The 70932-nt window shown below is 38.4% G+C and overlaps 8 protein-coding genes across 8 annotated transcripts; 2 read left to right on the top strand and 6 right to left on the bottom strand.

Moving 5' to 3' along the window:
- Positions 1–1587: 1587 nt before the first annotated feature.
- LOC141594695 (F-box/FBD/LRR-repeat protein At5g56420-like) lies at positions 1588–2208 on the bottom strand. The gene is made up of 2 exons (XM_074414696.1): positions 1802–2208; positions 1588–1645 (listed from the first exon to the last, which is right to left on the bottom strand). The coding sequence occupies exons 1-2, from the start codon at positions 2206–2208 to the stop codon at positions 1588–1590; spliced, it is 465 nt and encodes a 154-aa protein (XP_074270797.1).
- Positions 2209–12487: 10279 nt separating this feature from the next.
- On the top strand, positions 12488–13204 carry LOC141594694 (uncharacterized). The gene has a single exon (XM_074414694.1). The coding sequence runs from the start codon at positions 12488–12490 to the stop codon at positions 13202–13204; it is 717 nt and encodes a 238-aa protein (XP_074270795.1).
- A 5041-nt stretch (positions 13205–18245) lies between these two features.
- LOC141596414 (F-box/FBD/LRR-repeat protein At3g26920-like) lies at positions 18246–20869 on the bottom strand. The gene is made up of 4 exons (XM_074416561.1): positions 20744–20869; positions 19394–20357; positions 19054–19206; positions 18246–18751 (listed from the first exon to the last, which is right to left on the bottom strand). The coding sequence occupies exons 2-4, from the start codon at positions 20339–20341 to the stop codon at positions 18479–18481; spliced, it is 1374 nt and encodes a 457-aa protein (XP_074272662.1). The 5' UTR covers positions 20342–20357; positions 20744–20869; the 3' UTR covers positions 18246–18478.
- Positions 20870–24730: 3861 nt separating this feature from the next.
- On the top strand, positions 24731–25489 carry LOC141594693 (uncharacterized). Its single transcript, XM_074414693.1, has one exon. The coding sequence runs from the start codon at positions 24731–24733 to the stop codon at positions 25487–25489; it is 759 nt and encodes a 252-aa protein (XP_074270794.1).
- A 7219-nt stretch (positions 25490–32708) lies between these two features.
- LOC141594125 (F-box/LRR-repeat protein At3g26922-like) lies at positions 32709–35671 on the bottom strand. Its single transcript, XM_074414317.1, has 4 exons — positions 35541–35671; positions 33808–34762; positions 33481–33639; positions 32709–33151 (listed from the first exon to the last, which is right to left on the bottom strand). The coding sequence occupies exons 2-4, from the start codon at positions 34744–34746 to the stop codon at positions 32879–32881; spliced, it is 1371 nt and encodes a 456-aa protein (XP_074270418.1). The 5' UTR covers positions 34747–34762; positions 35541–35671; the 3' UTR covers positions 32709–32878.
- A 17288-nt stretch (positions 35672–52959) lies between these two features.
- LOC141594692 (F-box/FBD/LRR-repeat protein At2g04230-like) lies at positions 52960–56257 on the bottom strand. The gene is made up of 4 exons (XM_074414692.1): positions 56202–56257; positions 53372–54335; positions 53197–53259; positions 52960–52971 (listed from the first exon to the last, which is right to left on the bottom strand). The coding sequence occupies exons 1-4, from the start codon at positions 56255–56257 to the stop codon at positions 52960–52962; spliced, it is 1095 nt and encodes a 364-aa protein (XP_074270793.1).
- A 3261-nt stretch (positions 56258–59518) lies between these two features.
- Positions 59519–62384, bottom strand: LOC141594691 (putative FBD-associated F-box protein At3g50710). Its single transcript, XM_074414691.1, has 4 exons — positions 61494–62384; positions 60366–60530; positions 60026–60263; positions 59519–59802 (listed from the first exon to the last, which is right to left on the bottom strand). The coding sequence occupies exons 1-4, from the start codon at positions 62382–62384 to the stop codon at positions 59519–59521; spliced, it is 1578 nt and encodes a 525-aa protein (XP_074270792.1).
- Positions 62385–63673: 1289 nt separating this feature from the next.
- LOC141594690 (uncharacterized) lies at positions 63674–65032 on the bottom strand. The gene is made up of 3 exons (XM_074414688.1): positions 64313–65032; positions 63999–64157; positions 63674–63886 (listed from the first exon to the last, which is right to left on the bottom strand). Exons 1-3 carry the CDS (start codon positions 65030–65032, stop codon positions 63674–63676), a joined length of 1092 nt encoding a protein of 363 aa, XP_074270789.1.
- Between the last annotated feature and the right edge of the window lie 5900 nt (positions 65033–70932).

Genomic DNA, 70932 nt, shown 5'->3' with positions numbered 1-70932 from the left:
GCGTGTGCAAGCTCTGGGTAGTCATGTGTCCGATGATGAATGAGGCAGCCTCACCTACCATTGCCTTCCTATCCTTTTGACTCTCTGTTCTTAATTCTTATGCAAACTGGACTGTTTCTTTTCTCTTATTTCGCACACTTGTTGTTGGTTTAATTTTGTACTACTTGAACATGTTATCGTCTTTCTCTTGATGATGTCAAGAGGGGGAAGTAGTTAAATTATGTGTTTATGTGTTAACTAACAACTCTTCGGCTAACGTTCACCGTAAATTTATCTTAGCTATAATGATTGAACGTTCTACTTAGGCCAAGCATGTTGACCCCCACTCACCTTGATCATGTTTAAATGATGTTCTTTCTATTTGGCTCAAAACCGACCCACCATGGGCTTAGGGGGAACTTCACATATTTAAAACTTGCCATCATCAAAGGGGGAATTTGTTAGAACACTTGGTTGATGATGCCAAGTTTCATTATGATTTAATTGTTTACCTCTTAGTAAGTTTTAGCAAATTGAAGCATCCCATGGTTGCTTAAAGAAGTTCAAGATGATCAAGATAAAGGACAAGTCAAGCATGCCCATAGTCTAGAAGAAATGTTGTAAACGAGGTAGTTAAGCATATTTCTTTTGCGCATAAGTTATGGCAAAACCATGCAACAGTTCATGAGACTGTTGCACCATGGTTTCTAGTACCAACGTATGGAGATTTTTCGTGAAAACTCACAAGTGTTTGAAACTCTTTGAAAAGCTTTTCTATGTTTAAAACAAACACTAATTTAAGCTGAAGAACAAAAGGAATATGTTTTGCACAATAGCCAATCTCTTTTGTGCAAGTTGCTTTCTTTATGATAAAAACATGACTTATGTTCTTTTGCTTTATGGGGAACACCCCTTTTATCTTGAAAGAAATGCAGCCACCTTGAGTCTCTCAAAGCATGTTTGCTCTGCATATTTCTAAGATGAAAACCCACGCTGCAAGCTTATGGGTGTTAGATTAAAATAGTAATAAGACACTTCTCCTACATACTATCTTTATCTATAAATAGCCAACTCATGTTTTCATTTATGGTAAGACTTGGAAAGAGCTTTTAACTGTAAACACTTTGCAAAACTTTTCAGCATTAAAGGCTTTGTTATTCAATCATTTGCAAAACTGTTTTCTGTTTTTCAAAAGTCTTCAACTGTTTTTTTTTAAAACCGTAATAATCTCCAAGGTACTAGTTCGCTTAAACTGTTGCATAAACGAATATGTTCAATGATTCTCGTGTTTAGGTCTTAATTGTAATCTCCATGTTCTTAAGTGAACCACTGAGATTCTGACTCTGTAAACCGTTGAGATAGAACCTTAAGTCTTGAAGCGGAGTAGCCTCGAGCAAAGAAAAAGTCTTGAAGCGGAGTAGCTTTAAGCATTGCAACCGGAGTAGGTTGGCGAGTTATTTCATTGTAATGGTTTAGTTAAGTTTGAGTAAATTTCTAAACAAGCAATAAAATAACGGTTGGACGTAGGCTCCGGAGTAGGAGCTGAACCAATTTTTAAACACTGTCTTGTTCGTTTATTTACATTCATGTTCTGTTATCACTTCTCTTTTACACGTTGATCTCACTCTCAGTGCCGTGCAACAGTCTCTCATACTGTTGCATAGACCTGCTGTACCGTTTGTAAACTTACAATCCATTAAGTTTCTCAAACTCGTATTAATAGATTCTACTTGTGTTAGTAAATTAACCAAGTAAGGGAGAAAATTTTAAAAGGTACACCTAATTCACCCCCTCCCCCTCTTAGGTGTTTATCGTTCTTAACTCTTCAGCTTGTCTATCGAATCCAAAGCTCAACCACTTTGTTATATCAGCAGCAGCAGCTTTGTATGTTTCGTAACTAGAATCGGACTTTATAAGGAGATGAAATCTATCAATGGACAGATTTTGGTGAAGCATCAATACATTGCGGATGAAACAAGAAACTCGTCGTCCCATATGATCGCTTTCTTGTTGACTTAAGTTCGCAGAAAGTGCACTCATGTCAAACTTGAGTGTGGGAACCAAAGTCCAAAGGTTTCCAAAACGACGAAGTAAAACAGTTCTAACAGCATCAATGATAGGCATACATGAAATCATTTGCAAAATTATATCATCTGGCAATTCACTTAACCTATCTCGCTCCAAATCGTCCTCTGAAGAACGTATACGCTTTCCCGACCTTAATATCATCATCTACAAACAAATAATTTAATAACTGACAGTAATTAAGGGTTACAAGTTTTTAATTATAACTTTCACGTGTCCAATTATTTATCTACGTTTGATTAAAATATCATTCAGAAAGACAATTTCAATTTGCAAATCCAGTGGTTACCAAATCCAATCTTGATTTCGGACCTTTTATTTTGTAAATCCAGTGGTTACCAAATCCTGGTAACTCAATAAAAATAATGAAATTTAAAATCACACAAAACTGACTTTAAAAAAGACAATTTCAATTTGCACCAAAAAGAAAGCCAACTTCAATTAGATGCGGCAAACAGGTCATTCGGTTAAGTTTTGGGTCGGGTTAAATCGGTTTGATTTAATTCGGATTTAACCAATTTCGATTTCAGCTCGATTTCGATCGGGTTCATCATGGTTAGCTACTTTAATCGGGTTGTGCTATTTCGAATCCGGTACAATCCCGGCCAGGTTTATTTCAGTTCAGTTGAATTTCGGGTCATAGTTTTCTCGAATTGAGAGTAAAAAAATGGCTTAAATGGATCCTATACTTTTCAAATTGAATGTAATAATTCATAATATTATTAATAAATAAATAATCAATTAAAAAACACCTAAATTTGAGTGTATTTATGAGAAATAAACATTTTTTATTCCGGTCAATCGATTTAGATATATCCGATGGGCTATTACGAAGTTCGATTCAGTTTCGATACGATTCAGATGGAATCGGGTTTTGGGGTACTATTTAATTTATCCATCTTGTGTTCGATCAGTTATCAATTCAAATGTTTTCGAATGTTTTTCGGGTCCAATTTTATTTTGCTAGTCTATTTTTCAGTAAGGATTCCTTGTCCCATTTTTTGTGTCCCATTGTGTGTGTCACTCCACTCAGCTTTTGACACATTACTTGATGCAAAATAAAATATTGCAGTAATTATATTAATTTGTTGATGAGCTTTTGCACATTACTTGTTGCAAAATAAAATATTACAGTAATTATATTAATTTGTTGATGTGTTAGAAGATAATTGGAGTGACACACACATTGGGACACCAAATGAGACAGAGGATCCCCACTCTCTATTTTTAATATAATTAGGGAAAATATTTACTTAGGAAAGACATTGTTTTAAGGAAATAAGAAAGAAAAAACGTCTCTCTAGGGCTTCTCTTTAGGGTTTCCCTGTGTGAGTCTTCGTCATAGTTTATCTTTGCTTCTTCCTTCCCGCTCAAGGTATCTATCTACGGTGGTGCTCGTAGGTTGGTTTTTCTTTGTTTTGCTTCAGTTTCTTTTTCTGATTAGGGTTTGGCTGTTTTGGTAGTTTGGTGTCGTAGATTGCTAGGGTTCGATTCTTGCCAGGGTTTTGGGGCTCTTGTTTGATCTATGTGTAGGGTAATATCCGTATAAGACCCTCTAAATTTAGGACTATAACGTAAATTTAACATGTGAAAAATGGTCATAAACGAAATACAACAATAAAACGATAAAGATAAAGAATCAACCTCGGGTCCTTTGATGCACGGCGTAAAGAACAGAAATCAAACGAGATTCCCTCCTAATTGTTGCACCCAAGATTTGTCCGAGAAATGCCCTTGTGCTAGAACGTGTTCTCCGATTGCCTTGCAATATTGGGAGAACTTGATGTGAGTTTTTCTCGAGATGTGAGATCTCAGTTTCAGAGAGAAAATAATCTCCAAAACCCTAGTTTTCTGTCAAATGAAATTGTCTAGGTCAAAAGGAGAGGGAGTCTCTCCTTTTGTTTGGTTCGGCTGGACCGAGGGTATGCATGGGGAAGTGGGCTTCCACTTCCTCTTAATTTTACCTCGTGGACTGGCTCGAAAATCGCTAAATGTATATGACGCGGTTTATTATAAATCGTCATCGGTTATCGGCTATTAAAACATCAACTAATAACACGGGTTAGTTGAAGTATTAATACATGTCCGACAAAGACGATATTGTATAATTAAATTCAATATACATTAATCAAATATAAAACGCTTATATTTAATTTTACGAATTAACTGGTTAATTCGCCTTAGCCCATAATATTTAATCCGTATTAAATATAATATCTCAACATCACATTTTGACTAATTACTAGTCAAATAACTCGGACTAACTGGTTAGTCAAATTTGGCATCTACGTGACTGTATTTTCATACCGTCACATCTCTCGAACGTATCCTATAGGTGTGACTTTTAGGGATCAGTTGATCACCGCCATCTGTATGACAATAACGTCAAACTTATCTAGCAAGCCAACTGTTATTGATAAACGTGGATCAACTGATAATAATACCAAAAGTATGCCCTTTGATCCTTTTAGAGGTTTATAAGTCCTTGCACTAACTGTTAAGGACACCAACCCCAACAAGCTCCCACTTGTCCGTACAAGTGTATGTGCAATGACGTTATCCGCACTAAGTGGAGGACACAAGCTCCAACAAACTCCCACTTGTCCGTACAAGTGTATGTGCGATAACCGATTCTCATATTCATTTAAAATTTCTCCCACTCAATGTAAAACAATTTGCAGATCCGGATCCACAAAGGTCGTATTTTACAATCGATCTGTATCTAGAGTGGTTTCCCCGACTAGAGAGTAACTTAAGTGATAAAACGAATTCGTATTTGAGCATGGCCATGCATTTCGATTCTGACTCCTCGAGTGGCCCGAGAAATATCGAGTACCTGATAAAGGCTGAATATTTCCTTCAACTCGAACTCCTTCCGATCTAAGCACAGCATGAAATGACCCAGAAAAAATCTACTTGGCCCCCTGTTACGGATGACCGTGAGAAAGAAACCAAAGTCACCCAAAATCTGCCTTAGTCTCAAGAGACAGTCGATAGTCAAAAGAATCGACTCTTAGGATCACCATGGAGGTCCTATCCACGACCGGGCACCGAATGTTATAAAACATTTAGGACTCCACGTCGATGTCACAATTGTGTCCTACGAAATATCCGTATAAATCGCCTCTGTGATTGGTCAGTCAACCGGTTGACTTATGGCTCATTGAACCCACCATCAACCAACGTCACAAAATAATTGCCAGAGTTATCAGCTCATGTGGGCAATTAAGGACTGAAAAATATAATGTTCGTTCAGTTCACTTTGTGGTGTTCAAAATTTGTCGTACAAATCCACATGAAAAACAAAATATATATATAAAATATCAAAACGATGATGTCGTATAGAGTACAAGAGAGAATGAATCTGATCCATAAAAGAGTACTACAACTTAGGAGCACGTTTAATTCCCATGGAATTAACATGCCCTTCATGCTTATCTTGTCGTAATGCTTTAGTGAGAGGATCTGCTATGTTATCATCTGTAGCAATCTTTTCTATCACTACTTCCTTTTGCTCCACGTAATCTCGGATTAGATGAGCTTTCCGTTGTACATGTCTAGATTTGTTGCTAGACTTTGGCTCCTTAGCTTGGAAGATGGCACCACTATTGTCGCAATAGATGGTGATCGGGTCATTCGAACTAGGCACTACGAGAGAGCCCATGTAAGAATTGACGCATCCATATCGCTTCCTTTGTAGCTTCGGACGCGGCATAGTACTCGGACTCAGTCGTAGAATCTGTTGTAACAGTTTGTTTGGAACTCTTCCGGTGATCTGCAGCGCCATTAAGAGTAAAAACGAATCCAGACCGAGATTTCGAGTCATCTCGATCCGTTTGGAAGCTAGCATCTGCAGAACGGTTGCGCATAGCTTTTGTTCGCCTCCATAAGTCAATGCCCAATCTTTAGTCCTCCGTAGGTACTTAAGAATGTTCTTGACCAGCCAATGTGGTTCACCTGGATCTTTGTTGGAATCGAATTGTCATACTCAATGCATATGCCACGTCCGGACGTGTGCATATCATGGCATACATGATTGATCCTATAGCCGAAGCATAAGGAATCCGTGTCATGCGCTCTTTCTCTTCCGGTGTCTCTCGGTGCACGAGACTTGCTCAAATGCACCCCTGGAGCCATAGGAAGGAACCCCTTCTTGGAGTTAGTCATGCTGAATCTCTCTAGGACTTTGTCTATGTAAGACTCCTGACTGAGAGATAGCATCCGTCGTGATCTATCTCGATAGATACGGATGCCCAGAATTCTTTGTGCCTCTCCCAGATCTTTCATCTGGAAATGGTTTTTCAACCATACTTTCACCGAAGTTAAGAGAGGTATGTCATTCCCAATCAGGAGTATGTCATCGACATACAATATTAGGAAGACAATCTTGCTCCCACTCGACTTGATATAAAGACATGGTTCCTCGACCGATCGAGTAAATCCATTTTCTTTAATCACTTGGTCGAAGCGATGATTCCAACTCCGAGATGCTTGCTTAAGTCCATAAATGGAACGCTTAAGTTTGCACACTTTCTTAGGATGTAAAGGATCGATGAAACCTTCGGGTTGTACCATGTACAACTCTTCCTCCAAAAATCCGTTTAAGAAGGCGGTTTTCACATCCATTTGCCAAATTTCATAGTCATGAAAAGCGGCAATCGCTAAGATAATCCGAATGGAACGCAACATGACTACGGGTGCGAAAATTTCATCGTAGTGCAAGCCTGGCACTTGGGTGAAACCTTTAGCAACTAGTCGTGCTTTATAGATATCTTGTTGACCTTCCACAGAATGCTTTATCTTGTAAAGCCATTTGCATTGAAGGGGACGAACCTTAGCAGGTAAGTCAACAAGATCCCATACGTTGTTCTCATACATAGAGTCCATCTCGGATTGCATGGCCTCAAGCCATAGCTTTGAGTCGAAACTAGTCATGGCACCTTTATAGGTTGCGGGTTCACTACTCGTTAAGAGTAGAACGTCATCTATGTCATGTTCCTCGACCATGCCAATGTATCTGTCCGGAGGAATAGAGACTCTTCCCGACCTCCTAGGTTCCTCGGGAATATTCATCTGCAGCCGGGATTGAAGGAACAGTTCCTCCAATGGTTGCTCGGTGTTTGGTTGGAATCTCCGACAGTCGAAGGTTCTATCACTCTTTGCATTCTCGAGAAATTCCTTCTCTAAGAATGTCGCACCTGGCCGCAACAAATACACGTTGTTCGGTTGGCGAATAGAAGTAATGACCAAGTGTTCCTTTAGGATAACCTATAAAGTATGTCTTGACCGATCGCGGGCCGAGCTTATCTTTAGGTCTCCACTTGACATAAGCCTCGCAGCCCCAAACCCGTATAAAGGACAAGTTAGGGACCGTTCCCTTCCATAGTTCATATGGAGTCTTGTCAATGACTTTAGACGGACTTCGGTTAAGTATTAGAGCGGTGACATAAGAGCATAACCCCATAACGAGTCGGGCAACACGGTGTGACTCATCATGGATCGAACCATATCAAGTAGTGTTCGATTTCTCCGTTCGGACACACCATTCAACCGAGGTGTTCCGGTGGAGTTAGCGTAGGGCAATCCCACAGTCCTTTAGGTGTTGATCAAACTCGTGAGAAAGATACTCGCCACCACGATCCGAACGCAGTGTTTTAATCTTCCTACCTAATAGGTTCTGTACCCTATTCTGGTATTCCTTGAATTTCTCAAAGGATTCACTTTTGTGCTTCATTAAGTAGACATAGCCATATCTACTTAAATCGTCCGTGAAAGTGATGAAATACCTATAGCCTTCTCGTGCGGTGATTGACATAGGACCACATACATCCGTGTGTATGAGTCCTAATAGGTCGCCAGCCGCGCATTCCAACACCTTTGAAGAAAATCCGAGTCATCTTACCGATGAGACAAGATTCACACGTGCCAAATGATTGAAAATCAAAGGCCGAGATAGCTCCATTTTTGATGAGCTGTTTTACGCGTTTCTCATTAATGTGTCCCATACGGCAGTGCCATAGATACGTTTGATCTTTGTCACCAACCTTTACCTTTTTATTCATTACGTGTAATATTTCGGTGGTCTGATCTAAAACATAAATTCCGTTCATGGAGACTGCCTTGCCATAAATCATATCGTGTAAAGAGAAAATGCAAGTATTATTCTCTATTACAAATGAAAAACCAAGTTTGTCAAGTGCGTAAACCGAAATAATGTTTTTCGAAAGACTGGGTACATAATAGCAATCATATAATGATAACTAAAATCCGCTAGGAAGCTGGATCACATATGTTCTCCTCGAGACGGCAGCCACTCTTGCTCCATTCCCGACACGCAGGTCAACCTCACCCTTTACGAGAGGCTCGAGATTTCGGAGGCCCTGCACATGATTACACAGATGAGAACCACAACCAGTATCAAGTACCCAAGTTCCGTAACTTGCGTGGTTAATCTCAATCATATGAATAAAAGTAGAAGAAGAAGACATACCAACGGGTTTAACGCGACCGCTTTTATGTCCTCATGATAAACAGGACATGTGCGTCTCCAATGCCCGATCTTGTGGCGGTGATGGCATTCCATGTTTTCATTCTTGCTCTTTGTCGTGCCTCATGAGGTGCTCGACTCACCAGGCCCACTCTTACCCGAACCCGACTTCTTGAACTTCGCCTTACCTCGCTAGGTTTGCTCGAGCTTTGCCCTTACCCTTTCCCTTGTTTGTCACAACGAGAACATCTTGTTTCATGCTCCCATTGAACTTCATGTCCTTCTCGGTCTGTACGAGGAGGGAGTGCAGTTCATGGGGAGTTTTCTTCAAATCATTCATATAGTAATTCGCTCTAAATTGCGAATAACCATCGTGGAGTGAGTGAAGTATGCGGTCGATCACAATGTTCTCGCTGATCTTACAATCAAAGGTCTCCAGCTTTTCGACATTCTCAATCATGCTGAGAATGTGTGGGCTAACTTGGTTGGCCCTTCGGAGTCTCGCATCAAAGAAGCGAGTGGTATGCTCATAGGTCACGATTCTCGGTGCTTTCGAGAATTCCTTGGTGAGCGTGGTGAAAATCTTGTTCGCACCATGGGCTATGAAGCGTTTCTGCAAATTGGGTTCCATTGCAAAAATGAGTACGTTTTTAATCGCACCCGCTTCCATACAGAAATCATTAAACTTGGTGATTTCAGCAGCTCTAGCCGTGGGACCTGGGTTTGCCGGGATGGGCTCCAAGAGATATTTGAGCTTCCCGTCAGCAGCGGCAGCATTCCGTAATGCCGCCTCCCGTCCGCGAAGTTTGATCCATCATTCTTGATCGAGTAGACCGATTCATCCGATTCATGAAGATCCGAAGCCAGGACTCACGGTCCAATGTGGCACTTGGCATTGGGTTATCAGTAGAACCAGCCATTTGTTATTAGCAGTTTAAAAGTTCGTGATCTACACTGAAAAGAAAGAAAAACAAAACGAAATAAGCAACTCATCGAGGTGATTTAAGTCTATTTTAAAATTCATTTTAAACATGTAGACTCTCGCACTTGCATAATTGATCTCCCTCAAGAATGATACAAGTGATCCCAAGATTCAATTTCATTAAATTGATAAGCCAACTGTTTAGCTAATTCTTCCGTAAGAACTCTTGGTCGATAGATTTCCGTAAATCCTATCTATAGTCCACCACGATCACAGGATTTACGAGTGACCATAGTGTTGAGATAAAATAGGTCAATCGGTTCCAACTTACCCGACGTAGAAAGGGTCATATTATGCCTACCGACGAAGAAGGGACTCATTGGAGTTTGACCTATAAAGACCGTTCTCAATTTTTGTTTATACGAGGAAGATCCCATCAACTAAATTATAATTCATATTAAGTGAACGAATAACTAGCGTCTGCGTGAATGAATTAATTTGGGTGATGGCTTATAATGAATCGTGTGACATACGAATGTCAAAGAAAACTAACTCGTGACCTCTATATGTGTCAGTTTTCATGCAATTATTAGGTGGTTTGGTTTTTAGGCGGAATATGATGCATACTATCGTTACGGAAAAATAAATAAAAGAATGCAATACGTAAATAAAAATTCCTAGTGTGGCCTATCCTAGTAAAATAAAACATAAAACAACTTTGGAATCCACCGTTGGACCCGAGAAGCTTGTCTTGATGTTCCATCTTGATCCAAGTAGCGGGAGTGAGCATCCGGTCTCCATCTTTGGTCTTCTCAAAAATTACAATTTAAAATTACAAATATAAACCTATTTACATTCTAATTAAAAACTGTAATTAAAAGAAATAAAATGGAGATACGAGATCTCAAAATACAACCAAGACCGTGTTCCATCATTACGGCAACACGTTCTACTAAGGCCACACTAAGTTACAACCGTTTGCAAAAATAAATAAATACGTAATAAAAGGCATTCAAGGCATTCAACAAAACGATAATTAAATGCATCAACTAAAAACAAATTCATTCGTGACATAATTCTGTAATTATGTTAAATTTATCCAAACCACCTTTTAATGATTAAAATTCATGTGATAAAACTGCTTCTATCAATTTAATTTTAATCTAATACAGTCCGTTACTTTAAATACGCTTTAAAATAACTTAATGGTACGTGTGTGAACCGTTTCACAATCATAGCGAGTGTACATTATCCGTATAAAGTACATAATAAGGCCAAAAGAAAATTTAAAGCAAAAAGAATAAATTTTCAAAGCTACCAAAACAAAATCCCTCGATCCAGGGACATAAGTGCTCGATCGAGGAACAAAAGGGCTCGATCGATCTGAATCGCAAGTCGATCGAGAGGATGGCCAATCAGAAAGTGCTCGATCGACTAAACTGGTGGTCGATCGAGTACTTTTATCAGCAAATCTGCTCGATCGAGTACGAGGACAACTCGATCGAGCAGAGGGGTTTAGAAAGGGGTCGATCGAGTACAGCAGGGACTCGATCGAACAAAAACAAGACAGAAAAAGCTCTCGATCGAGTAAAAACATGCTCGATCGAGGACAAAAATTTCAGGAAAATACAAAACCCTCGTGAAAACAGTTTTGACGAAACAAAACAAACGCAATTTTGATCAAAACTGCATCAAAACAATTTTACAATTTGACAAAACTTGACATATTGTTATAATCTCCGTATAAAACAACAATATGCATAAAACAATATGAAAATTGAAACAAAAACAGCCGTGTAATGCATGAAACGGCACGGTTTTCGAGACAAAACAACAACAAGTGCAACCGTGTAAACTGGACACGGTTCCCAAGACACAAAATTTCAAAACAGCCGTGTGCAAAACAAAAAAAAATTCTGCCGAGAGGCTGCCGCACGGTTTTTATGACAAAAACAAAATCGTTTCAAATCGATTTATGAAAAATCACAATGAAAATTTACGTGGCCTCGCTCTGATACCACTTGTAGGGTAATATCCGTATATGACCCTCTAAATTTAGGACTATAACGTAAATTTAACATGTGAAAAATGGTCATAAACGAAATACAACAATAAAACGATAAAGATAAAGAATCAACCTCGGGTCCTTTGATGCACGGCGTAAAGAACAGAAATCAAACGAGATTCCCTCCTAATTGTTGCACCCAAGATTTGTCCGAGAAATGCCCTTGTGCTAGAACGTGTTCTCCGATTGCCTCGCAATATTGGGAGAACTTGATGTGAGTTTTTCTCGAGATGTGAGATCTCAGTTTCAGAGAGAAAATAATCTCCAAAACCCTAGTTTTCTGTCAAATGAAATTGTCTAGGTCAAAAGGAGAGGGAGTCTCTCATTTTGTTTGGTTCGGCTGGACCGAGGGTATGCATGGGGAAGTGGGCTTCCACTTCCTCTTAATTTTACCTCGTGGACTGGCTCGAAAATCGCTAAATGTATATGACGCGGTTTATTATAAATCGTCATCGGTTATCGGCTATTAAAACATCAACTAATAACACGGGTTAGTTGAAGTATTAATACATGTCCGACAAAGACGATATTGTATAATTAAATTCAATATACATTAATCAAATATAAAACGCTTATATTTAATTTTACGAATTAACTGGTTAATTCGCCTTAGCCCATAATATTTAATCCGTATTAAATATAATATCTCAACATCACATTTTGACTAATTACTAGTCAAATAACTCGGACTAACTGGTTAGTCAAATTTGGCATCTACATGACTGTATTTTCATACCGTCACATCTCTCGAACGTATCCTATAGGTGTGACTTTTAGGGATCAGTTGATCACCGCCATCTGTATGACAATAACGTCAAACTTATCTAGCAAGCCAACCGTTATTGATAAACGTGGATCAACTGATAATAATACCAAAAGTATGCCCTTTGATCCTTTTAGAGGTTTATAAGTCCTTGCACTAACTGTTAAGGACACCAACCCCAACACTATGGGGAGTAGGAAGGGGAAAGAAGTGGTGGACGAAGGAAGTAGTAGGGGGAGTATGGCTTTCGAATGGGTGGTTGGGGGTGTTGAGGATCAAACGGTGAAGACGGAACTTATCTTGGTGGGCAAGATTTGGGCATTGAAGGCGGTTAATGGGCGCGCTGCTATCGATACAATGCTCCGGTTGTGGAATCCAAGAGGTAAAGTTGTGGGTAGCGTGGTGGATGCACGGGAAAAGCTGTTTATGTTCAAGTTCGAGGATTTGCGCGATAAGGCTAAGGTTATGGAGGGCCAACCTTGGCCCTTTGACAAGTTTGTTTGGTGCTTTAATGATCCTTGTGATGAAGGGAGAATATCGGATACTCCATTGTTTCAATTACCTATGTGGGCGTGTATCTATGATCTTCCTATTAAGGGGCGTACGAATTTGGCGAATTTGAGCAAGCTTGGCGCGCAGTTGGGTAGGTTTGTTGCAAAAGACGAGGTTGATGCTCCGGAATTGGAAAGGGTGGTTCGAATTCGAATTCTGCACGATATTAGGAAGGCTCTGAAGCCCGCTGTTGAAATTCGAATGCCAAGTGGAAGAGTTGATACGTTTGTTGTGAAGTATGAGCGGTTGCCGCTGTTTTGTTATGGTTGTGGGGTGTTGGGTCATGGGGTCAAGGACTGTGATAGGGGTCCTTATGAGGAGGACGATATGCCATATGGGGAGGGATTGTGAGCTTCTCCTCGAAAGGGAGGTAGAATGGGGATGGTTGATGGACGAAAAACGGCCAGAGATTTAAGACCAGAATTCGAGGAGGAATTTTTGAAAGATGAGGTTGCGTTGGTGGAGAAGTTGCGTCGATTTGCATTGTCTTCTAAATCGAAAACAGTACAGGGGAAGGGGAAGGTGGGACTAAGCAGCGTTTTGGAGCATGATGAGGAGGAAGGCTATGGTGAGGATGGTTTAATGGCGGGGGAGGGGATGCAGCGGCCTGTACAGTGTTTTATGATGGAGGAAGGAGAAACAAGGGGGTCTGAGGTGGGCAGGGAGAGTGATTTGATGGCAAGTGCGGGGCTAAGGACGATGAATATGGGGTTGGATGGTGGGGTTGCTAGTGTCTCGGTTGAGGGAATAGTAGGTGATAAGCGGAGTGGGACGATAATGGGGAAGTTAAACTTGTCGTGTATGGGAAGGGGAGATGCAGCTGGGAGTGATCCGCTAGTGGGGCTGGGTGGAGCAGGGGGTGGTGAGCAGATCAGAAGTGGAGCTAGGAAGTGGGTGCGGTTGGAGCGTGATGGTACTGAAGGGTGTGGGAGTGTCGTTGGGGTTGGAGTGGAGGAGTTGACTAATGAATTCAATAAAAGAAATAGGTGTGAAGTGGACAATGAGGATGCTTTGGGTCATAAGAGAGTTGCGATACACAGGGATGTGTTGATATCTGAGGCGGAGGTTGATAGCAATCAACCCCGCCGGGTCCAATGAATTGTTTAAGCCTTAACTGCAGGGGGCTGGGCAACCCCGATGCAGTAGGCGGTCTTCGGAACCTTATCCGACGGGAGGCCCCGGCTATGATATTTCTCTGTGAAACGAAGTTGAGTAGTCGTGAGATGAGTAGGTTAATTAGTAGGGTGGATGGATATACGGGAGTAGCTGTAGATAGTGTGGGTCGTTCAGGTGGGCTTGCGTTCTTGTGGAAAGAGGAGGTGTCGTGTGTTTTTAGGGCGGCTGCGGTCCATTTTATGGACTTTGATGTTGAGCTGAATGGCTTAAAGTGGCGGGTTACAGGTTTTTATGGGTGGCCGGCTGTCCAAGATAGGCATTTATCTTGGCAACTGTTGCGGATGTTGGCTGGGGAGGCGAATGGTCCTTGGCTGTGTGTGGGTGATTTCAATGAGGTTTTGTACTCTACTGAGATGAAAGGGGCTTCAAGAGCGCAGTGGCAAATGAATAACTTTCGTGATGCTGTGGATGAGGTGGGTATTCGGGATCTCCCTATGGAAGGCTATGCTTTTACTTTTGATAATGGACAGGTCGGAGAGGATAACAGACAATCTCGTATTGATAGAGCTATGCCTAACGAGGAGTGGTTTGATTTGTTTCCTTATGCTCGAGTGCTTCATCTTAACAGGGAATGGTCGGATCATTGTCCGATAAAGGTTGTGGGGGATCGGCGAGTGGGGCGAGAGGGCCGGGGTGATAGGATCTTTAGGTTTGAACATATATGGGTAGGTGAGGAGGGGTGTGAGGAGGCTGTTAAACGGGGGTGGAGCAGAGGGGGTGATGACTTTACGGAGTGTATTGATTGGTGTGCTCGAGAGTTAGTGGAGTGGAAGGGGGTTAGTATAGGGAAGATCATGAAGAGCCTTGTTAAGAAGAGGGAGCGTTTGAAGGTGCTAAATGAGGGTGATAGGAGTTTAGGGCGTGTTCAGGAGAGGAAGCGGGTGGTGATGGAAATAGCGGCTCTTTTGCGTCAGGAGGAGAGGTTTTGGCGACAGCGTTCTCGGGCTATTTGGCTACGTGATGGAGATAGGAATTCCAAATTTTTCCATAGGACTGCTAGCGAGAGGAGGAAGAAAAATCTTATCGCCAAGGTTAGTGATGACTTGGGGAATGTTTTTGAAGGTACTGAGGCTGTTTCACGATGTGCTGTAGCTTACTTTGGTGAGCTGTTCGGTTCGGGGTCACCGGCGGGATTTGATGATCTTTTGGCGGTTGTGGAGGGGCGAGTTACGGGTGAGATGAACGCGGGGTTGGCTGAAGAGTATACGGGTGAAGAGGTGGCTATAGCTTTGAATCAGATGCATCCTTTGAAGGCGCCGGGACCAGACGGTATGAACGGCCTTTTCTACCAGACATACTGGCATATTGTTGGACCTGCGGTGATAAGGTTAGTGCTGAACATTCTTAATGGGGCTCCTATCCCAACCGGTCTGAATGATACTAATATTGTTTTGATACCGAAGAAGAAGGCGCCTGATAAGCTGGCTGATTTTAGGCCAATTAGTTTGTGCAATGTGGTTTATAAATTGGTTTCGAAAGTGCTAGCTAATAGAGTGAAGAGATTTTTGAGTGATGTTGTGTCTGAGAATCAGGGGGCTTTTACGCCCGGTAGGCTGATTAGTGATAATATTTTGGTTGCTTTTGAATTGTTTCATCATATGAAGAATACAAGGAGTAGTGGGGGTCATTTGGCGTTGAAACTTGATATGGCGAAGGCTTATGATCGGGTTGAGTGGGATTTCTTAGAGGCTGTTTTATGGCGAATGGGGTTTCATGAGCGGTGGGTTAGTACGGTTATGAGGTGTGTTCGATCGGTGCGATATTCTGTGCTTGTTAATGGTCGACGGTCTGAATCCTTTTTACCGAGTAGGGGGTTACGACAAGGGGACCCGTTATCGCCTTATCTATTTCTTTTATGTGCGGAAGTGTTGTCTGGTATGTTGAGGAGAGCAGCAGAGATGGGGTCGATTCATGGTATTAGGATTGCTCCTCAGGCCCCGAGTGTTTCGCATTTATTCTTTGCTGATGATAGTATAATTTTTGTGAAGGCTAGGGAGAGTGAGGCTAGGGAGGTTAAGCGTATCCTTGATCGCTATCAGCAGGCTTCGGGGCAGTTAGTGAGTTTGCCGAAGACCACGGTTTCTTTTAGCCGTGGAACTAGTTTGGCGAGGAAGCAGCAGATAGGAAGTGTGTTTGGAGTGAGGCAGGTAGTGTGTCAGGAAAAATATTTGGGTTTGCCGACTGTTTTAGGGAGATCTAAAAAGGGACTTACGGATCTAATTCGTGACAAGCTGAGTAAGAAGTTGCAGGGATGGAAGGGTTCGCTACTCAGTAAAGCGGGTAAGGAGGTGCTTATAAAGGTCGTGGCCCAAGCTATACCAACTTATGAGATGAGTGTTTTTCGAATTCCGTCTAATTTCTGTGATGAGTTACGGTCCCTTGTTTCGAAGTTTTGGTGGGGTACGGAGAATGGGAGGAGGAAGATACCTTGGATCGCTTGGCGGAAGCTTTGTTTGCCTAAATGCCGTGGGGGACTTGGGTTTCGAGACTTTGTCAAGTTTAATAGTGCTTTGTTGGGTAAGCAGGCATGGAGACTACTTACTGATGAGGATAGTTTGATGACGCGGTTGATAAAAGGTAAATATTTTCCTTCTTCTTTTCTGGAGGCTGGTCTGGGAACCAATCCGAGTTATTCTTGGAGAAGCATTTGGGAAGCACGGTCTGTGCTGTTGATGGGGTTACGGCGTAGGGTGGGAGATGGCCTTTCAACGGTGGTGTGGCGGGATCCGTGGGTTGGGGGATCTAGTTCGGGGATGGTTATTTCGCCTAGGGGGGAGGCTGATCCGGGTCTACGTGTGGCGGACCTTATGGAGGAAGGGGGAAGGGGGTGGAATAAGGAGTTGGTTGAATCTTTGTTTCTCCCGTTCGAGAGTGAGAGGATATTCAGAATGCGTATTGGTGACCAGCTGGTTCGGGATGAGTGGTTTTGGAGTGGGGAAAGAGATGGAGTATATACTGTTCGGTCGGCTTATAGACTTTTGGTTAAGCAAGATGGGGATGTGGTGGGACCTTCGAGTTTTCTTTCTGATAGCTGGTTGTGGAATAAAATTTGGAAAGTACCTGTTTTACCGAGGATTAAAGTGTTCATGTGGCAGCTGTGTAATGAGGCCATTGCTACTAGAGGAAATATTTCAGCGAGGATGGGTTCGTTTGGAGGCGAGTGTGTTCGGTGTGGGGATTGTTTGGAATCTTGTCTACATGTGGTTCGCGGGTGTGGGTGGGTTGGTGGCGTTTGGGAGGGATTGGAGGTGGAGGTGCCGTCTTGTTTAGGATTTGTTCGGGCAAGGGATTGGGTGGAGGTAGCTTTGAAGGATCTGGAGATACGGGAACGGGTGGTTTTCATGACTGGGTGTTGGGCTATTTGGGAGAGGAGGAACAAAGCAATTTTTGAAGATGGAGATTGGAGGGCGGAATTAGTGGTAAAACGGGTTGGGGATTTGGTGGATGAGATGGAGGGGAAGGGGAGTTTGGTGGCGGCGGTGGGGGTCCGTGGAGAGGCGGCTGGTGGTGGCGGGTGGATCAGGCCGGATGACGGGGTGGTGAAGGTGAATGTGGATGCAGCCGTTGTGGAGGGTGTGGGGATAGGGTTGGGTGCTGTATGTCGGAACGATAGGGGGGAGGTTGAGTGGTGTAGTGTGGAACAGGGCACGGTGGCGATGGAACCAGAAGAAGCAGAAGCAGCTGCTATCTTGTATGGACTCAAGGAGGCTCGAAGGAGGAATAATCGGAAGGTTATTTTGGAAGGTGACTGCTCGAATGTTATCCATGATCTACAGCTGAAACGGAAGGGACGCAGTAGTATTTTTTTGATTTATTTTGACATTTATGCTTTATGTAATTCTTTTGACTTTGTTTCGTTTAAGTGGTCGCGTAGAAGTTTTAATAAGGTCGCTCATGAGCTAGCTCATCTGAGGCCATGGACTTTAGGTTCTCGTAGATGGTTGGCGTCTTTTCCGTTAGACATCTCTGATGTAGTTCGTGCTGATTCTGATATTATATCTACTTAAACCCGTATGGGTTTATTTCAAAAAAAAAAAGGAAAGACATTGTTTTAGGTAATATTTCTAATAGTATAAATCTGCCTTAACTTGAAAACATTTCACAACCCCCTTTCAAAAGTAAAACACAATGAGCCTAAACCCGCTGAACCAGTCACAATTCCACGCAGACTCGGTTCAATCGTGGTCATTACACCCTAAATGCGACCAATATCATATCATATAAAAATAATATTCCAGTAAATTTCAGATCCATTAAAAGACAATCACGATGCATTATCAGAACTGAAATATAATACGAGTACCATAACGAGATGTTTCCATAAGATTCCTTAAAAAAGAAAGCTTGTCTAAAATAAAAGATACACTTCTGAAGTTCCGAGATCATAATCAAGACTTACTCTGTATCATCCGGGATAAATTATCATCTCTTTAGGCATAAACTAAATGTTCAAGCAAAGATTACTCTGGCACTTGACGAGGCCTTCGGGAGGCTCGAGACTTGCTTAACAAATTCAAGCTCATCGGCTTCCTTTAATTGATGTTTCATGGGAATGATTACAAATTTGTCCAAGACAGCTGCACTTTTAAGCAAAGATTCTATTAGTAGAAGCTGACTCTTCCAAGTTTTCCCATAGCCATGCAGGGTGATGGTCTTCAGTTGTGGCGGCACATAAGGAGGAGAAAGTTCTACTTGTTGCAAATCAGTACTAGCTTTGAAATCCTGATATTATACAAGCCGTCAATTTGAGTAAGGAAATGAATCATCTATACGAACTCAGCACATTTCTTACATGAAACGATCTTTTAGATAAAACTATCATTTGAAATGTGCGAGTGACCATTCTAACTTCTATTGTGAAGTAGTCACACAAAAAGTTACGCCCTCTATACCAATCATTTGTTTACCTTTGATTAAGACACGCATTACAAAGATTAAAAGAACGTAACCAAATGATTTGAAAGGAGTAGTACAACGTACAAGACAAGCTTATACTAAGAGGTACAGAGTATTAAATCAATTACCTCTGTGGTGTATATAATGAGTTCTTCAAAGTGTTTTAAACTTCTCATCAAGTGATAAATGCCTAAGAGGTAGCTTTCACGGAAGTCATCCAATTCCAGAACTATACGCTTCCATCTATTTAGCTGCAAATTTTGTATTACCCGGAGGAATATCTGAAACGGAAGGAAATGTCCAAGAGTAATCACAAAAATTCCCAGTCAACGCCATATAGCAATAAGTCTTTCAAGTGTTTTAGACCGGTAAAAAGCACCATAATTCGAGAATTCCTGAATTCTGTATGTGCGTACTGATGTTCAGTAATATAGAAAAAAAAAAAAAAAAAAAAGCTGCAAAACATACCTTAGAAAAATAAAGTGACAGTCGAAAAACTTCAACACCTTCAATCTTCTCCAACAACTTTGTAGTAAATGGAATTGCTTTATCGGCAGACATAGAAGGTAAATTGCATACGATGTAGATATCACGAACAGATGAAACGTCAACGATGTGCACTCCGCGAGTATCAATGATGTCCACTCCGTTCATATAAATATTCAAATACAAACTTCTAAGATTGGGGGTATTAAGTGCCAGAGAATGCTCCCCATGAAACTCAACATCAAAAACAAGAGATAATTTATCAATGTTTGGAGAACTAAAACTTAGATCTGTCATACCAAAAGGATACCCAATAACAAGTTCTTGCAAGGAAGGACATCCAGATATAAAGCTTTGGAATATTTCATCATCCAGATAAACGTAGGTAAGTGATAACTTCTTTAGGGATCCCAACTTGACTTGAACTTCTCTGTCAATTTTGCAATAAGCGAGATCAAGTGTAACAAGAAATTGACTTGTGAGTTTAGGCAAGAACGATGTGCAAAAACGTTTATTAAGGGTTGATAGATTAGATAATGTGATCTCCTTGGCTTGTTTTTCCAATGCAAACCTAAACCATATTTTTATTTCATTAGCAGCCTCATCTATTTCATCTTCATTTTCATTATCAAAATCGACATACAAAACAAAACTATCAATGGAGGGTTTTTGGTGAAGCATCAATACATTGCGGACAAAACGACGGATCCATGCCTTTCCTTCGCGAACGTAATAAGTGTCAAACTCAAGATTATGAATCAAGGTCCAAAGGTTTCCAAATCGACGAAGTAAAACAGTACTAACAGCATCTAGAGTTTCCATAAATGAAAGAATGTTGACAAGTACTTCATCTGGCATTTCACTCAACCTATCTCGTCCAACATCACCTTCTGAAGAACATACACACTCTTGTGGCCTTAAATTCGTCATTCTCAACTGTGAATACCTAATGATTAGATACAGTTCAATAACAATGCTATAAAGAGGAACTGGGCACACATATGGCACAAATAGTTTAAAACGGATTAAAACCGGTAGACAACTAGCTAAACGATTAGGCAAACTATTTTCAATCATTTGAAGACAATAGATAAATAGCAGTAGACAACACCAAACTATTATCTTAAGATTAAAACGGATTAAAACCGGTGATAGCAGGCTAGCAGCCGACTTGAACAAATTAATTCTTATGAATTATTATTTTGTATCTCATTTATCATATTTAACCCGTTTTAAACTTTAAACACACGGAATATATACTCGTATTAAACAAAATAGCTAAAAAAATAAGATTGAGTATATGGAAAAGAGAAAGAAGAGAGTGTGAATTACCGTGCAAGTGTTGCTGAACCCAGAAAAGTGTGGGGAAATTTGGAGGATGATTTTGAAAGAGAAAGTAAGGATTTGGTAAAGTAGGGGAGAGAAATGAAAACTGAAATTTGGAGACAGTAATAATTGACGCTTCACAAATTCTTGTTTCAGATCGACACTTTTGGTCTTATTTGTCAGACGGATAAAATGTTGCCATTTTTTAAGAAAATGTAACCAATTAATTCACAAAATGTTATGACTAGAGGTGTCATTTTTTATCCTGAAAATGATGTGAACAATAATGGTAACATGTTATCAAAAAATAACAACATTTTATTGTAAAATGATGACATATTACCCGTCTTATTTTAGACCAAAAGCAATGGTCTTAAGAAAAACGGACTGTTGACGCTTTGGTGTTCGAGCTATTGACTTACAATAACGCCTTGGTGTCCCATTTATTTGACTCATCCTAAGCTTATCGGTATTAAAATTAAAACGGATCAGATATATGTTACTTACATAGATAAAGACCTAAATAGCACCAAAACAGACACAAACACGTGACACGACATTCCATGAAATTTAGGACACGTGACCTGTTATTTAAATTTAATAATAAATACTCCCTCCGATACAGACAGATGTAAACACTTCACTAAAACGGATGAACCAGACCAATGTAAACATACCATATTTGGCATGGAAAATGACAAACCTACCCTTACATCCACTACCTATTTACAACTTTACCATCCACTCACCAACTACTTATTTAATCCACCTAAACCCATGTGACCCCAATCAATATTTCCTACTTAACCCATCATATTTCCACATTTTCTTAAATAACCACTTTTTACTTACGTTTACATCTGTCTGGATCGGAGGGAGTATAATGTATATGTTTTATAGTTATAATTAACGTACGGTTTTATTTTTTTTAAATAAATTTAAATTATTAAAGGTACACAAATTCTCATTATAGACGGACACTATCCGTCTATACGTATAGACGGATACCATTTCTCCTCATAAAATACCCATTTGTCATAAACTGGGAAGCACATGGGGGGTGCCCCACCTTGTCCCTTGTACCCATTTTATTAGAGGTCTTTACCCGTCTGTTCGCCTCACCCGTCTATAACAAGACCTATTGTTAAAGGTAAATTTGACTTTGACTATAATTATTCTCATTTGTCACTCAAACCCGTTTTTTAATCAATCCAGTCTTTCGACATCTCATTCCCCGTTTATAGATATTCAACACATTTAGGCTTGTCCGAGGAGTGTCGGTGTCCGATACGGTATCAGAGACAGAACGGCTAGTTCGGAGGAGTGTCCGTGCTACCTAGATAAAGACAAGTCTTTTGCTAATATATAGGCATTTTATTTTTATCTTATCTATAAAATCGATAACTATTCAACTCGTCTTAAATGAGAATTTGTGATTGATTTTATGTGTGAATGAAAGGCCCGCTATTTTTTCGAATGAATAAAAGGCGGGTAAGCAACGTAGAGTTACTAAAAATATTTTCGACACTATTATTAATCTTCTCACACTCAATTATCAAAATGGAAAGCGAATTCTTTATCGCAAGCAGGTAGACGGTCAATGCTAATTTAGCCTCTAAGGAACTTTTCAAATGCAAAGCTTCCTTCTTCCCTCGTCAATCCATAATAGACCGGAAAAGATTAATAAAGATTTTCTCTGGAACAAGAATCCTTCATAACGATCCCCTAATTTGATTGGTTGGCAAAAAGTTTATTTACCGAAATCGTTTGGTGGACTGAGAATAAAATTTTCTGAAGCCGCTAACAAGGCTCTTCAAATGAAACTTTTATGGAAAATTATTGTGGATAAGGAAAATATATGGGTTAAAGTGATAACTAAAAAATACTTGAGAAATTGTTCACTCTTTTATTATAAGCAAATTCACTGTCTTCTTGGCAATGGCGTAAGCTTATAAGTCTTCAAAATCTCTTTAGAAAAGGACGGGGATGACGGGTAGGTAATGATAGCAACATTAAGTTTTGGTCTAATAATTGGGTTTTTGCACAACCACTCACCAAGAGTTTGGTTAATGATGATAGTAACCGTGATCTTAATCTTTTGTTAAAGATTTCATAACCTCTACAAACAATGGGATGTTTGTAAATTATCCAATTTAGTGAATAATGATATTGTGAACCTGATTACTAACATCCCACTGCGACATAATGATATTCCAGATCCCTCATTTGGGGACTGTCCGTGAATGGAAATTTCTCTATCAAAACGGCAACTTGGTTAGTACAAGGTTTGTTTGATCAAGTTCTTGAGAAATGTGAATTTCAATGGATTTGGAAATTGAATATTTTTCCAAAGTTGAAATTCCAGATACCCTCGTTATCAGAATTGATATATAACTAGTGTAGATCCCGTGCAAATGTACGGTATATATAGAGCTTTTAATTTTTTACTATAATACTTATAGATTTTAGATTTATATCTTATGAGTTTTAAAAAACAAAAATTAATCTTAAAATTAATCAAGAGAATTGAGTAATTTTATGAAGTGTGTTTTTTTATGAAAATATTTTAACTACCACATATTATTTTAATAAAAAATTTTTTCGTCACGAAGTTAATAACAGGGGTAACAATTTATGTATAGATTATAATTTTATACCAATTTTGTTTTATTTTTATTAAAAGATTATATTTTTAAGTTTAATGATGAAAAGATTATTTTTAAATGAAAAATCTCCTATATACTAAAAGAATAGGAAACGCTTTAAATTTTCCCGCCTAAAACACATTTCCTATTTTGATAAAATCTCTTATTTACATTCCTATTTTGATATAATCCCTTATTTTAATTTTTTTTCTAAGATTTGTGTGATAAAAAATTCGTTATTTATATGCTAAATCGTAACTAAAAGATATACTAATAGAGGTGGGATCCGGTGAGAACGATTATTCGGTGAGAACGAACTATCCAGCCCATTATTAACAAATTAAACTACCAGCCCACTAATAAAATAACGATACTACCAACCTTCTAACAACACACTACCCTAAACACCCAAACCCAAATCCCGATTATCCTACCACCACCAGATTCCAGCGACCACCACACTCACCGTCGTCGACAAGATGCTGGCAGAGAGACGATCACCGTCATCACCTCTACTTCCCATCCCAGGTCGCCTTTATTCTACTTCCCAAATCTCCTGTTGGCGGAGCTCAGACGACGTCAAACTGGTGCACCTCCGTTGTACCCTCTAATTTTGTCTATCTTTGTTAAAATACATTAAAATAGAGCCTAGATACATCTAAAATTGAAGTAGATACATCACAAATTATAACCATCTTAACTCCAATGTTGGTACATCAATTTATCATCATTCCAATGCACCAATCTATTATCATTCTAATGCATCCCATTCACCGGAATTATAATCTCTAACGTTGGTACAACGGTACAGCTTGAAGAGAACGCCCATTCAAGTTCCGAAGACGATTCATCGCACTCAGATTCACTGGAAATACACGAGTTAAATTCCGACGATTTCTGCTCGATTGTCAAAGTATTGCGCCTTCTACAACGAAAGGACGCTGTTTTTGTTGAACTCCCACTTTCTCTCGCCTGAATTCGAGTACGACCAACATCAACCACGCAATTTTCACTTCGCGAAATCAATGTATCTGGTTTCTTAGTTGATGTATCTGAAAGTAATTTTAATGTACCTAGAAAGTAATTTTGTGTATCTATGTTTAGATATGTTAGGAATATATCGGTTATACCGATATCTTTGGATATTATATATGTCGTAATTATAGGAGATATTATAGCAATATTGATTGTATTCACACCATACATTGTAACTATATAAGCCAGTGGGCATTTATCAATAAGACTCAACCTCTTCCCTTCATACGCTTATCATGGTATCAGGGATTTCTTCTCAAAAAACCTAAAAATCACAAAACCTAAAACCACGAAAATTCTCAAGTCAGCTGCCATGGGCGACAAGCTCGATTCCACTGTCGAATTTCCAAAAATCGACCCTTCGAGCCCGTATTATCTCGGATCCCAAGATGGTCCTGGCGCAAAAATATCTCATATCATGCTTCGTCGTGACAACTACCATGACTGGCAACACTCCATGACGATGTCTTTAAAAGCTCGACGCAAATTTGGATTTATAGATGGTTCGATCAAAAAGCCAACAAGCAAATTTGACCTCGACAATTGGGAGGCCGTTCACTGTACTCTCGTGCAATGGCTACGCAACACAATCGATCCCTCCATTCTCGACAATGTCTCCTATGTGACGGATGCATCAGTGTTATGGGCGGAATTGAAAGAGCAGTTCGATGTCGTTGACGGCACCAAAATTCACGGTTTGAAAACTCAACTCAATAACTGTAAACAAACCAAAGGTATGGATGTAACCACTTACTATGGCAAATTAAAAACCCTATGGGATTCTATTATTATGCACGAACCACCGTTTGCTTGTAAGTGTGGAAAATGTGAATGTGACATAGGCTCCGCTGCCCTTAAACGTCTTGATAATGAACGATTGCACCAATTTTTTATGGGTCTTGATTACTCCTTATATGGTAGTGTCAGGTCCCAACAGTTTCAGTTGGATCCTCTCCCTAGTCTAAGCCGAGCCTACAGTGTAGTCGTTCAACAGGAACGTTTGAAAACCGAGTCCAATCCGGATGTGTCTGAAGTTGCTGCCTTCACTGTCCCTAATTCCTCTATCGATTAGAGGGTATTACGCGATCAGGAGAAGGGTGCATAATGCCAACTATTCTGTTCCTTCTGTGAAACCAGAGGCCATGAAGTTTCTGGTTGTTTTTTCAAATCCAAATGGTTCCCCGATTGGTGGGGTGAAAGACCACGAACAGTGGCTGAGTATCGTCGTTGGCGCAAGGAAGTGGCTCGTGGGAAGGACTCGGGTGCTGCCTCGGATTCAGGTTCCACCCGTGACAAGGAGCATGTGACACAAGTAAATGCCATCATCTCAGGCACAAGTGCTCATTCCCTACTCGCTAACGACCGTCTCAGTTGTATGTGTTCTTGGATACTTGATACAGGAGCCTCTAATCATGTTACAGGTACTCTGCAATATTTGGAGAATAGTTACACGATTCCAGGCCGACCCGTTTGTCTCCCCAACGGACAATAAGTTGTGTCCATGACAATGGGTTCTATATATATAAATCCGTCTCTCACTCTTCATAAAGTGTTATTTGTTCCCAGCTTGAAGTGCAATTTGATTTCTATATCTCAACTTACGACAAACACTAATTATTGTTTTGAATTCTCCCAAAATTCATGTCTTATACAGGACCGTTCCTTGAGGACGACGATTGGAGTCGGTGAGCTACGAGATGGACTTTATTGGATTTGTGCGAGGGAGCGACCTTTGGCGGTTCATAGTATAACTGATCAAGGTACTTTTGATCTTAGGCATAAGCGTCTGGGGCATCCATCAGATAAAGTTGTCAAGACCATTCCCTCTTTGAGTAATTTAATTTGCAATAAGAACTCTGTTTGTGACGCGTGTCACTTTGCGAAACAACACCGTAATACTTTTGATTTGAATAATAAACGTGCTTCCGATATTTTCGAATTAATACATTGTGATTTGTGGGGTTCTTATCGCGTTGCATCTTCATGCGGGGCACGATATTTTTTGACAATTGTGGATGACTACTCCCGTGCTACGTGGGTTTATTTATTGCTTGATAAAGTTGAAGTTACGGACATGTTCATGAGCTTTATTAATATGGTTAATACTCAATTTTCTAAAAGCATTAAAACAGTGCGTAGCGATAATGGAACGGAATTCAATTGTATGGCTGGGTATTTTTTCTCTAAAGGTATTCACTTTGAGACTTCTTGTGTTGGCACGTCTCAACAAAACGGGCGTGTTGAACAAAAACATAGGCATATATTAAATGTAGCCCGAGCCCTTCGATTTCAAGGCAATCTACCTCTATCATTTTTGGGTGAATGTATCCTTTCTGCTGGTTATTTGATTAATCGCACCCCTACACCATTGCTTAATAATAAGACCCCTTATGAATACTTGTACGGAAAACCACCGAATTATACAAATTTATGGGTTTTTGGGTGTCTTTGTTTTGCGCATAATCAAAATACTAAAGGCGATAAATTTGCAAAAAGAGGTCGAAAGTGTGTTTTTGTTGGGTATCCTCACAATAAGAAGGGGTGGAAATTATTTGATCTTGAAACGAAATCACATTTTGTATCTCGAGATGTTGTCTTTCACGAAACCGTGTATCCGTTCAATGTCACGGATGACACTCCTGCCTCTAATCCTCTTGAACTTGACATTTATGACTCGGATACGGAAGCCCCTGGAATAGCCCAACCTGACATGACCAGTCCAGGCCCTGCCACCGATTGTAACACCCCGCGCTTTCCTAATATTTTTAAATAAACTTTTAAGTAATTTCTATTAAATAAATATTATTTAAAGCTTATTTTCATAAAATATCGTCATAGTCGTATAATGATAATGATAGCGTAGATTTTAATAATATTATTCTCCGTCTTGAGTTATAGTAGGCTTGAGACGAAAATTCTAGTGAAAACCGACTCATTTTGAGTTATTGGGCTTATCTTGACTCATGGGTCTTTTCCTTCTTTTTTCTCTTCACTAACCCCCAACTAAACCCTCACAACTTCATCTTCCTCACTCCTAATTTCTGAAATTTCCCAACAAACACACCACCATTGTTGAACCATCTCCACTCAACCCTAAAATCATCATATCTCCCTCAATTCTTCACCAATCTCGTTCATTTTCGCGCCATTCTCTTTCTTTTCTCATTTCCCTTCTTTCTAAGTAAGAAAGTTGTCATCTTTTCCTCCATTTCGAAATTCTCATCTTACAAGGACGTTGATTCTTGAGTTAATATCTTTATTTTTGTGTTTAGGGGAGAATTTGGACGACCCGGAGGAGGATAGCTACATCATTGACGAGTCTTTAGAAGATTAAAGTGCAAAGAAGGTAACGGTGATGAGTTACTCGACTTTTATGTTAAAATTGTGTGAATTATGTAGTATTAGACTCATATGAATGTTAAATTTGATGTCTTTCATGCCTTGTGGTAATTTGGTGTTGAGTAGATTACTTGTATGATGATTCTCATATGTTTAAGGAGTAAATTCATGTCTTGTTATAATATGGTGAAATATGAGATTTTTGTTAGTGTAATTCCCTCATAATGACATGTTTAAGCTTCACTTTTATGATTTATAATCCACCCCATATGTTAATGACATCTCAAATATGGTAATTTTTCATGTATTCATCATATTAGAGAGGTATAAGAGGATTGAAATTAAGATAGTTGGATTTGGAAGAATTTGGATGTTGTTTGATGGAGTTTGCGTGTACAGTATGTCCCTGCCGGTGGGTCGGCAGCCGGCATACCAACCGGCAGCGAGACCTTGCATCCCTGAGTTGAAAAAAAATAAGAATTAAGCCTTTGTATGTCTCTGCCGGTGGGCCGGCAGCCGGTCCACCAACCGGCAGAGAGCCTCTTGTGTTTTGCCAAGTTCACATGTTAGAGTGTATATCCCTGCCGGTGGGCCGGCAGCCAGCCTACCAACCGGTAGCGAGAACATGCAACTTTGGTGTCTTTTATATTAGGGTGTGTTCCCTGCCAGTGGGCCGGCAGCCGGTCAACCGGCAGAGAATACACAATGTGCATTATTGAACTTACCCGACTATAGTAGGTGCTCCCTGCCGGTGGGCCGGCAGCCGGTCAACCGGCAGAGAACACATTTCAGAATTTTACCTTGTTTCATCATTAGCATATATCCTCTGCCGGTGAGCCGGCAGCCGGTGACCACACCGGCAGAGAGCACCTGATAACTACTTTACTCTTATACTTATACATACTACACATGAATTGTTTATGTTATGTTTGTGCAATCTTTTCCACTCATATTTGTGACCCAAGTGTGACGTTTTACATTGTGTGACGACTTGACTTTCCTTATTTCCTCTTTCGGACCTTTGGTTACGGTATGTGTGCCATGTTTCCGGATTTGGATATCCTTTCGCCTCTTCGGACCTTTGGTTACGGTATGTGTGCCATGTTTCCGATTTGGGGTTACTCGACCTTTGGTTACGGTCTGTGTGCCATGTATCGAGTTTTGGATGCGGATAGGTCACCGCATGTCAAATCGGGTGACGTCCATCCCGAGAGTCTGGATCCAGGTTTAGACTAGGACCGTATTATTATCGTCGTCCTACCTGGAGGTTGGAGTCTAGGTTGTTTGTCTTGTCCGTCTATACTTTGTATATGTCTTACACCTTGAGTCGAGTTAATATGCGACCGGATGACCAAATTATTCTTCTCTCATTTATGCATAACTACTCTTATTGCATTTTGTCTACTAATCATGATTCTCTTGTTACCGTAAGTATTTATTCTTATGCTTGTTTGTTAATTAAATTCCTAATTACTTGTATTTTGACATATTGTGGCTGGGAGAACCCTGAATTACTCCCCACTGACTGTGGCTTTCATATTTATTATGAATGACAGGTTGGTAATGAAGCTTAAGTGGGGAAGACCGTGTGAACTAGCGAGTTCTTACCTCGGACCTTATTTAGTTATCACATAATAGACTCACCTACTTTTCGAATTTATGTTAATTCGTGGGATATCTTTTCCCCAATAAATAGACTTGTGTTGTAAACTTAATTTAACTAAACCTAACTTATTTATCGTGTTGGTGACGCCTCTCGTTGGACTTCGATGAGAAGCCCCAAAAAGTTTTTAAAACCCCGTGTTTTCCGCTGCATTTTACCTTATTGTCATTGCTTTATCGAGGGGTGTCACACCGAAGACATACCCACCCCGGACACAAGTACCGAGGCTGATACTGCCGCTGCTACTGACTCGAGTTCTGCCCCTACCTCTGACACGGGTTCTGATACAGCTACACACTCCGCCAGTACCGACCTCACTGCCGCAGGTTCTGCCCCCACCACGGATGAAGCAATGGGCCGTGGTCAACGGCTGAAATTCCCTAATTCGAGACTTTGTGGTTATGTTCTCGAGACTGCACAAAGTCCATCCCCATCACTAAGCGAACCGAGCTCATCAACGTCGCCCTCAGGTACGTCCTATGCACTCACTAATTATGTTAATTGCAATAATTTTTCGGAAAAACATCGTTGTTTTCTAGCAGCTGTCACAGCCGGCGTTGAACCTCCAACTTTCAAAGAGGCAATCCGAAATAAAGAACGGTGTGAAGCTATGAAATCTGAAATTGACGCTTTGGAAAGGAACGGAAGATGGGAACTCACAACACTTCCACCCGATAAGAAAGCTCTTGGGTGTAGGTGGATATATAAAATCAAATATCAGTCCAATGGTGAAATTGAGCGTTTCAAAGCACGCCTTGTAGTATTTGGGAATCATCAAGTGGAAGGCTTGGACTTTGGTGAAACTTTCGCCCCGGTTGTCAAAATGGTTACGGTACGAACTTTTCTTGCCGTCGCCGCAATTAATAAATGGGAGCTTCACCAGATGGATGTCCATAACGCTTTTCTACACGGTGACTTGGATGATGAAGTGCACATGAAAATTCCTCCAGGTTTCAGTCGTGGGAAAGATGTGCAAGTATGTCGTCTTAAAAAGTCCTTATATGGATTACGTCAAGCACCACGTTGTTGGTTCGCCAAACTCACTTCGGCTCTAAAAGAATACGGTTTCAAGCAGTCCTATTCGGACTATTCCCTATTTGTTTACTCACAAGGACAGGTGCGTCTTTACATTCTCATTTATGTTGACGATCTTGTCATTGCGAGAAATGACTCTTCCGCTGTCGCTCAATTAAAGTCGTATTTAGGGAATTGTTTTCATATGAAGGACTCGGGTCCTCTTAAATATTTCCTTGGTCTCGAAATCGCACGGAGTACCGAGGGTATCTTTGTTAGCCAACGGAAATACACGTTGGACATCATCTCCGAGGCTGGCCTTCTCGGCTGCAAGCCGTCTGCCACTCCCATAGAACAGCACCATACTCTCGGTTCAGCTACAGGGCCGGTTCTTAAGGACGTGGAGTCTTATCGTCGTTTGGTCGGGAAACTTGTGTACTTATCCGTCACTCGGCCGGATGTGTCTTATGTTGTCCACATTCTTTCTCGCTTCCTTCAACAGCCACGACAGGAGCATATGGCTGCCGCATTGAGGGTGGTCCGTTATCTTAAAGGTAACCCATGACAAGGAATTTTGTTGAGTGCTAATAGTAACGATGTTATTACGGGTTGGTGTGACTCGGACTGGGGTGGCTGCCCCTCGTCACGCAAATCTGTCTCCGGGTGGTTCATATTTTTGGGTCACTCGCCTATATCGTGGAAGACGAAGAAGCAAACCACAGTATCTCTTTCCTCGGCCGAAGCCGAATATCGGTCCATGGCTAACATATTGTGTGAATTAAAATGGTTAAAGAGTCTCCTGCTTGATTTGGGTGTCTCTTTACCGTCTCCTATGCACATTTTTAGTGATAGCAAATCCGCTATTGTTCTCGCTCACAATCCCGTGTTTCACGAGCGCACCAAACATATCGAAATAGATTGCCATTTCATTCGCGATGCTATTCTTGAAGGCCTTGTCACCACGGCTCATGTCTCCACCAACGAGCAGTTGGCCGACATATTTACCAAAGCATTGGGTGCGCCTCAATTTTAGTCTCTTCTCCGCAAGTTGGGCATTCTTGATCTCCATGCTCCAGCTTGAGGGGGGGGGGGGGGGGGGAGGGTGTTAGGAATATATCGGTTATACCGATATCTTTGGATATTATATATGCCGTAATTATGGGAGATATTATAGCAATATTGATTGTATTCACATCATACATTGTAACTATATAAGCCAGTGGACATTTATCAATAAGACTCAACCTCTTCCCTTCATACGCTTATCAAGATACATCAAAAATTAGAGTAGTTACATTGAAATAGACGATCAATTGTGAAGGAGAAAAGCTCAGAGACGACAGACGCTCGAGTGAAGAACCATCACCTACCAATTTTCGATCTCCAAATCTGTACTTCACTTCCTCTTGCCTGAATCAGTGTACGGCAAACAACAACAGCAACTCAACTCACGACGTCAACTGAGTCGTTGCTCGGAGACGAAACGAGAATTTTCCGGCGTTGATTGAGGTCTGATGATCATCAGTGAAAGAAAGGGGCGAAATAAGGGGAAAAGTGAAGATAAATAGACAAGGACACGAGTGCTCATCGGCGTCTGGTAGTGGTGTTCGTCGGCGTCGTCTTGTGGCGGTGGTGGTTGGTCGTGGTGGTTCTGGCTCATGGTGGTGGTGGATGAGGATGAGTTGTACTGTATAAGATTTGGACTTGGGAGTAATTGGGAGAAATGAATTTGAGGCTGGGAGGAGAATGAAATTTAGTTGTGAGCAATAAAGACGGGTCACATGTGAAATGTTGATTATTAAGGTCGTTCTCACCGTTCTCACCGAGTGTTCGTTCTCACCGGATCCTAAATCTATACTAATAAAAAAATTATATACATTTTCGTTAATTTTGTTTAAATATATATATACATTTTATGACATTACTCAATTTTTTTGATTAGTTTTATAGTTCATTTTTTTTTTTAAAAAAATAAAAACTTTATAAATGACACGCATTCGGTGCGCGAGATCTAAACTAGTTATTTTAATAAATGAAATCTAATTTTATACCATATATAAGCTAGAACACTTTGGAGGGAAAACTTTAGATAAGTTTTATCCTCTTAGTATATATGAGGATTTGTAGAATCTAACACGCATAAAAACCCAAAATATATATGGTAGTCCAAAATATTTTAATGAATATATTTTTTCTCTACAAGTGTCCAATATTTATATAGAATAACCAAAGTGTTAGGCCCAATTTATAGGTGTAATGATTTGAGCGGGAAAATCTTAAGTTTCACCTATTCATTTAGTAAATAGAGGATTCGAGTACCACAACGAAATGCTTGTCTAAAATAAAAGATACACTTCTAATATAGTCAGACAGTATCATCATACATCAAACTTACCCTGTATCATCCAGAAGAAGTTATCTTCTTTTTAGGCATAAACTAAATGTTCAAGCAAAGATTACCCTGGCACTTGAAGAGGCCTTCGGGAGGCTCGAGACTTGCTTAACAAATTCAAACTTATCGGCTTCCTTTAATTGATGTTTCATGGGGGCGATTACAAATTTGTCCAAGACAGCTGCACTTTTAAGCAAAGATTCTATTATTAGAAGCTGACTGTTCCAAGTTTCCCCATAGCCATGCAAGGTGATGGTCTTCAATTGCGGCGGCACATAAGGAGGAGAAAGTTCTACTTGTTGCAAATCAGTACTAGCTTTGAAATCCTGATATTATACAAGCCAATAAAGACTAGCCGTCAATTTCAGTAGGGAAATGAATCATCTATACGAACTCAGCACATTTCTTACATGAAACGATCTTTTAGATAAAACTATCATTTGAAATGTGCGAGTGACCCATTCTAATTTCTATTGTAAAGTGGTCACACAAAAAGTTACGCCCTCTATACCAGTCATTTGTTTACCTTTGATTAAAACACGCATCACAAAGACTAAAAGAACGTAACCAAATGATTGGAAAGGAGGGAGCATTAATGTACTACTCCGTACAAGACAAGCTTATACTAAGAGGTACGAAGTATTAAATCACTTACCTCTGTGGTGTATATAATGAGTTCTTCAAAGTGTTTTAAACTTCTCATCAAATGATAAATGCCTAAGAGGTAGCTTTCACAGAAGTCATCCAACTCCAGAACTATACGCTTCCATCTATTTCGTAAAAGCTGTAAATTTTGTATTACCCGGAGGAATATCTGAAACGGAAGGAAATGCCCAAGAGTAATCACAAAAAATCTCAGTCAACGCCATATAGCAATAAGTCTTCCAAGTGTTTTAGACTTGTAGAAAGTGCCATAATTCAAAAAGTCCGGAATTCTGTATGTGCGTACCGATGATCAGTAATATAGGGAAAATGAACATACCTTAGAAAAATCAAGTGACAGTCGAAAAACTTGAGCACCTTCAAACTTCTCCAACAATTTTGTAGTGAAAGGAAATACTTCATCGTCAGAGACAAAAGATACATGATATATGATGTAGATATCACGAACAGATGAAACGTCAATGATGTGCACTCCGCGAGTACCAATGATGTCCACTCCGATCATATAAATTTCCAAATGCAAAATTTTAAGATTAGGGATATTAAGTGCCAGAGAATGCTCCCAATGCTCCTCATCATTAAATTCAAGAGATAATTTATCAATGTTTGGAGAACTAAAACTTAGATCTGTCATACCAAAAGGATCCATAATAAAAAGTTCTTGCAAGGAAGGACATCCGGATATAAATCTTTGGAATATTTCATCATCCAGATAAACGTAGGTAAGTGATAACTTCTTTAGGGATCCCAACTTGACTTGAATTTCTGTCTCAATTAAGCAATACTTGATATCGAGTGTAACAAGAAATTGACTTGTGAGTTTAGGCACGAACGTTGTGCAAAAAGTTGAATGGCTTGATATATCAGATAATGTAATCTCCTTGGCTTGTCTATCCAATGCAAACCTAAACCATATTTTTATATCATTAGCAGCCTCATCTCTTTCGTCTTCATCGTCAAACTCTACACACAATTCAAATCTATCAATGGAGGGTTTTTGGTGAAGCATCAACACATTGCGGACAAAACGACGGACCCATGCCTTTTTCTCCCTACTGTAAGTAGTGTCAAACTCAAGATTATGAATCAAGGTCCAAAGGTTTCCAAATCGACGAAGTAAAACAGTTCTAACAGCATCTAGAGTTTCCATAAATGAAAGAATGTTGACAAGTACTTCATCTGGCATTTCACTCAACCTATCTCGTCCAACATCACCTTCTGAAGAACGTACACGCTTTTGTGGCCTTGAACTCATCATTCTCAGCCGTGATTACCTAATAATAGCAATTTCAAGTTATGCACTTTATTCAGTTATCATACGATAACAATTACATGCGTAATGATTAAATACATTCAATAACAATGCTATAAAGGCACACTGAGCACACATATGCAAATAGTTCAAACATTCTCAAGGATTCTAATTCCCTTCCCGGAGTCTCTTGAGTGACCGTCACATATCAATATATGCACTTGAAACTAACTAAAAAGAAGAGAGAAACGGTAAGAATACGGTAATAACTACCCATCATGTGAAAGGTCTCACAATAACATTATTAAGAGATTAACCGTCTCACATGAGAATTAGTACCCATGAAAACCGCAACCAAAACCTAAGAGTGGTTAGTGGCGCACATGCTTCCTCGTAACGTGTGCTAAGATTCCACTTCGTGAGTTATTGAGGTTGCTAGAATTCGAACAATCCTAACCAAAACCTTAAGGTACTATTATAATTATTCCTATTAGAGAGGAGGGGAGGACAGGGAACATATAGTATCATTTCCTTCCAACTCAATTTCGATATTCAAACAAACAAAATCGTTCTCAGTCTCTCTTCAAATCCCTCCCAACAATAAGCATATTGAAAACTAAATTGAGTTAAAAGACTACTTTCCCACCAGTAATTGGGCGATAATTTATTGGTCAACCGTCTTACAAGAGACCAACTAGCTAAACGATTAGGCAAAACTATTTTCAATCATTTGAAGACAATAGTTGAATTAATTTCAATGCATTATTAATTGAAGAGAGAAAGAAGAGAGTGTGTATTACCGTCAAGTCTTGCTAAACCCAGAAAAGCGTGGGGAAATTTTGAGGATGATTTAATTTAGAAAGGGAAAGTAAGGATTTGGTAAAGTAGGGTAGAGAAGTGAAACAATCCGTCTCATCAATATCTCTCTAGAGGGTAGACGGAGAGTGAGACAGTGGCGTATCCATTTGTACTATCTTATCTTTATTAATTCAGAAGACAATACTCAATTCAGGACGTGCCATCTCATTAATTCAGTTTTTTTTTTTTTGAAATTCATGTTATGGTGGGACCCGTTAGTGTGCAAAGAAGTATATTTCTTCAGAATTTCGCCAATACAAATATCCTACAAATTCCGTCGTAGAACAAATATTATGAAATAATTTTATACATTCCGAATAAATGAAATTAATGGCATATAAGCGGTATGAATTACAAATCGGAATAAATGAAAATAATACTATGAAATAATTTTATACATTCCGAATAATTTGATAAAACTATATTTATACATATGCAATAAATTTACTGACAACGAGTCCAAAGCGATAATAGCCCAAGCTTTACACTTTGATTTTATTTGTATACGGATTATTAATTTTATTTTAACAATTTGAAATTTTATGATAAATACGGCATCTTTGAATTTGTTAGTTAAAAATAAGAAATATTTAATTATCAAAACAAAATCCAAAGTATTATTTATCGATCCATGTACTTCATTGTATATGGGCTTACTAGCACACACTAATTTCACCAATAAATCATGCTTTGACATTCTGATGTTACACACTTACACTAAGCTGTGTTAAAGTAGATTATTAAATTATATTTCTTTATTCGGGGTGTAAAGTTTTTTATGTATGCAAATTTTATTTACAATAGTATATTACGTTATTTCCTCTTAAACCGTTGCATTTGAACACGTATTTGAAACAAGTGTAAACATTAATTATGTAGATCGATGTTTTAGACCAACTAGATAATTACAATAGAAATGCAAAAAAAATTTTTATCAAAAATCATTGACACCGGCCCAAATACATACTCGTGCAATTTTGCACGGGTTTAAAACTAGTTTATTTTTATTTTGTAAGAGGTATATTATCTGTTTATAATTTTAGACGAATAATGTCCGTTCTAAAGTGAGAATTTGTGGAAGTGAAAAGTGAAAATTGGAAACACTAAAAATTGACACTTCGGTGTTCGAGCTATTGATTTACAATAACGCTTTGGTGTTCGAGCTATTTGACCCCTCTTAAGATTAAAATGGGTCAGATATATGTCACTTGCAATAAGGACAAGCCTTTTGATAATATCTGGGCGTTTTATTTTTATCTTATCTATGAAAGTGGTAGCTATTTAATCCGTCTTAAATGAGAATTTGTGATTGATTTAACGGAAAATTCCCGTTGTAACCCTAAACTATGTCATCTCGTATGTGTAACTAACTTTTTAAGTTTGTGCAGATGATAATCTTGAGGTTTGATTTTCAAGTACGTCATGCTCATTTTATCTTTTTTTGAATAATTGAGCATAAATTGTAGACTAGAAATCAGAATTGACCATTTTTTTAAAAAAAAATTGATTGCCTCTTCGAGATCTATAATTTGATAAAACAAATCAATTAGAAATGTAAGATCGAATTTATGGTCGATTTTAGGTTTTCTTAAGAAAAAAACCCTAAAAAATGTAACGCAACAATTTTTTTTCTCAAATCGTAGATTATGACAAGAAAATGTGTATAGAACAAAAATTGGCCAATTCCGAAGCATGGGTTATACTGAATTAAATTTTGTTAGAGCGCCAAAAAGGACACGTTGTGTATAAAAATCAAACAGGACATGTACACGAACTTAAAATATTGAGCACTATATGCAAAGTGACAAAGTTTCATAACATCTTTCACGAAAAAAAAATTCAAGAAAAAAAAAGTAACATCTAAACATCGAAAAATACGGTTAAGTCACTTAAGTGTCATCTTAAAAACCGCAATAAAGTTAATGGAGTGAAAATAAACGGGTGGAGGGAGTACAAGAACTTGAATATGTATGACCTCACAAAAGGGCATTTAGAAAATCACGAGTAAGGCCCTATTCTTTTCAACTTAAAGCCGCTCTCTTTAAGTTAAGTTCAGTAAAATTAAGTTAAGTTCAGAAAAATTCAGCTCTATAAGTTAAGTTAAATTCAGCAAAATTAAGTTCAGAAAAGTTCAGTAAAATTACAAGTTTCATAATATTGACGAATTTTTAAAAAAAGATACGATTTTTGCTCAAATCGATTGTATAAACAATCCGAGATTAATTATTATTCTATATTTTTTTCAAAAAAAAAGAAGGTACTTATTTAAAAAAAAAAAAAAAAAAAAAAACAATCCCCTAACCCACCCCGAATTAAGTTTGAATGTTCTAGCCTCTTGTTCTTTTGATAGAATCTTCACATTTATCCATGTTGGGTGGAAGGGAAGTGCACAAATAGTCAAATACTATCCTACAACCAGTTGTATAATAGTATTATATAATAGTATTATATAACTGCCTCAAATTTGTTGAACTTTTACAGAAAGTTGTTGAGCTATTTTACAAGTTATTGAGCTATTTTTCGAAATTATTGAGATTAATAATTATTCTGTTAAGCTCAATAGCTTTGTATCATAGCTCGATAACTTTGATAATAGAGCTCGACAGCTTTGTAACAACGCTCAATTACATTGACTAAGTTGTATATACAACCAGTTGTATAATACATTAACTAGAGGGAAGTGCCCATGACGTTACGGTATGGTGGGATGCTTTAACTAATTCCAAATATGCTTATAAAGAATAATGGAGGGAATATTAGTTATAATTAAAACCGTATGAATTTTATTTTAAAACATTGAAGTTAAATAAACATAAGAAAACAAGAGTTGAGAAAGTTAATTTATTTTTATTTTTAAGTAAAGATATTAAATGTCATATATACGAGTATTATTTTTCTTCAATTATAATAATAAAAATTTCAAACAGGCCTTCGCGCGGAATACTACCTAGTGTTATCATATAAATCACATATACGGATGTTTCTGTTCTCAAATCAAAAAAATTAATTTTTTTAAGGTTTTGTTTGACAACAAGCCCTATTTATGATAATTAGATCTCCCCATGTTAATTAATCTTTCTACGTGGAAACAATTCTATTATTTATAATAGGATGAACCCCACTTTATGATATTTTTTCGATGTGGGACAATTCTGCTATTTATATATAGTATGTTCACCACACCTCCATTATTTTACAATGTGTGACATATAACATATTAAGAAATACATCATCTTTTTCGCACCTAGTTCGACATCCAACTTGATTTAATGACGATTTGTTCTTTGGAGTCAAGCCTTTCACTCCCCTTTTATTGTTGTATGAAGTCGGTTTGTAAAGTCTTTATTTAAGTGCCTATTTAAACAAAAAAAGGTTGAAGACGGATAATTTCGTCTTAAATAAATTTGTGATAATAAAATTCAAATAAATTTGGTAGGAAGACTATAGGCTCTTATGGATCTTTTAGGAGACTAAATTAGAAAAATGTTTTTCTAGCATTTGATTATAACAGAGTAAGTACCTTTTAAAATTTATGCGTCGGTTACATATTAGTGACGTCCGTTTTACATGTACTCCGTAGTAAAATTAAGTGTAAAAACCGCCTTATAAAAGACAAATGCTTGGTCTATGGCATGCTAGGTTGCACGGACACTCCTCCTAATCGCTGTTCCCGTATCGGACACGACACTCGTCGGACACACGTCAAAACGTGTCGAACACCTGTAAAGCCGTGTTTAACTTTCATCTTTTATTTGGGCACGTGTCCGACGCGTGTCCATGGTATTTTGAGCCGTGTCCATGGTATTTGGACACACCTTCAAACGGAAAGTTGAATTTATGGTAAATGGCGTGAATTGTTATATGGTTGAATTTGGTGGGCAAATGATGTTCTTTAGACAAGTAATGACTATGAGATGTCGAAATAGATTGATTATAAGTTGTTTTTTGGTTTTAGAAATGAAAATAAGTTATATTTAACATCAAATTTTACCTTCATTTATTTAAATTTAATATCAAATACTTTTTCAAAAATAAAATCACACATATATAACTACAAAATATATATTTTATTAAATTTAAATAACGTGTCCCGTGTCCTAAATTTCATGGGATGCCGTGTCACGTGTCCGTGTAGTGTCAGTATCCGTGTCCGTGTCCGTTTTGGTGCTACCTAAATGGCATGCATCAAGTCTGAGTGAAGGAACAAGCCTATGTCCTATTTCACTTGTGCAAATTTTATGAATCTTGAAAAAATGAAATTGATGGGGCATATTCTGCACCGCTGACCAAGTCAACATATTGAGCAAAGTCAAAGATATCCACAGCAAGTCAACGACTTAGACAGCCTAGCCGATGCGGACCCATCGGCACTGTCACTGGTCTCGGCATGGCAACTTGCCGGTAGGGGGCACATACCCGCGTACTCACATCCAAGACCCCTCGGCGGTGAGTCAACAGGGCCCGCCGGCCTGCCATAGAAACCTCGGCCGAGGGGTAGATCAGTCTTTCCACCTGCTAGCCACTTGGCCACTTGGCCACTACGTGACAAAAGGTGAAAGCCTATAAATACTCCTCAACCTTCATTGAGGAAAGGATCCCAACATATACACAACTAAACCTAAATACACTATTCATCTGGTAATATCTTCCTTATCTCTCTACATTATACATTCAGCCAAGTAACAACTTATCCTTTAAGTTTACTGACTTGAGCGTCGGAGTGAGTACGCTTGGCACAAAGCCAAGCCCTCAGTTCGTTCATTGTTGCAGGAGAGACCGAGAGGAACGATTAAGGCCAAAGGAGAATCCAACTCAAGACATCATTCAACAAGCCACGGGTGGTAACTATACTTGCTCTGAAATTACACCCGGAACAGAAATAATAGTTTCACGGTACTTAAGTAACTTAACCGTAACAAACTTGTAACAGAATTCTATTAAAAGTCCTTAGTTAGTTACGAGTCCTTAGTTTATCGTCATTTGTATATAAAGAATAATCCTCCTGCGAGTAACTAATTAATTAATTCAATCAATGAAAATCACAATTTATTTAGCTTATTTTTCTCTCTAATTTTCTCCAATTCTTGAAGCTTCTCCGTTTTCATTAATGGCGTTCTATGGATTCTTTCATGGTATCACCAATACAACACCAAAACAAATGTAGACTGCCACACTCGGCAGACTCGTTGATTGTTGCAATATAATAAAGTCCCATTTTCCAAATAAAGTCCTGTCCCAATTTGGTGGATAACAACAATCCATACCGATTAAACAACGGTTGGTCTTACTTAGGACCGTCCTAACCTAAAACATTTCACAACCCCTTTCAAATGTCAAACACGACCCTAAACCCGTTGAACCTGTCAAGATTCCATGTAGACTCAGTTCAATTGTGGTGATTACACAGTAAATGCAACCAATATTGTATCATAGCAAAATAATATTCCAGTAAATTTCAGAGTTAATAAAACACAATCACAATGCATTATCAGAACTGAAATATAATACGAGATGTTTCTATAAGACTCCTTAAAAAAGAATGCTTGTCTCAAATAAAAGATACACTTCTGAAGTTCTGAGTATAATAGTCCACAGAGTATCATACATCACATCAGACCTGTATCATCCGGGATAAATTATCATCTCTTTAGGCATAAACTAAATGTTCAAGCAAAGATTACTCTGGCACTTGACGAGGCCTTCGGGAGGCTCGAGACTTGCTTAACGAATTCAATCTCATCGGCTTCCTTTAATTGATGTTTCACGGAGACGATTACAAATGTGTCCAAGACAGCTGCGCTTTTAAGCAAATATTCTATTAGTAGAAGCTGACTCTTCCAAGTTTCCCCATAGCCATGCAGGGTGATGGTCTTCAGTTGTGGCGGCACATAAGGAGGAGAAAGTTCTACTTGTTGCAAATTAGTACTAGCCTTGAAATACTGAGATTATACAAGCAAATAAAGACTAGCAGTTTGTTAGAACACATTAGATTGATGATGCCAAGTCCCCTTGTTATTTGATTGTTTGCTCTTAGTTGAAATAATTAGTGAATGAAGCAATCAAATGGACTTTCAACAATGATTCAAGATGATCAAGTCATTCAAGGAAGTCAAGACAATGATACTTTCCAAAGCCTTAGTCGATATATGTAAGAGTAAGTGTAACATTCTCATCTAAGTCAAGTAATGGCAAAACCATGCAACGGTACGCTGTACCGTGGTTTCTGGTACTATCATACGGAGGAGTTTTCGTCCAAATGTTTTTTAGTGTCAAAACTTTGCAAACTTTAAACCTTAAACATTTGAATTTTCAGAAACTTGAAAACAATCTGAAATTTTGGAGTCACAAGCCCACTTGACTAAGCCTCTAGATTTGTGCAAACACCTTTTACCAAAATGGCAAAGAAGACTTGTCAAACTTCTAAAGTAAGAAAGGCTTTTTGCCATTTCGGTAAATTGTCACATGTTGAGTGTAGAAGCTTAAGTTTTCTGATTTCTTAAGCCCCAAGCCTACAAGTCTAACACTTACCATCACTCAAAGCTATCATTTTTATATTGAATTTAATTTTTCAAAGTGTACTTACCTAAGACTAAATCCACTATAAATAGAGTGTCTTAGTCACATTTATTTCTTAAGACTTCCAAAGCATTTATTGTAAAAACCTTGCAAATCATTTGTGCATTGAAAGCTTTGTTCTTCAAGTATTTGCAAAACGTTTTTCTGATTTTAAGTCTTCAAAATTGTTTTCGAAAAAAGCTGTAAAACCTCCAAGTATCAGTTCGCTGTACTGTGACATGATGAGTTTGTTCCATGATTCTCGTGTTAGATCTTCATTGTAATCTCCATGTTCATTTAAGTGAACTCTTGAGATTTAAGATCTCGTAACACCTTGAGATAGAACCCATAAACTCTTGAAGCGGAGTAGCTTTAAGTTTGAGTGCAACCGGAGTAGGTTGGCGAGTTATTTTCATTGTAAGGGGTTTAGTAAGTTTGAGTAAATTTCTAAACAAGTAATAAAATAACGGTTGGACGTAGGCCTCGGAGTAGAGGCTGAACCAATTTTTAAAAATGTCGTTTGTTTGTTCATTTACTTTTACGTTCTTCCACTTTGCTATTTCTCGCATGTACCTAATCAAGTTCTGTGTCACAGTCACCTATACCGTGACATAGAACTGCTGTACCTTCTTGTGAACTTACATTCAATTAAGTCTCTCAAGTTTTGTACTTCTTTATTCTTAGCTTAAAGTGATTAATTAACTAAGTTGAGAGTAAAATTTTTAAAAAAGGTACACCTAATTCACTCCCTCCCCCTCTTAGGTGTTAATCGTTCTTAACTCTTCAATTGGTATCAGAGCCTTGTGCTCTTGATATTGGTTAAATCCAAAGAGTTGATCCTATAGTTATGGACGATTCAAAACACACTAAGTATCCCATTTTCAAGGGAGAAAACTATGCCTGGTGGAAACATCGCATGGAGCACTATGTCAAAAGTGCGGACTATGAATGTTGGTTAATCATTCAAAAGGGTCCCCTCAAAATCGAAATGACTAATGCTGATGGCACTAGCTCCTTGAAAAGTGAGGATAAGTATGTTGAGGCCGACTATAAGAAAATCGAGAAAAACTCTAAGGCCATGTCCATTCTTCAATATGGGATCGGTGACCAAGAGATTAATCGTATATCTGGATGTGCTTCGGCCAAAGAGATTTGGGACACCCTAAACCTTGCCTATGAGGGAACGTCACAAGTCAAAAAATATCGTATTGATCTTCTCATGCAACAATATGAGATGTTCAATATGGACCGAGATGAGTCAATTAATAGTTTGTCTTCACGTTTTTCTAGTATTGTCAATGACCTTAAGAGTTTAGGTAGGAGTTTTCAATCCGAGGATTTAGTCCGTAAAATCCTTCGTAGCCTAACTGAAAAGTGGCAACCGAAGGTTACGGCTATTGAGGAAGCTAAGGACCTTTCATTGCTCACCCTTGATGAACTTATGGGCTCACTTATGGCTCATGAGCTAACTCTCATGAAGCGTTCTAGTGAAAGCTCTAAAGGGAAAGGACTCGCTCTTAATGCTCTCTCAAGTGATGAGGAGGATGAAGATGATGAGTTTGCAATGTTCACTAAAAACATTGTTGGCATGATCAATGGTCGAAACTCTCAAAGGTATAGCAACAACTCTAGTAAACGCCGTTTTCCTAAGAGAAGATCTAACTCCACTGTTGGTTGCTTTAAATGTGGTGATAAAGGTCACCAAATCAAAGAATGCCCAAAGTGGAACGATATCAAATCTAAGGAAAAACGTGACTTTGCAAAACGTGATTACAAAAACAAGGTAATGACCGCTATTTGGGGCATGTCGATTCGAAGAGGACGATGTCCTTGAGGATGAATTAGACGCCAAACTTAGCATCTCGTCTAGTTCCTCAAAAATACTTCCAAATCATCAAAGAAAGAAGACATCAAGTGTCTTATGGCTCACTCCGTGGATTCGGACTCGATTGGACCATGAGGTAATTAAGCTCAAGAAAAAGGTTCGATCTTTCTCTAAAGACAAAGTTTGTCTCCTCCTAGATCAATTCATAGATAAGTGTCGTCTCCAAACTAATAAGTTGGAAGCTATGCAAATCGAAATTGAGGACATAGCTGAGGAAAATGTAGTTCTTAAAGAAAGTCTAAATGAGAATGATCAACCTAGTTCTATGTTGGGTCTTGAAAAAGAAATCAAAAAACTTCGAAAACAAAACTTGTTTTTAGCCAACAAAGTTGATGAAACCAGTGTAACAGATCCTTGTAATGTTGCATCCAGTTCTAAAGGAAATGTGTCATCACTAACACAAGAACGTGACCAACTTTTGATTGACTTAGCTACTTGTCACAACGAAAAAGATGATCTTGTTAAGATTGCTGAAATGTTAAATGATGAGTCTAGTCATATCAAAAGTGCCTTAGAACGAGCTCAAAAACTAAATGATGACCTTCTTGCTCAAAATGAGATGTTAAAGAAAGCTGAACAGACTCATGCCACAGAGGTTTCTACTGTGGCATCTGATTCGAGAAAAGAAATAGATACTCTCACGGAATTAGTGTCTTCTTTAACTAAGGAACGTGACACTCTTCTAGCTGACCTCAAATTATGTCAAAGAGATAATAAACAATTGGAACAAATTGGGATGTTACTTAGTGATGAAGCAAGACTTGCAAAACAAGCGTTTGACAATTTGGGTAAATTAAATCTTAATCATCTTGCTAAAATCGAAACATTAACTAAAGAGCTTGATGAAGCTAAGATGTTCTACTTAAAATGGGAAGGAAGTCAGAATGTTTTGGAGTTTCTCTTGAAACAATCACAAGAATATGAAAAATTTGCAAAGAATCTTTGGACTTGGTTTCAAATGCAATGATAGCACACTTTGTTGCACTCAAAACCAGGATCCAAGTCAAACCGACTTAGAAGAAGAAAGTATCTTTGGTCTTCTGAGTACATCATTTGTAACTATTGTGGCAAAACAGGTCATGAGTTTAATGGTTGTGACAAAAGAGTCCGTGACTTAGAAAGAAACACTAAGAATGCTAAACAAGTGTGGATAAAGAAAGAAGAAGTCAAAAAGGTCGTTGTCAAGAAGGAGCCCAAACTTGTTTGGGTTCCTAAACTAAATGTTTGATTTCTTATAGGCATTAGTGAGGGGCAGCAGCAATTGGTACTTAGACAGTGGATGCTCTCGTCACATGACGGAAGATGAAAACCAATTCCTCTCGCTAGAAGCCTACGATGGTGGCATGGTGACTTTTGGCGACAACAAGAAAGGTGAAATCATTGGTATTGGAAAGGTTGGTAAGTCAAGGTCATTATGCGTGGACAAAGTGTTGCTTGTCAAAGGTTTGAAACACAATCTCTTGAGCATTTCACAACTTTGTGATCGAGGTAATATTGTTGAATTTCTTGCTAGTGAATGTAGAATCATCAATGGTAAAACTAGAGAACTCATACTTGAAGGTAAACGTGTTAAAGACGTCTATATGACTAACTTGTATGCATTGTCGGGTCAATCACTATCATGCATGAGTGTTCAAAAGAACGACCCTTGGCTTTGGCACAAACGACTTGGTCATGTAAATGCTAAGACACTTAACACCCTTAAGAAACTTGATCTAGTTGACGGCATTCCTAACATTAAATTTGAATTTAAATCACTTTGCGATGATTGTGTTAAAGGAAAACAAGTTAAGTGCTCTTTTAAATCCAAAAAGGTTGTTAGCACCTCCTTACCTCTTGAACTCATTCATATTGATTTATGTGGTCCCATGCGAGTTGTGAGTAGAGGTGGAAGTCGTTTTATTTGTGTCATTGTAGATGACTTCACAAGATTTGTTTGGCTTCTCTTCTTAAGTTCTAAGGATCAAACATTTGATGAGTTCTTAATTTGGGTCAAAAAGGTTCAAAACAAATTTGGATATAAACTTGTCTCCTTAAGATCCGATCATGGAACCGAGTTTGAGAACTCGTCATTTGAGTCCTATTGTAATGAGTATGGTGTTAGTCATAACTTTTCGGCCGCAAGAACCCCACATGAGAATGGGGTTGTGGAACGAATGAATCGAACTCTTGAAAATATGGCTCGGACCATGCTCATTAGCTCTAAAGTTCCCAAGAACTTTTGGGCCGAAGCCGTAAACACATCTTGTTATATTTACAACCGTGTCATGATTAGAAAAATCATTGAGAAAACTCCTATGAACTACTACGAGGAAAAAAACCTAATCTTTCACATTTAAAATGCTTTGGTAGTAAATGCTTTGTGCACAATAATGGAATAGACAACCTTGGCAAATTTGATGCTCGTAGTGATGAAGGAGTTTTTGTTGGTTATTCCGATCATAGTAAAGCATATAAAGTCTATAACAAAAGGACTATGAAAATGGAAGAAAGCGTTCATGTAATATTTGACGAATCTAGTCTTTTTGTGTCAAACACACAGGTTGATGATGAGGATGATGAATATGATGATGATTTTGAGATTGGTATGATACGACATGAAATGGATCAAGTGGTAGAAGAAGGCCGAGCAACGAGTTGGAGCCCTTTGTTGCATGAGGAGGATGTGCAAAATTCAGGGGGAACTAATCATCCTCCTACACAAGATGATGCTACCTCATCCAGGGGGAACAAGGATGGTGAAGAACAGCCCAATCTAATCATAAACGAACCACAATCACCTCCTTCAAACATTCCTCATGCAACAGTCCCCTCTCTGTTGAGGCATTTAACAAACCGAATCTTCTAACTCACTTATCCCCAAGAAATGGAAACACCAAAGCTCACATCCCCTATCAAACTTAACCAGTGACCTAACCTCTGGAATAAAAACCAGATCATCGCTTCAAAATTTCTGTACACACAATGCCTTCATCTCAAAAATCGAACCAGACCATGTCACAGTAGCCTTGAATGATGAATGCTGGATGATTGCAATGCAAGAGGAATTGGAGCAATTTGAAAGGAACAAGGTATGGCATCTTGTCCCTAGGCCCTCCCAACGTCATCTTGTAATTGGTACACGGTGGGTCTTTCGCAATAAGCTAGATGATGTTGGAGAAATCGTAAGGAATAAAGCTAGACTAGTGGTGCAAGGTTTTAACCAACAAGAAGGAATTGATTACGATGAAACCTTTGCACCGGTAGCTAGGCTTGAAGCCATACGAATGCTTGTAGCTTTTGCGTCTTTTCAAGGTATAAAGCTTTTTCAAATGGATGTCAAAACCGCATTTTTAAATGGATACCTTGATGAAGAAGTGTTTGTTGAACAACCTCCGGGCTTTATAAACAACGAGTTTCCCAACCACGTTTTTAAACTAGATAAAGCACTCTATGGTTTAAAACAGGCTCCTAGGGCTTGGTATGATAGGCTTTCAAAGTTTCTATTGGAAAATGGTTTCATACGTGGGTCCGTGGATAAAACGTTGTTTATCAAGTTACAAGGAGATGAACTGTTGCTTGTGCAAGTATATGTCGATGACATTATTTTTGGTGCAACTAACAATGTTCTTTATAAGTACTTTTCTGATTTGATGACTTCGGAATTTGAAATGAGTATGATGGGAGAACTTGGATTCTTTCTTGGTCTTCAAATCAAACAATGTGAGAATGGAACGATGATTCATCAACAAAAGTACTTAAAAGAAATGCTAAGTAAGTTTGGGTTGACTAATTCTAATCCTATGCCTACACCAATGGTGTCTAAAGTCAAGTTTGACAAAGACGAAAACGGTAAGAGCATTAGTGAAAAGGTATATCGAGGTATGATCGGTTCCTTACTTTACTTAACTGCTAGTCGACCCGACATACAATTTAGTGTGTGTGCTTGTGCCCGTTTCCAAACAAATCCTAAAGAATCTCATTTCAAAGCCGTCAAACGGATTTTTAGGTATTTGATTGGAACACAAGGGCTATATCTTTGGTACCCAACTCACTACGAACTTGATCTTGTAGGTTTTTCGGATGCGGACTATGCCGGTGATACATTGGATAGGAAAAGCACCTCGGGCATTGCTACTTTCCTAGGACCGTGTCTCATTTCATGGGCTTCGAAGAAACAAAACACCGTTGCATTGTCCACGGCCGAAAGCGAATATGTGAGTGCCGCTCTATGTTGTGCACAAATTCTTTGGGTACGTCAACAATTGCATGATTATGGCCTTACTTTCGAGACTACCCCTATTTTTTGTGACAATACTAGTGCAATTAATATATCAAAGAATCCTATACAACACTCACGAACTAAACACATTGACATACGACATCATTTTTTACGTGATCAAGTTGAGAAAGGTCATATTTGTCTAAGCTTTTGTAAAACGGAAAATCAAATTGCGGACATTCTTACAAAACCGTTAGAAAGAGAACAATTCGAAAGACTTCGGTCGGAAATTGGTTTATTAGGTGACATACCGCTAAATTAAATTATGTCTTTCCAATGATTGATTAGAAGGAGGATTTACATGCAATTAAATGTTAGTTAATATGGTAGAATGCATGCAAATGTCGAACAAATGTAACTGACAACCGTATGAGTGCACTTGAGTTGTTTTTGCATTGAGCTTCCAAAATAACTTTATGTCCCATCACTCCTAAAAACCTACACCCTAGCCTCACTCTATCAACACTCAACCGTCCCTTCACCTAGATTAATTACACCAACCCATCATTTATATCCATGTTTCCACTAAATGCTTCCTATTACCCACTAAATAAACAACCACCCTTACCTTTTTCGGATTCCCAAAACCAAAACCGCCATTAACCTTCCTTTTTCTCCTCTCTCTTAAAATGCCTCCAAGACTTTCAAAAGAATTACTTCAACTCAGAAATACCTTCAATCCAAAATTCATTGCCAAGAAAAGGATGGCTCCCAAAACCGCTGCAAAACCCGATGAAATCATCTCTGCCACTGCCAAACCAACTGTTGCACGAAAGAAGACAACCGCCAAAAAGGGCGGTGGTCGTGGCAGAGGTGGAAGAAGTAGGAATCCTCCTATTTCTCTCAAACTAGATGCTGAAGTGGACATTGATACCGATGAAGAGAACTCCGGTTCTAAGACAACCAAAAAGGATGAAGACATTCAAAAATCAAGTGATGTTGTCGAAACAAGTGAAAAGGGAGATCACTCAAGTGAGATGAAAGAGGGGGAACTTGAAGGTGAGAAATCAAAAGAGGGAAAAGAAAGTAAGGAAAAATCAGAGGGAAACAAAGAAAAATCAAAAGAAAGTGAGGAAAAATCAGAAAAATTAAAAGAAAGTGAGAAAAAATTAGAGGAAGACAAAGAAAAGGAAAGTGAGGAAACATCAAAAGAGAATGAAGGGGATTCAAAAGAAATGAAGGAGAAGAGTGATGATAAGAAAGATGTTGTTAAAGATGATGATGATGATGTGCTCTTAAAAGATTTGGTGAGTGAAGCATTAGAGAAGGATGAGAGGAGTGAGATTGATGCAACGGTGGCTTCCACTGTTGAAAGGGAAATTGGTTCCAATGCTAATGAAGATCCAAAAGCGATTCAACGGAGAAGGAGAATGTTGAAGTGGTGGTTGATGTTGAGGACTTTGGTGATGCCACCATGGTGATTGATGATGGGTTTGACCCATTATTCTCAAAACCCGCATCGCGAACCCGGTCCAAGAGAAAGATGCTTGAAATATTTGGTGATGATGACGAGGATGTGACCCCGGAGGCATCCCCTCCAAAACCCAAGGTTACCCAAAGAAAAAGGGGATCCGGATCAAAATCAAAAGCACCCAAAAGGGCTCGTTATCAACGGGATTTACCGAGCATAAATGAGGATGAGATCATTGAGGAGAAGGTGCCTCTCAACACATGCATGGACCTTGTTATTGCTCCTTTTGCCGAATCATTCAAGAATGATATCCTCAACCATCTCAATTCTCTTGATCTCCCGGAGGAGATATTCAAGATATGCCACGGTATGCTGCTTTGTTGCTTCCACAGTGGACGTCGTTATAAGAAATCTTGGTATGACACCTCTCCTGCTTTTAAATATTTCAAAGAGGCCATGTATGCACAGAATTTGGGTGAATCTGTTGGACAAATATAGCCCCATGTACTTGTCCGAAGTCATCCAATTCTATGCAACGATCAAGGTAGATGTTGAAACGGAACTCTCTCAGCCTTTATCAATCAAAAACCCTTTGTCCTAACCATCGACCAACTTGCTGCTTATCTTGATATTTGTAATGTCGGGCTTACCTCCTTCCCCAAACGTGATTGGGGTGAAATTGATGAGGTTACCTCTACCCAGGTCATGAAGGTTCATCGACCTCATGATGATGATGGCCCTACCAACATATATGCCTTTGAATTAACCGCACCCATCCGGTTCATCTTTAACCTGGTTATTCGTAACCTTGTCCCTTCCAACAACAGCCGTGGGCGATGTTCTCTTCTTGACATGCTCCTAATTCATCACATTGTTAAGCACAAACCCATTAACCTTCCTCGCCTTATGTTTCACCGAATACTTGAGATGTCACTTTGAGTTCCAAAGCGGCAACTTTGACAAAAATGCCGTAGTTCCTTATGGTATGTGGCTCTCGATAATTTTTATGAGGGAGGAGTTAGTGTTGAAGGGAAGCCCTGCAATTGAGAAATTGAGTGATGAGATGACACCGGGTCTTCTTTCTCGGATGAACTTGGAGATTAAGAATGGCAAATTGGAAAGGAAGAATCAGTCGGGTTCTACAGTGGGTTCTACCGTTGAAATTGGTGTGGTCCTAGCAAAGTTGGATGAGCTCCTTGGGATTGTGAATCGGCTGGTCAAAGAACAGGGCAAGTTGAGGGATGAAGTTGGTGATCTTCGCACCATGAATGAAGATCTCCTTGAACGTCTTCAGAATGCCTCCTAAACTCATGCCTCTTTAACCCGTTTCTCCTCTTGAACTTTGGCTCTTTGTTCTGTTTTAAGACACTCTCTTGCACCTTCGGTTGTTTGTTTTTATCTTGCTTGAACTATTTGCGTGTGTTTTAATCGTGTTGCTTGCCTTTTGAACATGTTTTCTCCTCCTTTGACGATGTCAAGAGGGGGAAGTAGTTTAATTATGCCATGTGTGATCTTCTAACTCTTAGGCTAACGTCCACCTTAATTATGTCTTAGCTTCCATGATTAGATGTTTTACTTTGGCCAAGCATGTTGCACCTTTCGAATACCTTGATCATGTTTATTAATTATGTTTATGTTGAAATTGACCAAAGACCGACTAACCATGGGCTAAGGGGGAATATCACACATGTTTGGACTTGTCATCATCAAAGGGGGAATTTGTTAGAACACATTAGATTGATGATGCCAAGTCCCCTTGTTATTTGATTGTTTGCTCTTAGTTGAAATAATTAGTGAATGAAGCAATCAAATGGACTTTCAACAATGATTCAAGATGATCAAGTCATTCAAGGAAGTCAAGACAATGATACTTTCCAAAGCCTTAGTCGATATATGTAAGAGTAAGTGTAACATTCTCATCTAAGTCAAGTAATGGCAAAACCATGCAACGTGACTGTTGTCACCGTGGTTTCGGTACTATCATACGGAGGAGTTTTCGTCCAAATGTTTTTTAGTGTCAAAACTTTGCAAACTTTAAACCTTAAACATTTGAATTTTCAGAAACTTGAAAACAATCTGAAATTTTGGAGTCACAAGCCCACTTGACTAAGCCTCTAGATTTGTGCAAACACTTTTTACCAAAATGGCAAAGAAGACTTGTCAAACTTCTAAAGTAAGAAAGGCTTTTTGCCATTTCGGTAAATTGTCACATGTTGAGTGTAGAAGCTTAAGTTTTCTGATTTCTTAAGCCCCAAGCCTACAAGTCTAACACTTACCATCACTCAAAGCTATCATTTTTATATTGAATTTAATTTTTCAAAGTGTACTTACCTAAGACTAAATCCACTATAAATAGAGTGTCTTAGTCACATTTATTTCTTAAGACTTCCAAAGCATTTATTGTAAAAACCTTGCAAATCATTTGTGCATTGAAAGCTTTGTTCTTCAAGTATTTGCAAAACGTTTTTCTGATTTTAAGTCTTCAAAATTGTTTTCGAAAAAAGCTGTAAAACCTCCAAGTATCGGTTCATTTGTCTTTGTGACATGATGAGTTTGTTCCATGATTCTCGTGTTAGATCTTCATTGTAATCTCCATGTTCATTTAAGTGAACTCTTGAGATTCAAGATTCTGTAACACCTTGAGATAGAACCCATAAACTCTTGAAGCGGAGTAGCTTTAAGTTTGAGTGCAACCGGAGTAGGTTGGCGAGTTATTTTCATTGTAAGGGGTTTAGTAAGTTTGAGTAAATTTCTAAACAAGCAATAAAATAACGGTTGGACGTAGGCCTCGGAGTAGAGGCTGAACCAATTTTTAAAAATGTCGTTTGTTTGTTCATTTACTTTTACGTTCTTCCACTTTGCTATTTCTCGCATGTACCTAATCAAGTTCTGTGTCACAGTCACCTATACCGTGACATAGAACTGCTGTACCTTCTTGTGAACTTACATTCAATTAAGTCTCTCAAGTTTTGTACTTCTTTATTCTTAGCTTAAAGTGATTAATTAACTAAGTTGAGAGTAAAATTTTTAAAAAAGGTACACCTAACTCACCCCCTCCCCCTCTTAGGTGTTAATCGTTCTTAACTCTTCACAGTTAAATTGGGTCAGGAAAGGAATCATCTATACGAACTCAGCACATTTTTTATATGAAACAATCTTTTAGATAAAACTAACATTTGGAATGTGCGAGTAACCATTCTAAATTCGATTGTGAAGTGGCCACACAAAAAATTATGCCCTCCATACCAGTCATTTGTTTACCTTTGATTAAAACACGTATCACAAAGAATAAAAGAACGTAACTAAATTATTGGGACGGAGGGAGTACTAGTATACTACTTCGTACAAGAAAAGCTTATACTAAGAGATACGGAGTATTAAAACACTTGCCTTTGTGGTTTATATAATGAGTTCTTCAAAGTGTTTTAAACTTCTCATCAAATGATAAATGCCTAAGAGGTAACTTTCACATAAGTCATTCAATACCAGAACTATACGCTTCCATCTATTTCGTAAAAGCTGCAAATTTTGTATTACCCGGAGGAATATCTGAAACGGAAGGAAAAAAAAAGAACCATAATTACAGAATTCCTGAGTTCTGTACGTGCGTACTAATGATTAGTAAGACAGTAATATAGAAAAAAAAAGCTGCAGGACATACCTTCGAAAAATCAAGTGACAGTCGAAAAACTTCAACACCTTCAAACTTCGCCAACAACTTTGTAATGAATGGAAATGCTTCGTCAGCATACCTAGAAGATACATGATATATGATGTAGATATCACGAATAGATGAAACGTCAATGATGTGCACTCCGCGAGTATCAATGATGTCCACTCCGTTCATATTAATATTCAGATGCAAACTTTTAAGATTGGGGATATTAAGTGCCAGAGAATGCTCCCAATGCTCCTCAACATCAAAAACAAGAGATAATTTATCAATGTTTGGAGAACTAAAACTTAGATCTGTCATACCGAAAAGATTCTCAATAAAAAGTTCTTGCAAGGAAGGACATCCAGATATAAAGCTTTGGAATATTTCATCATCCAGTTCAACATAGGTAAGTGTTAACTTCTTTAGGGATCCCAACTTGACTTGAATTTCTCTCTCAATTGAGCAAAACTTGAGATCGAGGGTAACAAGAAATTGACTTGTGAGATTAGGCAAGAACAATGTGTAAAAATGTTTATGGGTTGATAGAACAGATAATCTGATCTCCTTGGCTTGTTTTTCCAATGCAAACCTAAACCATATTTTTATTTCATTAGCAGCCTCATCTTCTTCTTCATATTCGTCTTTATTATCAAACTCGACATACAAAACAAAACTATCAATGGAGGGTTTTTGGTGAAGCATCAATACATTGCGGACAAAACGACGGACCCATGCCTTCTCATCGGGAAAGTAATAAGTGTCAAACTCAAGATTATGAATCAAGGTCCAAAGGTTTCCAAATCGACGAAGTAAAACAGTTTTAACAGCATCTAGAGTGGGCATACATGAAAGAATGTTGACAAGTACTTCATCTGGCATTTCACTCAACCTATCTCGGCCAACATCACCTTCTGAAGAACGTACATGCTTTTGTGGCCTTAAACTCATCATTCTCAGCTGTGATTGCCTAATAATAGTAATTTCAAGTTAGAAACTGGATTCAGTTATGAGACGATAACAATTGGATGCATAAAATGATTATACGCAGTTCAATAACATTACTAGGGAGGCACACTGAGCACACATATGGCACACATATTTCAAATACTCTGAAGGATTCTAATTCCCGAAGTCTCCTGAGAAACCGTCACATATACAAGTCTTGCTTACAATCATTGTAAATTATAACAAAGGTGAAGAGCACCATCACCTCCCAAAAAAGTGTGGATTTAAATGGATTTATAACGCTGTTGTAAATTATTCTTGTTTACTACGGTTACACTTGAAAGTTAAAACTAACTAAAAAGAAAAGAGAAAAGGTAAGAATAAGGTAATCACTACCAATAATGAGAGAACTAGTACCCACAAATTTAGCATCATTCCCTCAAGTCCCAACAATGGGGTACGAAGTACAGAAAGCTTGTGTAAGACGGTTTTACATAAGCATATTGTAAAATAAGTCCGTCTAATAAATACTTTCCTACTAGTATTTGGAACATGATTTATTGGTAAACCGTACCGTCTTACAAGAGACCAACTAGCTAAACCATTATGCAAATATCTTCAATCATTTGAAGACAATAGCAGTAAACAACAGTAAATTACTACTCGTATCTTAAAATTAAAACGGATTAAAAGCGGTAATAGCAGGCTAGCAGCCGACTTGATTCACTTAAACAGAATAGTTCTTATGCATTGCTCTTTAGTGTCATCTATCATACTTAACCCGCTTTAACTTTAAAACAAATAAAAGCATATTAAACAAAATCGCTAAAAAAATAAGATTAAACAAGAAAGTGCATATTACCGAGCTACTCTTGCATAATTCAACCCAGATAAGTGAGAGGAAATTTGGAGGATGATTTTGAAAGAGAAAGTTGGGATTTTTAAAGTAAAAACTGACGCTTTGGTTTTCGAGTAGTTGATTTATGTGTCAATCAAGGCGCATTTTTTTTTTTTTTTTTTTTTTTTTTTTTTTTTTTATGATTAACGAGTGGTAGTAATAATTACCACCGCATTTTTGTTTTGTTACCAATAAACTGCGAGAAAGGAATGTTTATGCTGTCGAGCTTTCCTTCCAACCGTTTGCGACCTTCTGCTTTCCCGTCGCTTATTCTTCTTGAGTAATGTAGACAGAATAATTCTTATTTTAATCGTATATTAAAAGAGAAGATTGGAGAAAAAAAAATCTAAAGTTAGAACTCAGAAGTTTATACTCCCTCTAACCCAAACTACCCACTTATTTTTTCGAGGTCAAACTTTGAAAAATTTGACCGTTAAATCCACAGAAAAATATAAAACTTTGAACGATAAAATTTACATATTTAGTTGTATTATAAAAATATCTTTCATAAATTATATTTTTATATAAAAAATATTATATACAAAGACCACCCAAAAGCAAGTGGGTAGTTTGAATTGGATTGGAGGAAGTAGCATTTTCTCTAATTTCATCCCAATTATTTGTCAGTTGACTCAATTGGTAAAGTTTTGAGGGGTTGTTGACTTGTCGTTATAAACTGGAATATATCTTCTTAACTCTCTTTACACCAAAAAAAATGTTTTAACACAAATTCTCATTATAGACGGATACCATTTCCCCTCACAAAATACCCATTTGCCATAAAGTGGGAAGCACATGGGGGGTGCCCCACCTTATCCCCCCTACCCATTTTATTAGAAGTCTTTACCCGTCTGTTCGCCCCACTCGTCTATACCAAGACTTATTGATGTTTTAAATATAAGAGTTTATTGCCGAAGATGTTTAACCTAATATTTAAATTTTAAGAAGTAGATATAGTGGACAATAAATTCCAGATTTAAATTCTCTCACCTGATACTGTATAATCCTTGTGGCTCATTATTTGACACCATAAAAACATCCCACATTCTTACACTCGATCGCTGCACTATAAGTTCGGGCCTATACCCTATCTAAGTACGTACTATTGTGGTAATTGGTAAATTCAGAACCTCTACGACTCAATGACAGTACAATACTTGTCGGACAATGTCGCCGAGCAAAGATTACCCTGCCAGTTGATGAGGCATTCGTGAAGCTCGAGACATGCTTAATAAATTCAAGCTCCACTGCCTTCTTTAATCAATGTTTCATAGGGACGATTACCAATTTGTCCAAGACAGCTGCGCTTTTGAGCAAGGCTTCTATTAGTTGAAGCTCACTCTTCCAACATATCCCATCGCAAAGCACGGTAATGGTCTTGACCTGTGGCAGCACAGAAGAACAAGAAAGTTCGTCTTGTTGCAAAGCGATACAGACTTTGAAATCCTGATATTAGATACAAGAAAAGAGAGACCGTTAATTTAACTAGGCAAATGAATCATCGATCTATATAACCTCACACATTTCCTATATGAAACGATCTTAGATAAAACTTTTATGAAATGAATACACTTGCCTCTGTGAATTTCTAGTTCGAATCAAACCGCAGACCTTCCGCGCAAATATGGGTTGTAATGTGTACAACCAATAGAACAAGCGTAGCTATGTTGTTAAGTTTAGTACTTTAACATTTAGTAAGATTATTTAATTGTCATTGTGTTCATTTACATTAAATTTGTCATTAAATGACTAATTATATCACAATGATTTCCTAAGTCTGATGGTTTGGGTACGAATTTTAAGTGGAAGAAGTCGTGGGTTCGACTCTTTCCAGCAACATTATTTATTTTTAGCGACTTGACCCTTAAGTCGCTGGGCCCCTAAGCGACTTGGGCTAAAATCACAAGCCCTTAAAAGCGACTGTATTTTCAAGTCACCCAAGATGTAGCCGCTTTGGGGGAAAGCGATTTTAATACGAGTCTAGCTTCGGGTGTGACGTGGACCCATTTTGGGTAATAAATTTCAACAAAACCCCATTTTGTTAATTTCTTTGATTTTAAACCCTATTTTTGAAAAAAAGTCTGCCTCTGTGGTGTATATAGTGACTTCTTCCAAGTGTTTTGAGCTTCTCACCAAATTACGAAAGCCTAAGAGGCAGCCTTCACAGAAGTTGTTGTTCAATCCAAGACCTATACGTTTCCATCTATTTTGTAACAGCTTCAAATTTTGTATGGTAAGGAGAAACATCTGAAATGGAAGGAAAAACGACATTAATAATCTCAATTGACTCGATATAGAAGAATTAGCGGATTAACTTAATTTCTTAGGCCAGTTGCCACAATGATCAGGGTTAGACAGTGCTCAAAAAAAAATACCTTGGAAGCATTGCATGACAGTCGCAAAACTTCGATGACTTGAAACTTTCCGATCAACAAAATATTATTCATTGTACTTACGGGATTATCTATTAACAATATTATTTCTACAAATAAAGAGAAGATTACACAATCAATCAACTCCTTGCTCACGCTATCCCTACGTCCACCTCGCTTCCCAAAACCGTAAAGCAAGCGCTCATTCTTCCCCAATGGCGTCAAGCTATGGAAACTGAATTTCAAGCTCTCACCACTAACAAAACCTGGACACTCGTACCTCGTCACCCGTCTCAAAACATTATTGGTTGTAAGTGGGTCTATCGAGTTAAATATAATCCCGATGGATCCCTAAAACAATACAAACCACGCTTAGTTGCTAAAGGCTTTCATCAACGACCGGGAATTGACTTTAATGAAACCTTTAGCCCCGTTGTCAAACCCACCACCGTCCGACTTATACTATCGCTTGCTGTCGCTAATGTGTGGCCATTACGACAACTCGATATTAACAATGCCTTTCTTCAAGGCACACTAACTGACGATGTCTACATGTCCCAACCTCATGGCTTTGTCGACATATCCCAACCTGACTCTGTTTGCAAACTAAACAAGGCAATCTATGGCTTAAAACAAGCTCCTCGAGCTTGGTATACCGAACTCAAATCTTACCTTATCAACTTTGGCTTTAAACAATCTATTTCGGATTCATCGCTATTTCTTTTACAAACCAAGACGACATGTCTCTACATGCTTGTCTATGTTGACGACATAATAATCACGGGACCTAATCCTCACCAATTACAACAATTTATCACTCAACTTTCCAAACGATTTTCTCTAAAAGACCTAGGCCCACTCTCCTATTTTCTTGGAATAGAAGTGACACCAAACAACCTTGGTCTTCACCTCAATCAATCAAAATACATACATTACCTATTAGCTAAATACAAAATGTCAGAAGCAAAACCCAATGCTACGCCTATTGCCACTGACCACCATCTTGTCCGTGAAGATCACAAACCCATTCATGATCACTCTGACTACCGAGCAATTGTTGGGAGTCTTCAATACCTTTCTCTCACTAGGCCGGACATTGCCTTTACAGTCAATCGTCTAGCTCAATTCTTGCACCACCCCACTATTACACATTGGATTGCCCTTAAACGCTTGCTACGGTATCTTCAAGGTACCTCCACCCACGGAATTCAACTATATCGTACCTCACCTCTTTGTCTTCATGCATTTTGTGATGCAGACTTTGCTGGTGATAAGGACTCATTCCTCTCTACCTCAGGCTATGTTATATACCTAGGTCGCAATCCTATCTCATGGTCCTCCAAAAAACAACGAGGACTAGCTCTATCCACAACTGAAGCAGAATTTCGCGCTGTCGCTGCAGTCACTGCTGAAACACTATGGCTTCGAAACTTACTTCTTGAACTTGGCATCACCATCACGAAGCCACCTGCTGTTTATTGTGACAACATGTCGGCCACCTTATATGCCAAAAATCCAGTCTTTCACTCAAGAATGAAGCATATGGCCCTATCATTCCACTTCGTTCGTGAACAGCTTCAATTGGGAAACATGCGCATTCAACACATTGCAGGACAGGACCAACTCGCTGATGCACTCACCAAGCCTTTACACAAGACTCGATTCCTTACCCTGCGTGACAAGATTGGCCTTCGACCTCCTAAGTCCATCTTGAGGGGGAGTATTAACAATATTATTTCTACAAATAAAGAGAAGATTACACAATCAATCAACTCCACAAATCAAGCAACACCAATCAGTCAATGATACTCTCAATATTGTACTTATAGACAATATAATGTATAGGCTCCCTTTTCTATCCTTATTTAGACTAGCATTCATCCTATATATACTTAGAGCTATAGCATTGTAAATTACATTCAGTCAATATACAAATTACATCTTCTTTATATTATCACGCGTGGTAAGATATTTGATGTAGATATCATCATGAACAGAGGAAATATCAGTGATGTCTAGAGGGCGAATATCAGATCTCAAATACGTGTACAAAGTTTCAAGGTTAGGGAAATTAAGCGACATCGTAAGAACTAGACGTGAATTGTCAATGTTAGGAACAGAGAAAATCGGCTTTGTCAACGACAATAAGTCGACAATAACCAGTTTTTGTAAAGAAGGACATCCAGATATAAAGCTTTGGAAACTCACAAGGATGTGGTCTGCAACCAATACCACTATGAAAAACTGTTGGGGAAACTACTATCGAACCTCTGTAACTCAAATCACATTGCAACAACAAAACTTTCATACTATATACCATGAGGTAACAGTTATTCTTATGTAAGGCAGTTTTACACAACAATTACGTAAAACGAATCTATTTTAATGCAGTTCATTATAATTGTCAGCAAGCAAAGACTACCCTGGTAGTTGGCGAGACACTTGGAAAGCTCGACACATGTTTAATAAATTCAAGCTTCTCTGCCTCCTTTAATCGATGTTTCATAGGGACGATTACCAATTTGTCCAAGACAGTTGCGCTTTTGAGCAAGGCTTCTATTAGTTGAAGCTGACTCTTCCAACATATCCCATAACAATGCACGGTAATGGTCTTGAGTTGTGGCAGCACAGAAGGAGAAGAAAGTTTGTCTTTTTGAAAATCGATTATGGCTTCAAAATCCTGATATTCGATACGTAACAAAAAAGAGAGACCGTTAATTTAATTAGGTACTAAAACAATCTTAAATAAAACTTTTACGAAATAGGTACTAAATACACTTGCCTCTGAGGTGTATATAACAAGTTCTTCCAAGTATTTTGAACTTCTCATCAAATGACGAATGCCTAAGAAGCACCTTTCACATAAATCGTACAAATCAAGAACTATTCGCTTCAATCGATTTTGTAAACACTGCTTCTGCAATTTTTGTAATGCATGGAGGCATAGCTGAAATTGAAGGAAGTAGAATTAATAATCTCAATGATATCTCAATCAACCCCGTATAGCATCAATCCTTCTAATAAACAGTCATGAAAGCATTAGTAGAAAGTACGGACTTTTTTGGATAACAGGGGTTATTTAGCAAATTAATTAGGGATTTAGGGTCCGTTTCAAACTATTTTAAACAAATGGGTTACGTCTATCACTTTCATTTTATTTTTTCCATTTTTTATGTGAAGCCGCTAAGTTCCCTAGCAACTTATATATCCATACTATTTTGTAGTACCTTGCAAGTTTTAGAAAAATACCAAACTAAAGCCACTTGGGACCTTAACGGTTCACATAAAAACTGGAAAATAAAATAAAAGTGATTACGTGGACCCATTTGACCAAAATAGTTTGAAACGGAACCTAAATCCCTAATTAATTTGCTAAGTTCCCTAGCAGCTTATATCCATAATGTTTTGTACTCCCTCCGTTCCGGTTAATTGGTGTCCTTTAGTTTTGGCACAAATACCAAGGAAAGGGGAATGGGCCAATTATTAATAGAAATAACAACAAATGAGTGAGATATCCCAAATATGAAAACGGATAACAAATGACCGGGATAGAGAGAGTAGTACTTTGCAAATTTTAAAAAAATACCAAACATGTGAACCCGCTAAGGTCTCCAGCAGCTCCACATTTTATCATCTTTCACATGTACTTTTAAGCATGCAACTTGGAGTACAAAGTATGAAAGTACCCACCAAATTTTTTTGTAGTTAATACTACAAAAATGGTAGGGTATAAGCTGCTAGGGACCTTAGCGGCTTCACATAAAAACTGGAAAATAAAATAAAAGTGATGACGTGGACCAATTTGTTCAAAATAGTTTAAAACAGACCTTAAATCCCTAATTAATTTGCTAAATAACCCCATTATCCAAAAATAATCCTGAATTCCTTAGGTCAGGTGCACGAAACGTACCTTGGAAGCATAGCCTGACAGTCGCAAAACTTGAACACCTTGAAACTTTTCCATGAACAACATATTATTCATTGAACGTAGAGGATCGAGACAAGTAAGATCACGAACAGAGGAAATAATATTGATGATGTCTAGTCCGCGAAGAAAAGTTTGCAAATGCAAAGTTTCAAGATTAGGGAAATCAAATGACTCAGTAATAAGTAGACGAAAATTATCCATGTTAGTAATAGAATCAAACGCCTTTTTCATCGGAAATAAGTTCATAATAACCAGTTTCTGTAAGGACGGACATCCAGATATAAAGGTTTGGAAATTTTTATTAGTCATACTAACATGGTTAAGTGACAACTTCTTTAGCGATCCCAACTTGACTTGAATCTCTCCCTCGATTCTACAATAATCGAGATTAAGTGTAACAAGAGAATCGCTCGTGAGCCTAGGTAAAATTGTATTGTAAGTAGGATTATGATGGTTCGATAGATCATATAATTTGATTTCCTTTGCTTGTCTACCAAATGCAAACCTAAACCACATTCTTATATCGCCAGCAACCTCGTCTCGTTGCGCATTAGAGTAGAATTTTACACAAAGATGGAATCTATCAATGGAGAGGCTTTGGTGAAGCATCAAAACGTGGCGGACGAAATAACAGAACCACCGGAGCTGATTGGTAGTGCTGGTTTTTTGGTATTCACTCATGTCAATGTTAATAGTAGGAATCAAGGTCCAAAGGTTTCCGAATCGACGAAGTAAAACAGTTCTAACAGCATCGATAATAGGCATGCACGAAAGAATGCGTACAACTAAATCATCTGGCAATTTACTTAACCTATCTCGGTCGGAATCATCCTCTGAAGAAATTGTATGCTTTTGGGGGGTTAATCTCGTCATTGTACATTAAATTGACAAAATTGAGGATGGGAATGCCGCAATGTACCTGATGATATGAGGGGTTCCTTAACTTCCTTTGATACAGCTTTTGATATATTCTATATATAAACCCTAATCACATCTTATTATTCTTATATTAAATACTCCATCCGTGTCAATTATTTGTTATCTTTAATTAAAATAATGTAACCGAATAATAAAAAAGTAAATAAATAACTGGAACGGAGAAAATATGTATTTAACCAATTTTCTTAGAGGTGGTAATACTTATAATCCCTTCATTAAAGGAATAAGGTATGTTCTTTCTAACTTAATTTTAGCTCATTTCAGTTCAAATCAGTTCATCGGAGCCTAAATACCCACCTCCCCCTAAATAATATATCACCTCCTAAAGATTCTTCCCACCTCTTCTTTCCGCCCACCACAACCACCATTAATCGCTAATCTTCTCCCATTTATTCTTGTTTAGCGTCCATTACTCCAATAGTAACTATAGGTCTACAATCACACAATCATAGGGGTGTTAATGAGACGAGACAGCTCGCGAGTAACTCGAGATCCGCTCAGTCAAGCTTGACTCGGGCAAGCTTGACTCGGGCTTGGGCTGGGCTTGAGAGCTTAACGAGTCAAGCCGGACAAACGTTGGCTCGATTCGAAACGCTCGAGCGGCTCGAACTTGTGTAATTAAATAAGATATTGCTCATATGTTGTAAAATTATAATTATTTTATCATGATTATATATTTGTATCACACATATTAAATGTTTCATTGATTTGTCAAATATTTTTACATATATAACCTTCGAGTCTCCTTATTGAAAATATCGGAAGAAAAACAATCAAAAAATTAGCAATTATATATAGGCTCAATTTAAGAGCTAGCTCACTTAAAGCTCGCAAGTTTGATAACGAGCACGTTTTTTTCAAGCTCAGGTAAGCTCGAGATCGAGTTTTGGTTTTTAAGCACAAGCCGAGCAAGGCCATACTCGGGCTCAGCTCGGCTCGTTAACACCCACAATATTTAGATCTACTACGATATGGAACATACTCCGTATAAAAGTCACAATCCGTGGTCAAGGAATGAAATCTACTACGATATTGAGTTGAAATTGCAAACTTTCTATGGTCAAGGAACGCTACCAAATCATAAAAGTGCCTCCAACTGCGTTGTTAGAGAAGATTTGTACGAGAATTCGAATTTCGTCTTGGAAAAACGTCCTCCTGTTGGCAGCTGCTGGTAGAAAGTTACCCTTATTTCTTCTGTACAGTCTTCACTTTTCATTTATTCGCTATTCAAGCTCCTTTGCCTCCCCTAATCGATGTTTCATGGGGACGATTAACAATTTGTCCGAGACAGTTGCGCTTTTGAGCAAGGCTTCTATTAGTTGAAGCTGATTCTTCCAACATATCCCTTGGCAATGCACGGTAATGGTCTTGACCTGTGGCAGCACATCAGGAGAAGAAACTTCGTCTTCTTGCAAATCGATTCTGGCTTTAAAATCCTGATATTCGATAACAGAAAAGAGAGACCGTTAATTTAACTATGCAAATTAATCATCGATCTATGTCTTAGGTAAAACTTTTACGAAGTAGGTACGAATTAAATACACTTGCCTTTGTGGTGTATATATTGATGTCTTCCAAGTATTTTGAACTTCTCACCAAATTACGAAAGCCTGAGAGGCAGACTTCACAGAAGTTGTCCAATGCAAGATCTATACGTTTCCATCGATTTTCTAACAGCTGCACATTTGGTATGGTGAGGAGAAATAGCTGAAATCGAAGGAAAAACGACATTAATAATCTCAATTGACTCGATATACAAGAATTAGCAGATTAACTTAATTCCTTAGATCAGTTGGCACAATGATCAGCGTTAGACAGTGCTCGAAAGGAGGCCAAAAAAAAAAAAAAAAAAGAAGCATTACCTTGGAAGCATTGATTGACAGTCGCAAAACTTCGACACCTTGAAACTTTCCAATCAACAAAATATTATTCAATGTACTTACGGGATTATCACGCGTGGTAAGATATTTGATGTAGATATCATCACGAACAGAGGAAATATCAGTGATGTCTAGACGGCGAATATCAAATCTCAAATAAGTGTACAAAGTTTCAAGGTTAGGGAAATTAAGCGACATCGTAAGAACTAGACGTGAATTGTCAATGTTAGGAACAGAGACGATCGGCTTTGTCAACGACAATAAGTCGACAATAACCAATTTTTGTAAAGAAGGACATCCAGATATAAAGCTTTGGAAATTTTCATCGGTCATTCTAACATGGTTAAGTGACAACTTCTTTAGGGATCCCAACTTGACTTGAATTTCTCCCTCGATTCTGCAATAATCTAGATTAAGTGTAACAAGAAAATCACTCGTGAGCCTAGGAAAAATCGTAACGTAATTAGCATCATAGTTGGATAGATCAGATAATCTCATTTCTTTGGTTTGTCTACCAAATGCAAACCTAGACCACATTCTTATATCGTCAGCAACCTCGTCTCGTTGGGCATTAGAGTAGAACTTTACACGAACATAAAATCCATCAATGGAGAGGCTTTGGTGAAGCATCAAAACATGGCGGACAAAATAACAGAACCACCCAAGCTGATTGGTAGTACTTGTTTTTTGGTATTCAATCATGTCAATGTTAAGAGTAGGAATCAAGGTCCAAAGGTTTCAAACGATTTAAGTAAAACAGTTCTAACAGCATCAATAATAGGCATGCACGAAAGAATGTGCACAACGACATCATCTGGCAGTCTACTTAGCCTATCTCGGTCGGAATCATCCTCTGAAGAACTTGTATGCTTTTGGGGGCTTGATTTCATCATTTACAAGTGATTACCTGATAATAGTGAGGTGCATAACGATTCAATAATAGGAAAATCACAAATTTTTATTTACAACCGTTCTAAACAAATAATTTACAACGGTAATGTAAAACCATCCAAATCAACACTTTTTTTAGAGTGATTAAAGTTTTCGATTTACACAAACTCTTATGTAAGACTGCCTTACACAATAATAATTTGTGTTTTAGTAGTATATGCCATGAATTATACAACAAAATTAAGGATGAGAACGGTGAAATTTACCTGATGAAAAGAAGGGTTCCTTAATTTCCTTGGATACCGCTACTATGATCCCGTTTATTCTAAAAATCCTACTTTGCATTTGATTAAAATACTTCTCCCAAAGAATAAAATAGGCAACAAATAATTGAAATAAATCAAGTGTTTTTTTTTGGTAATCTTGGCACAAACGGAGTGTCGTTTAACATCATGTTTAACCCAATTATATTAGTGGTGATGATGAGTGCCGATTTTTTTTTTTTTTTTTGATAACGGGCTATCTTTGGTGCGAATGGGGTGACAGGCTTGAAGTGTAGAAAGCATAGCCCAGGCCAATTTACTCCACAAGATTGTTGTTGGTGAGGCTTGAATCTGAGACTCTTAGAAGTACTTTTATATTTAAAAAATACGGGAAAGTGACAATTTACCCCTTAACTTTGTTCAATGGTGAAATTAGACCCCTTAACTTTGATTAATAACAATCAAGCCCCATAACATTAACAAAAAGTGAAATTTAACCCTGATTTTTATTTTTTTACTTAAATTTCAAAAAAAAAAAAAAAGTCATTTTATATTTATATTATATACTGTAACTAAAAATACATAAAAATTACTAATTTTAACCTTATTAATTTATATAAGTTTAGTGTTATTCATCTAAAGAATAATTTTACATTCATCTATAATAAACAAAATAAAAATATGATAAAACTTAATGAACTATTATTATATTTAGAATAAATTGTCTAAAAAGTTAAAATTATAAAAAAAATACTCATTATTACAATTATAGATGGTATAAAATTTATAAGGTTATAAAATTAAATTTTATATTTGATTAATTGGATTATAAAACTAATTTTTGGCGGAATTTCATGAAAAATCAAACAATGGGGTTTAATTTCACATTTGATTAAAGTTAAGTGTAACACTACGGATTTTGTTAAGTTGTATACTCGACCGAGTAAAGCCTACTCGGCCGAGTAGTGTTAATTGTGGAGTCTGTTTTGGTTCTGCCGAGTAATACTCGGCCGAGTATGGAGAATACTCGACCGAGTAGATGATACTCGACCGAGTATAGCTTTACTCGACCGAGTATCCGGTCTGGCGAATGTTAATTTATCGGTTTGATTAGGGAATGTTAGAGTTATTTTATATTTGACGTCAGTTTCTAAAACATCACTTCCAACCCTAATCATTCTACGATCTCTCTCTAATCACTCCCTAATCATCCTCATATCTCGTTGTGTGTGCAAATCGTCGTGATCCTTGCGTGTAGTCTCTTATTCTACTGTTGGTAAGTTTCATTCCCTTGTCATTTGTATTCTTTTGGGGTTCTTTGTATATATGGAATTGGGGAAAATGGGATTGTGCAATGTGTAATTGTATTATGTGATTATTGTTGTAGGTGACGATGTGATATTTGTTATGCATTTGTATGGTTGATTGCAGTATAGCGGATTGCGAAAAGGTAGGGTTTCCCCTACTCAATACCGTTAATTGATTGAGATTACTATTGTATTGTAATTGTTGTTATCTGCTGATCATCGGAGTATGGGTGTTGTGGTGACGGTGGTGAGGTGATTGTGTTGTGACGGTTGTGGTGTTGTGACAGCTGTGATGTTGTGGTTTGTGTGATTGTGGTGGAGTCACTTGCGGGAGTGGCTTCACACCCTAGTTCGCCCTCCGTGGAACCCGCCATGGGAGGGGATGTGCACATTAAGGGACAGGGATTGTTAGTCGCTCGTTGATGAGCTGGACTAGGTGGGGATGGGCTGCGGTCACCCACTGGCGGCGAGGATTACCTGTTGCGATGGGTAATCTGGCAGGGCTACACACTTCGGTGTGTAGTCGGTTACTGTGCGTGAGATCGATGATCAGCTGGTGGTAATGTTTGTTGTCTTATATTGATTGAGTAGTACTGACCCTGTGTTGTTGTTTTGTAAAACCTGCGGTGATCCATTCGGGGATGGTGAGCAGAGTGTGACAGGTGATACATTTATTGAGCTTGGGGGCAGTCATGGGAGAGTCACCACGCTGGATTAGATGACACCATCACGAGCTTTAGTTATTGTTTTGGTAGTTGTTGTCATTTGGATAATTCGTTTATTAGATTTTGGAGACTATGTAACTTTTATAATTACCGTACATTAATAAATGTGTTTGGACTGTTGCTTTTGATATATACTAACCTCGGGCAACCGAGATGGTAACAACCTTTTATGCTAGGGTAGTCCTTGGTAAGGTACCTTGGTATAAGGGGGTGTTACAAAGTGGTATCAGAGCCGACGATTCCGGCACCTAAAACAAATGAACCCAATGAACTTAGGGAGTCTAAATAAAATGAACCCGGGGAGAGTTGTTTGGAGCTGCCGCAAAGACTTGGGAGACGTCCTGAAGTCGCATTAAGGCCCTTACGATCTCAAGCCGGTCACATGGGGGAAAATTGTTGTATGTTGAGTCATGTGTGTTTGATACCTATAGTTGGAATCTTGTGCATGGTTGGATGAAATGATGAAAGAAGTGGAATGTGATGGTTGTCGAAGGATGTATCGAGGATTTTTTTTTTTTTTTTTTTTTTTTTTTGATGTTAAACTTTGAGCATGGAATATGTTGGCATGTTAAGTGTTGAAACATGGTAAAAATATGAAGGGTGAATTGTGAATTGTATCTGGTTGATATTGAGCATGAAGAATGTGATCATGTTCCCGGTTTAATACAATGTTGAACATGAAGTATGGTAGTGGTACATGTGCATATGAACATGATGATTTTAATGCTTGATTGTCGGTAGAAGCATGTGATTAAGGTCATGCATCTATATATGTGAATGTCGTGTTTAATTTTCATGTGAGTATGATAAGAGTTCACTTGTGTACTGGTTTCTTGGAGTTTTGAGTTGTTGTTGTTGCTTGATGCATGTTCAAATTGTTTTGGTTTAGGAAATTTGATTAGTATGAAGATCGATTACGGAAGGGTTGTCTTAAAACTGTCATAAGTAGAGTTCTAGAAAAGATATTGTTGTGATTCCAAGCTGAGGTGATAGCTTGTCCTCTTACGATTCTAACGATAGGTCACACGCCCAAAATGACCAAGTAACGAGTGAGATATGACTGTTTTACGAAAACTGGACGGTGCTGAGAACTGCGCCGATACTCGACCGAGTAGTCCCTACTCGGCCGAGTATCTTTTATACTCGACCGAGTATTCCATATTCGGCCGAGTAATCTCTCTGTGATAATACTGTTTAGCGTCTGGAGTCGTGAACTCGGCCGAGTAGTCTCATACTCGACCGAGTAAGGTCTACTCGGCCGAGTATTCCCAATACTCGACCGAGTAATCCTTCTTCGACAATTGAGTTTGCTTCTGGAGTCGAAAACTCGACCGAGTAATATAGTTACTCAACCGAGTACCCTGTACTCAGCCTAGTATGCCACGTACTCGACCGAGTACCTCTGTGGGCTGCCGTTTTGAGACGGTGGCTATGTTTTACCATAATTTTTAATCGGTGATTATGTTCTTACATTGTTTTGAGTCGTAGGGTATGTGTACATGTATGTTTTGGGTCTTAAATTATTCTTTTATATATGCGACGATCTTGATACGTAAGTTACCAAATGCAGTGGTAGGAAGAATGCCGGCTTATGAAGGGATAGGTGTTGGATATAAAGGACATGGGTTATATGTGGTTGTGAGCGTTAGTGGAACAAGAAAAGAGTAGATTGATGAGCTCATTGAGACAAGGAGCATGTTTTGTGAGATATGATGAGTGATATAGTCATGGGTTGAGTAATATAAAAGTAAGTGTATATGGGCAAGGGTGATGTAAGTGTAAAGAAGCATGAGAATGAAAGATTGAGATAAGGGATACGAATAGTGGCATATTTGGATGTGTAAGGATTTATGGAGGAAGACAGCTAGGATAGAGTTGCTTAAGGATATATGTAATGGAAGGTTGTTGTAAGAAGATAGGAAAGAGAGGTATATAGTGAACTTAAAGGAAGTTATGTCGCGATGTGGATTTGTAGATAGAGGCTAAGTTTGGGAAGTTGGAATATCAAGGGGTGAGCCCAGTGTGTAATTCTTTGGACAAACGGTATGAAGTGAATTTTGGTTTCTAGAGATGCGAAAGGGAGATACGACTAATTGAAGAGTAACTGTTAGTGCGTGGACTTGATGGTGACAAGGGTGAGTGTGAAGCAAGATGAGAGATGATAAATGATAAGAAGAATGATAAGATATTGATATGAATTAATGGAATTAGAGTTGTGGAGCTATGGAAAATAAACAAATGACTAAGGAAAGAGGGATGGAAGTAAGTTGAGAGAACGTTGACCGGAGTTAAGGAGCATGAAGGTAGGAAATTATGAAATGTACGATATCCCCACTAGAGGGTGAGAGTTAATGGTTATATAGGAGAGCAGGACGACGTGTTAGCCGTGAGTTTCGAGGTATTAAGGGAATGAGAAGCTTGTGGAGTGTTGCAAGATCTGGGATTTTTGGTGGAGAGTTAGGTAGCGATATGATAAAGGATAGAATTGGGAATAATGTTGAGGTATGTTTTGTTGATGGATTGGATGTTCGTATTTCGGATGATAACCAAAGAGAGGAAACAAATTGTTATATTAAGAAGTGATAGTAAGAGAGTAGTCACATGAAGGATGTTGGTGTCACAGTAGTGTCACTAGTGGCTGAGAATGATGTTACTTTAGAGAAGTTAGTTGTTCTAATGAGGTTGATTTCGTGGAGGTGGTTGGTATGTTTGGTTGTGAGGAAGTATAAGATGTGGATATACGAGGTGTTCGCTGGAAGTTGGGTACTGATGTTATGGCTACATTTGCCGGAGGGGTGATAATTGTGTATAAGAGAGGATATGTTATGAAAGGCACCTGAGTTAAGTCCGAATGAGAGGTATTCATTGTCAAGTGGTAACTTACGTGATCAGGATTGACTAGTTGGATGTGATTACGGGTCTATGATATGTGTAAATGTTTGTGTGAGGCTCTGACCTCACAAGAAGTGGTATGGTGTGATAATTATAAAGTTGTTATATGAATGTTTTGTAATTTATGTTGGGTACGGTATACTAATGAAATGAGGTTCAAAAGGTAATAATTTGATTGATCTGGCAAGAATAGTTAAAATTGTATGTGTATTGATGATACATGTTTATTCCGTGAAATGATAAGGATGATGTTCATGAGATTCTTGTCAGTTTATTCCGTATAATATGATGTGTTATAATCTAGTAAAACGGTTTTGAATGAGTTTTCTTGTTCGAAATGTCATACTGAGTCAGTGTTTATGGGAATTATATGTGGTTGTGATGTTTATCGATGTGGTTTTTGTGCCTCGGGTGGTGATCCGGGCATGGTACTTCGTATTGTGATGCGGGCATTTTTGCGCTGCGGTGCGGCTGTTGGTGGCGGTGTTGCGATGCCGTCACCGGTTGTGGTGGAGTATACGAGG

This window comes from Silene latifolia, chromosome 8 (assembly GCF_048544455.1).
Source record: "Silene latifolia isolate original U9 population chromosome 8, ASM4854445v1, whole genome shotgun sequence".
NCBI lineage: Eukaryota > Viridiplantae > Streptophyta > Magnoliopsida > Caryophyllales > Caryophyllaceae > Silene > Silene latifolia.
The sequence above is the reverse complement of the archived record's forward strand: the minus strand, read 5'-3'. Positions and strand labels throughout refer to the sequence as shown.

Bases quoted from the DNA above. Each gene is read 5' to 3' on its own strand.
- LOC141594695 (XM_074414696.1), bottom strand. From the start codon at position 2,208: ATGATATTAAGGTCGGGAAAGCGTATACGTTCTTCAGAGGACGATTTG. The intron at 1,646-1,801 runs GTTAAGAACGAT...ACGGTACAGCAG, and splicing joins TTCGATAGACAAGCTGAAGA to GTCTATGCAACAGTATGAGA.
- LOC141594692 (XM_074414692.1), bottom strand. From the start codon at position 56,257: ATGTGGGATGTTTTTATGGTGTCAAATAATGAGCCACAAGGATTATAC. The intron at 54,336-56,201 runs GTGAGAGAATTT...TACTATTATTAG, and splicing joins CAAGGATTATACAGTATCAG to GCAATCACAGCTGAGAATGA. The intron at 53,260-53,371 runs GTATGTCCTGCA...CTTCCGTTTCAG, and splicing joins TGTCACTTGATTTTTCGAAG to ATATTCCTCCGGGTAATACA.
- LOC141594694 (XM_074414694.1), top strand. From the start codon at position 12,488: ATGGGGAGTAGGAAGGGGAAAGAAGTGGTGGACGAAGGAAGTAGTAGG.
- LOC141596414 (XM_074416561.1), bottom strand. From the start codon at position 20,341: ATGACGAATTTAAGGCCACAAGAGTGTGTATGTTCTTCAGAAGGTGAT. The intron at 19,207-19,393 runs GTATGTTTTGCA...CTTCCGTTTCAG, and splicing joins TGTCACTTTATTTTTCTAAG to ATATTCCTCCGGGTAATACA. The intron at 18,752-19,053 runs GTAATTGATTTA...GTATAATATCAG, and splicing joins TCATTATATACACCACAGAG to GATTTCAAAGCTAGTACTGA.
- LOC141594691 (XM_074414691.1), bottom strand. From the start codon at position 62,384: ATGACGAGATTAACCCCCCAAAAGCATACAATTTCTTCAGAGGATGAT. The intron at 60,264-60,365 runs GCAAGTGTATTT...ATCGAATATCAG, and splicing joins TTGTTATATACACCTCAGAG to GATTTTGAAGCCATAATCGA. The intron at 59,803-60,025 runs GTGTCTCGCCAA...TATTGGTTGCAG, and splicing joins ACATGTGTCGAGCTTTCCAA to ACCACATCCTTGTGAGTTTC.
- LOC141594693 (XM_074414693.1), top strand. From the start codon at position 24,731: ATGGGCGACAAGCTCGATTCCACTGTCGAATTTCCAAAAATCGACCCT.
- LOC141594125 (XM_074414317.1), bottom strand. From the start codon at position 34,746: ATGATGAGTTCAAGGCCACAAAAGCGTGTACGTTCTTCAGAAGGTGAT. The intron at 33,640-33,807 runs GTATGTTCATTT...CTTCCGTTTCAG, and splicing joins TGTCACTTGATTTTTCTAAG to ATATTCCTCCGGGTAATACA. The intron at 33,152-33,480 runs GTAAGTGATTTA...GTATAATATCAG, and splicing joins TCATTATATACACCACAGAG to GATTTCAAAGCTAGTACTGA.
- LOC141594690 (XM_074414688.1), bottom strand. From the start codon at position 65,032: ATGATTGAATACCAAAAAACAAGTACTACCAATCAGCTTGGGTGGTTC. The intron at 64,158-64,312 runs GTAATGCTTCTT...CTTCGATTTCAG, and splicing joins TGTCAATCAATGCTTCCAAG to CTATTTCTCCTCACCATACC. The intron at 63,887-63,998 runs GCAAGTGTATTT...ATCGAATATCAG, and splicing joins TCAATATATACACCACAAAG to GATTTTAAAGCCAGAATCGA.